Here is a 72,089-nt window from a genome sequence, read left to right as displayed (position 1 = left end):
TGATTTTATCTTTCTACTTTTATTTTCCATACTGTATATGTATTATTTCTTATTTCAAAAATAAATACACTGTGTTAATATAAAAAAATCGAAAGAAAAGAAATCCACTCATTTAAATGTTCTTTCTCTGTAATTAAGGTTTTGTTTCTCTTCACCACTTTTAAGAATACTTTTATTTGTCTTGAGTTTCTGAATTTTTACTAGGAAGGGCCTTACTGTGAATTAATTTATTTATCATTTTATGGTGTTTTCCAGGCTTGTTGAATCTATATTTTTATATCTTTTGCCCAAAAATGTAAACTTCTCAATCATTACTTACTTGAGTACTTTTTAATTTTTTTTTTTAATCTTGACCTCTTTCTCCTGGTAAGGACTTTAATGGCAAAAAATTTAGAGCTTTTATAATGGTACACTGGGTCCCTCAGCCTGGCCTGCACCCTCTCGCGGGGAGAGCCGGCAGTCGGACATCCCTCTTGCAGTCTGGGACTGGTCGCTCCTTACCTCTCGCTTGCTCGCTGCTCCTTAGTGCTGTCACGGAGACAGGAGAGGCTCCCGCCACTGTCTCTGTGCTCACCAGCTGTGAGCCCCACTTCTGGCTGAGCTCCTGCATTGAGCGTCTGCCCCCTGATGGTCAGTGTGCATCATAGCAACTGGTTGTTCTGGTCGTTCTGCCGTAAAGGTCTCTTTGGTCCAAGGTGTCAGTATTTTTCCATGGCCCCTTCTCACTCATGTGGCTTCACAGCTCCAACTAACAAAAGCAGAGAAAGAAAACATGGTGTTAATCTCCTGGTCTAAGTGAAAATAATAATAAAATAAGCATGATGTTCTTTCTTCAACCAACACTTTCCCAATACCCTCAGCAACAATTATTTTTATTGGTTTATTCTTCTGCAGATTAGGAAATGATCCACTTTCACTTTTCTTTTCATTTTCTGGTTAGTGTAAAACATTAGCAATATTCCCCTCCCTTATAGTTACATGCTATTCTATTTTCTTTGTAACAAAATTACTATGTGAAACAGAGCCTACTGCATATTCAGACAGAAATACAAAATGTTTTCTGAACATACTTTTTGAAAATTGTAATGTTATTGATAGTGCCTCAATTTTATTTACTGGATCTCATTGAATATTAATTTGCTGCATGGATCCTACTTTAGAGAATCAATGTTGGGTAAAATCAATTCCATCCCTCTGGTGAAAGTCTTTTCCTCTTGCCTTTTCATATTCTCTTTACAATCTGTTTATATTAACTTTATATGACTGATACAGAAAAAAATTCTCATGTGTCTTATGCTTGAGAATGTTACATGATAAAAGGAATATATTATTTGTATTTGCAGGAAGAAAACCAAATCCCATTAGAAACCTTACAGAAAATAAAGCATTCTGAAAGTGCATTTTACATGCACACTTGCGCATCCTCCAAGATAATGGGAGTTAATTATTTCTGGTCAGTGCTTCAGGTCTATGGGCCTGTTGGGAGATATGGTGGGAAAACATGGGTGGTTTATGGGCCATTTAAGCTGGAAAAATATAAAGGCAGAATGCCTTATACATTATTATCTTCCAGAGAAATAAATTATTGCATGAGGATTTAGTGAATAAGTGAAATGTTTACTTGGTGAGTTAGTGCTTCTTGTGTTTTTAAGCAAGGATATTATTACCTAGGAACACTCAGGCCTCCTTCCCAGCTCTCATTAATGATTCATTTCATTTTGTGATCCCACCATTATCTCCCAAATGTCCAGAGGGCAAGAAGAAAGTCCATGAACAGATCCGCAGCTAACTTGTCACATACAAACAGCCTAGACTAGAGACATACACAGTCTCATTTCTTCAGCACCAGCATCTTTGTGCTCCTCTGGTGTCAGTCTCAGGTGAATTTCTCCCCCTAGTCTATCTTCCTCTTTTTATTTCTATATCTTCACCCAGACTTCCTGCTACTCATCTCTGCCCCTGTTTCATTCTGGTGTTCTAGTTTCACTTTTCCTCCAACACCATTTATTGAAGAATCTGTCTTGACTCATTGTATGCTCTTGCCTCCTTTGTCAATATTAGTTGATCATAATGACTTGGGTTGTTTTCTGGGTTCTCTGTTCTGTTAAATTGTTCTATATAACTGTTCTTGTGCCAGTACCAAGCATTTAGAAAACAGTGGCTTTGTAATATAACTTGATATCTGGTATTGTGATTTCTCTAACTTTGTTATTCTTTCTCGGGATTGCTGTGGCTGTTCAGGGTCTTTCTTTATTCCATATAAACTTTTGGAGAGTTTGTTCTAGGTCTGTGAAATATGCTATTGGTATTTTAATGGGAATTTCAGTGAATCTATAGATTGCTTTGGGTAATATAGACATTTTAATGTTTATTCTACCAATGCATGAACATGGTATATTTTCCAATTGTTTATATTTTATTTTATCTCTTTTTTCAACATTTTCTGGTTTTCTGAGTATAGGTATTTTATCTACTTGGTTAAGTTTATTCCTAATATCTTAATTTTTTTTTCCTTGCAATGGTAAATGTGATTGTTCTTTTTTGTTTCTCTTTCTGATTTCATTATTGATGTATAAAAATTCCATAGTTTTCTGGGTGTTAATTTTGTATCCTGCTACATTGTTGAGATATTTTATTAAATCTAGTAGTTTTCTGATGAAATTTTTAGGGGTTTCTATGTATAATATAATGTCATCTGCAAATAATGAGTTTTACTTCCTCTTTTCCAATTTGGATGCCTTTTCTTTATTCTTTTTATCTGATCACCAGGGCTAGCACTTCTAGTACTATGCTGAACGGGAGTGGTGAAAGTGGGTATCCCTGTCTTGTTTCTGTTCTAAGGGGAAATAGTTTTAGTTTTTTTTCTTTTCCCATTGAGTATGACAGGTTTGTCATATGTGGCTTTTATTATGTTGAGGTATGATCTCTCTCTTCCCACTTTGCTGAGAGTTTTATAAAAAATAGATGTTGGATTTTGTCGAATGCTTGTCCTGCATCAATTGATATGATCATGTGATTTTTGTCTAGCAATCTGTAATGTGCTATATCACATTTATTGATTTGCAGATATTGTACCATCCTTGCATCCCTGTAATAAACCCTACTTGGTCATGGTATATGATATTTTTAATGTATTGCTGGATCTGACTTGCTAATATTTTGTTGAGGATTTTAGCATCTATGTTCATTGGGGATACTGTAATTCTCTTTCTTTGTAGTCTTTATCTGGTTTTGGATTAGGATAATGCTGGCCTCATAGAAAGATCTTTGAAGTGTTCCTTTTTCTTGAAGTTTTCGGAATAGTCTGAGAAAAATCAGTGTTAGTTCTTCTTTGAATGTTTGGTAAAACTCCCTCTTGAAACCATCCGGATCAGGGATTTTGTTTGCTGATTTTTTTTTATTATTATTAATGCTTCAATTTTATCAGTAGCTATTGACCTGTTTAGATTTTCTGATTCTTCCTGATTGAGTTTTGAAAGATTATATTTTTCTATGAATCTGTCCATTTCATCAAAGTTGTCCAGTTTGTTGGAATAGAAATGTTCATAATTTTTGTTGTTGTTGTTTTTTAGTTTTGTTTTGTTTTTATAATAGTCTGTATTTCTATGTGGTCAGTTGTAACTTCACCTCTTTCATTTCTGATTTTGTTTATCTGGGTCCTCTGTCTTTGTTTCTTGTTGAGTTTGGCTAGAGGTTCATTAATCTTATTTATCTTTTCAAAGAATCAGTTCTTGGTTTTATTCATCTTTTTGTGTTATTTATTTATTTAATTTTTTTTTGTCTCTATATCATTTATTTCTGCTCTAATCTTTATTATTTCCTTCCTTCTATTTACTCTGGCCTTATCTTGTTGCTCTTTTTCTAATTCTTTAAATTATAGGCTTAGATAACATTACAAGTTTTTCTTGTTTTTTGAGGTATGCCTGTAGTGCTATGAATTCCGTCTCAGGGCTGTTATCACTGTATCCCATAGATTTTGGATTGTTGTGTTTTCATTGTCATTTGTTTCCACCATCTTTTTTTTCTTCTTCTTTGAACTCTTTGGTAACCCATTCATTGTTTAATAGCATGCTATTTAGCCTCCATGTGTTTGATTGTTTTTGAGTGTTTTTATTTTATTTTTAAATATATTTTTATTGATTTCAGAGAGGAAGGGAGAGGGAGAGAGAGAGAGAAATATCAATGATGATATAGAATCATTTATTTGCTGCCTTCTGCAGGCCCCTTGCTAAGGATGTAGCCCTCAACTTGGGCATGTCCCCTTGACTGGAATCGAACCCAGGGCATTTCTTTCTACAGGCAGATGCTCTATTCACTGAGCCAACCTGACTAGGGCTTTAGTATTTTTATTGTAGTTGATTTATAATTTTATGCCATTGTGATCTGAGAAGATGCTTGCTATGATTCCAATCTTCTTGAATTTGTAGAGACTTAGCCTGTGACCTAACATGTGGTCTATTTTTCAAAATGTCCCACGTGTGTTTGAGAAGAATGTATACTGGTATTCCATAGCTTTGGGGTGAAATGTCCTGAAGATGTCAATTAGTTCTGTCTGATCTAGTGATTTGTTTAGGATGGCTGTTTCCTTGTTGATTTTTTTGTCTAGAATATGTATCCTGTGATGTTAATGGGATAATAATGTTTCCTACTATGCTCTCCTGAGCTGGGTGTCCTAGGAAAGGCCCCTACTTGAGTTATTTGGGTTCTCCTGATGTAGTTGGGTCTTGAATGTTATTGTCCCATTCGCAGATGAAGTCTCCTCATAGTCTGTCTGACTATGTGGCTCACTCAGACCCCGTGCAAGCTTTTGCGTGTTTCTCGCTGCTCCAGGCGATGCACAGAACCACCGATCCACCACTTGTGTCGGGCTCCACAAGCCTTGCCCACAGCAGGAGGGGTCTGTCTTCCCTCAAAGTTGGTGCTCAGGGCTTGGCTCAGCAAAGTTCTCCTGGGTCCCTGGGCTTTGCCTCTGCCTGCCTTTGCCTGTCAGCCACTGTCAATCTGAATCACACAAAAGTCTGTTTGTTGCTGGGGTTTTAGCGGGGGAGGTGCTGTTTAGCTTTCAGGAAGATGGTGGGTGTGTTTTCCTGCCCCACTAGCTTGTTGATGTTCTGTGCATGGGAAGGATCTCCCTTCCAGCTCGCTGTCAGTGATGTTGCAGCTCCTGGATTTTGCTCTGATGTTGTTGAATCTGGTCCCTTGGTGTGTCTGTCCTGGGTTTCCTGGAAGCTGCTGCGGTGCAGATGAATGTGAGTCACTGTTCCTTTATGGACCTGGGCAACCTGACTGAGGTCCAAGGAGTTGAATCCCCTAGCAGTCCAGTGGTCAGGAACTCCTTATCCCCGAGGCTGGGTGTGCCTTGAGTCTCCTGCCTTGATTGTCTCTGTTCTGAGTTGTAATCTCTTCCCCTATGCATCTGGTCTCGCAGGCAGCTGCAGAAGCTCAGGGTCAGTGGGGCCAGTCCCTCTGGCATGTGACTCCCTGTGAGGTCCTGGAGCCGGTGGCAGGGTCTCTTCAGATCCCTCTGCGACTCATTGGGGAGGTCCCCGAGCCCACAGCAGGGGTCAATGAGATGTCCTGCTAGCACACTGCTCACTGCACGGGGCCAGAGTGGTGTCCAAGGCCAGCCTGCCTGGTGTAAGGCTATACGCCTAGCCTCTGCTGCTCCCACCTTCAAGATGCCCTGGTTTCCGTGCCAGAGCCTCTCCCACCTGGGGTGTGTCTGTGGTGGTAGCAGGGGTTCTTTGTCCAGGAGTGCCTGATCTGCCACCCCCTAGACTCCTGCGAGATCTGTCACACACACACACACACACACACACACACACACACACACACACCCCATATGTCCACACACTCCTCTCTCACTCCCTTACTCACTCACGCTTTCTTCCTCACTCCAGTCTTGCTGGCTGCCATGTTGAATTTCTCAGATGGTGTCACTACCACTTCTTTATCTGTTCATCTATTGGTGAACCCTTTGGTTGCTTCCAAATCTTGGGTGTCGTAAATATTGCTGCAATGAACATATGAACATATGTGTTGTTGTTTTTTATTTAATGTTTTGGATTTTTTCAGATAAATTCTCAGAAGTGGAATCATTGGGTCTTTCTTCACCTATTGTTATATATCATTTGTTTGTTTTTTTAAATTTTTTAAAATATTTTTATTGATTTTAGAGAGGAAGGGAGAGGGAGAGATAGAAACATCAATGATGAGAGAGAATCATTGATTGGCTGCCTCCTGCATGCCCCCCACTGTGGATCAAGCCCACAACCTGGGCATGTGCCCTTGGCCAGAATCAAACCCAGGACCGTTTAGTCCACAGGCCCATGCTCTATTCACTGAGTTAAACCAGCTAGGGCTGTCATTTGATTTAAAGTTTATTTTGTCTAGTGTAAGTACTGCTACCCCAGCTTATTTTTTTCCTTTTTGTTTTTGTTTTATTTTCTTTTTCTTTTTTTTAAATTTTATTTATTTATTTATTTATTTATTTTATTGCTTAAAGTATTACAAAGGGTATTACATATGTGTCCATTTTCCCCCCCGCCCTAGACAGTCCCCTAGCCCCCCCTACCCCCTGGTGTCTTATGTCCATTGGTTATGCTTATATGCATGCATACAAGTCCTTTGGTTGATCTCTTACCCCCCTACCTCCTGCACCCCCACCCTCCCCGGCCTTCCCACTGCTGTTTGACAATCTGTTTGAGGCAGCTCTGCCTCTGTATCTATTATTGTTCAAAAGTTTATACTGGTTTCTATTGTCCATGAATGAGTGAGATCATGTGGTATTTTTCCTTCATTGACTGGCTTATTTCACTTAGCATAATGCTCTCCAGTTCCATCTATGCCGTTGCAAATGGTTAGAGTTCCTTCCTTTTTAGGGCAGCATAGTATTCCATCGTGTAGATGTGCCTCAGTTTTCTAATCCATTCATCTACTGATGGGCACTTAGGCTGTTTCCAGATCTTAGCTATGGTGAATTGTGCTGCTATGAATATAGGGGTGCATATATCCTTTCTGATTGGTGTTTCTAGTTTCTTGGGCTATATTCCTAGAAGTGGGATTACTGGGTCAAATGGGAGTTCCATTTTTAGTTTTTTGAGGAAGCTCCATACTGTTCTCCACAGTGGCTGCACCAGTCTGCATTCCCACCAGCAGTGCACGAGGGTTCCTTTTTCTCCACATGAAAATATCTTTTCCCATCTTTTTTCTTTCAGTCTGTATGTGTCTTTTATCTGAAGGGAGTCTCTTATAGGTGGCTTATGAAAGGTCTTGTTTTGTTATCCATTCAGCATCCATATATCTTTTGATTGGAGCACTTAATCCATTTGCATTTAAAGTAATTGTTGATTGATATGTATTTATTGTCATTTTTGTTATTTTTTCTTCTTAAAGAAGATGCTTTAACATTTCCTATAATGTTGATGGTGATGAACTCCTTTAATTTTTTGTTGTCTGAAAAGCTCTTTATCTGTCCCTTGATACTAAATGATAGCTTTGCAGAACAGCATATTCTTGATTGTAGGTCATTGCTTTTTATCACTTAGAACACATCTTGCCAATTTCTTCTGGCCTCCAGAGTTTCTGTTTTGAAATCAGCTGACTGTCTTATGGTAGTTCTCTTGAACATAACTGTTTTCTCTTGCTGCTTTTAAGATTCTTTCCTTGTCTTTAATATTTGTAATATTAATTATGATGTGTACTAGTGTGGAACTTTTTGAGTTCATCTTGTTTGGGACTCCATGAGTTTCCTGGACTTGTATGTCTATTTCCTTTACCAGGTTAGGGAATTTCTCCATCATTATTTCCCATGGGTTTCTAATTGCATGTACTCTCAATTCTCCTTCTGGCACCCCCATGATGCAAATGTTGGTTTGCTTAAAGTCATCCCAGAGGTCCTTACACTATCCTCCTTTTTTGAATTTTTTAAGTTGTTTTACTTTTAATTTTTTATTGTTCACACAATTGCAGATGTGCTCCATTACCCCCCCCCCCTCCATCCAGTCATCACCTCCCCTTCCTTGGCCCTCACAAGACTATTGTTTATGTCCATGTCCTTTAGCAAATCACTTCACCTTCCTTTATCCAGTTCCCCCCACACCCCTACCCTCTGACATTTATCACTCTGTTTCATGTTCCCATTCCTCTGGTTCTATTTTGTTCATCAGTTTATTTTGTTTATTAGATTCCACATATTAGGGAGATTATATAGTATTTGTCTTTCTCTGACTGGCTTAGCTTAGCATAATAACCTCTAGGTACGTCCATGTTGTCATAAAATGTCAGAGTTCCTTGCTTTTTACAGCCACATAGTATTCAATTGTGTAAATGTACTATGGCTCCTCCCCCCCCCCCCGCCCCTCCTACAAATCTACTGAAGGGCATTTAGGTTGTTTCCAGATCTTGGCTATTTTAAATAGTGTTGCAACAAATGTAGATGTACATATATACTTTCTGATTGGTTTTTAGGGTATATACCCTGAAGTATATATTGGGATTCTTAGGATATATACCCTGAGGTGGGATTGCTGTGTCAAAAGGCAGTTTCATTTTTAATTTTTTTGAGGAAGTTTTTAGTGTTTTCAACAGTGGCTGCATCAGCCTGCATTCACATCCACAGTGCACTAGGGTTCCCTTTTCTCCGCATCCTTGCCAGCATTTCTTGTTTGCTATTTATTGATAGTAGCTATTCAGCTAGGTAAGGTGATACCTCATTATAGTTTTAATTTTCATCTCCCAGATGATTAGTGATCTTTAGCATTTTTTCATATGTCTCTTGGCCATCTGTATGTCCTCCTTGGAGAAGTATCTATTCAAGTCATTTGCCCATTTTTTTTAATGGGATTGTGTGTCTTCCTGCTGTTGATTTGTGTAAGTTCCTTACATATATTGGAGATTAAACCCTTATAAGGTGAATCATTGACAAATATGTTCTCCCATACAGTGGCTTCCCTTTTTGCTTTGTTGATGGTTTCTTTTTTGATACAGAAGCTTTTTCATTTGATGAAGTACTGCTTGTTTATATTTTCCTATGTTTGCCTTGCCTTTGGAGACATATTGGCAAAAATATTGTTCTGAAAGATGTCTTGGATTTACTGCCTATGTCTTCTTGTATAATTTTTTATGGTTTTACAACTTACACCATACCATCTTCTTGCTTTGTCAAACATTGAGCATAAAGGCCTAGGTTGATTTCTTGGTTCTCTGTTCTATTCTATTGATCTATGTGCCTGTTCTGTGCAAATATCAGGCTGTTTTGATTACAATGGCTTTGTAGTATAGTTTGATATTTGGTATTGTGAATCCTCCAACTTTGTTCTTCTTTCTCAAGATTGTTGAGAAGCTATTTAGGGTCTTTTTGGTCTCATATATATTTTTGAAATATTTGTTCTAGATCTATAAAGTATGCCTTTGGTATTTTTATAGAGAGTGTGGTGAATCTGTAGATTGTTTTTGGTAGTATGGACATTTTAATGATATCAATTTTTCCAATCAATGAACATGGTATATGCTTCCACTTGTTTGTATCTTCCTCTATTTATTTTTCCAATGTCCTATAGTTTTCTGAGTAAATTTATTCACAGGTATCTTATTCCTGGGAATAAACTTATTTTTGTTGTTGTTCTTGCAATGACAGGAGCAGATCAGTAAATGTCTCAAAGTGACTGGGATCTACCTCCACCCTTTCCATCTGTCAGAATTAGTCACTGAAAATGCTATTTCTGATAGGGCTTATGGCAGCATCGAGAGGATAGTACCTCTAGATTTGTAAGAGAGAAGTGCTATTCAGATTCAGGGGAGATGGTGGGTGTTTCCTCCCAGCCCATAACCACAGGTCTGATCTCAAAGCCGAGCATCTTCTAGGCAGATAGGTAGGGTCTGCTGGAAGCCTGGCATTTCTATGAGCTCTTCCATGAGGGGAAGCCAAGTTAGGTTCCTGGGAAGGTGGGAGGGACGACCCCACTCAAATCCAGTCACTGACATCCTTTGAGACTGCCCAAACCAATAGGCCTGGATTCTGCTGTTGCCTCCTCAGCAGGAGCTAAGATGCAGAGCAGGGGAGCTGTATGGCAGAGGACAGAGGGCAGGTAATTATTGCTGGGAGGGGCTTGTACTTCTCAGGAGAAATGGCTGCTGCAGTACCAGGGGGTGGGGTGGTGAGATGACCCAGCACAGATATACTGGCAGCCACTCTCCCACATCTCTCCCCAATGCCTCCCTCCATGGACTCTCCTCAGGGGACTACATTCTGCACCGTCCTCACTCTGCCAAAACCCTGGGTGTGTGGCTGTCAACAACAATCCCATACTCTGCCTCTTATTAAAAAGTATCTTTGTCACCAGCATGGTCCCTCTCTCCCTGGTTGGTGAGAGCCCTGCTGATTTTCACCAAGAGGTGACACCTGGCTGCTGTTCCCAGCTCTGGCACTTTGGGCTGGGGAGCCCAGCCTGGGAGCCAGGTGTCACTCCTCTGTGGGGGAAACCCTGCAATGGATATATCCCTCCTCACTCTCAGCCTGGGCCCAGCCCCTCTTGCAAACCCACCCTTCCTACCAGTTTGAAGGTATTTTCTTCCCTTCCTTGTTTAAAAGTCTCCTCTTCAGCCCTGGCTTGTGTGGCTCAGTTGGTTGGAGCATCATCCCATATGTTGAAAGGTCCAGGGCTTGATTCCAGTCAGGGCACATACCCTGGTCTGGGCATGAGTGAGAGGGAACTGATTGATGTTTCTCTCTCACATCAATGTTTCTCTCTCCCTCTCCCTTCCTCTTCCTCTCTCTAAAATCAATAAAACCATGTCTTCAGGTGAGGACTTAAAAAAATAAATAAATAAACAAAAGTCTTTTCTTTAGCTTGTCTTTAGTTGGTAATTCAGGGTGAATGTTATCCAGTTTAGTTTTATTTTCAGTTTGGTTCTGAGAGAAGGTGTGAGAAAGATCCACCTACTCCACTGCTACCTTGAACTACCAGCTCTCTTAGTTGGCTGTTTTCTGCTTTCTTAACTTCCAAATCTATAATTTGATTCTCTGCTTCATCTACTCCACTGTTGATTCTCTGTGATTCATTCTTCATTTTAGATAGTTTATTCTAATTTCTGATTGGTTCTTTTTATATTTTCTAACTCTGCTTTTATGTTTCTTATCTCTTTGTTGAAATTCTCACTAAGTTAATATACTCTTTTCCTAAGTTCATTGACTATCCTTTCCAGTATTTTAAGTTCTGCATTTAGTAAACTGCTTTTACCCATTTTGTTCAGTTCTTTTTCTGGGCCACATTTTTTGTACCCTCATTTTGGCAACCTCCCTGTGTTTGTTTCTATGTATTAGGTGGTGATGCTTGGTAGCGGGGCCTAATGTAGTAGATGTATAGTGGCAGATCCTCTCTGATAATCAGAGGTGGGAACTCCAGTTGTGCCCCCCATTTAGACTTTGTTCATTCCCAACCCCCCATTGTAGCTGAGCCTTGATTATTGTTGGCACCTCGATGGAAGGATTTACCCCCAGGCTGATTGGCTGCAAGGACTGACAACCATGCAGCGACTGACCTCATGATACAGGACTTACTTCAGTAAATGCCTGGTGCCTGCTGAGTCCACCCTTTGAGTATGTCTTTGTGGAGAATGTTGGGTGGTTCGCTGATGTGATCTGAAGTTATCCACTAGGTACTCTGGCTCTGGGGCCTCCAAAGAGGTGCAGGCCAAGGTGAGCCTCTGCCTATGTTCTGTCCAGGGCCAACGGGCATCAGATACAAAGTGATCTGCAAATGGCTGCTACTTGTGCTGGCTTTGGAGGTGCCCAGATGAGGCCAACTTGCAAACCAAGGCCAGCTGTTGGGCGTTTGGCCATGCAGCATGTAAGAGCATGCTGAGGAATGATGTTGTTCATTTAAGAGATTTTAAGAAAGTCCAAAGCATGAGCCAATACAGGCCTTTTGTCTGGAAAAGCCACTGGAAAAGGATTTGGTGGGTCCACAAGTTGGGTAGGGCAGGGTCTCTGGGAATCATTAGGGCAGAGTGAACACCTTAGCCAGGTTAATGGAGACTCAGATATGGCACCTGATTTCTGGACTCAGAAAAAAACAATGATCTCCACCAGGTCTTCTGTCCTGGAGAAAGCTGCACCCCCAGCGCTCACCTGATGTCACATAACTGTTCTTCACCATGTGTCCCTGCTACCCCAATGTGGACTGTGATGAACATGGTCTGGGTGTGGTGTTTTCAACATGTCACTCCTTCTGCCTACAGTGTACAGATTGGCCTATGAGCAGTATGCCACATACAAACCTAGGTACTTGCCTGAACTTTAGTGGATTGGTCTCCAACTCTTTCTTTCTCTGACCTCAAAGCTTTGACTAAATATCCAGTTGGATTAAATTGTGAGCATAGTACAGTAGCCAACTCTGTGTTTTTCAAATACTTTGATTTCATATACCCTTTAATATATGCTCAGGAAATCTCAGCACTTTGGGGAAAAAGAATTAATGAGCACATTTGAAAGTGAGTAGTTTCTTATCCTTTTGTAAATAAAGATCAAAGATAAAAGAGATAAACAGGAACACAGAATTTTGAAATATGATAAGACTAGAGGCCCAATGCATGAAATTTGTGCAAGAGTAGGCCTCCCTTCCCCCAGCTGCCGGCACTGGCTTCCCTCTGGCACCCAGGACCTGGGATTCCCTTGCAGCCTCGGCTTCGTTTGGAAGGTTGTCCGGAAAGATGTCCAGTCTAATTAGCATATTACACATTTATTATCATAGATAATTAAAATAGTAGTTTTATGGACTTGGCACTAGGGAGTACTAGGATGAGAAGCATCAGGGTTAGCTGCCCAGGATGGACACTCCCCATAAACTGGTTTTGAAGGTAAGAGGTTTTTTTTTGTTTGTTTGTTTTTTGTTTTTTGTTTTTACCAATTGTCAGGTGCAAAGAGGTGTCTGAGAGAATCATTGCACTGCAGACCAAAAAAGGCTGTCACTATGATGTAAACTCTAGTCAATTACACATTCTAGGAGAAAATGCCTTGGTGGCTATTGATCTGATAGTGTTTAGGACCCTATAAGATGAAAATGGTCTAAACTTGAAAAATTATAAGAGAAAAATAGTCTACTTAGGACAAGGGCATAGCCGGATATAAGCAAGCTACATCACATTTATATGTATTATTTCTGTATGTTATACTGCAACCCCCAAAACCCCTGGGTCAACAAAAGAGTTATGATGGTTTTTTTTTTTCGGAGTAAGGCCAGTCTCTGGAGAACCAGGGTGGGAAGAGGTGGAGCCTTGCCTCCCTCGCGATGCTCTCTCTTACAGGTGAGAGACCTAAGAGGTTGAGAGGGTGATGATAGTACTAAATGTAAACAGAGCAAGGTAAGAAAGAGCCTTAATATCCAGGGGGAAGACAGGGGGCCCAGACAACTGGAAGAATGGGTTGAGACTAAGAAGTTAGTCAGGAACTTCAGTTACAAGGCTTGGGTGGATCCCAACAGACTTAACTCAATCCAAACTGTCACACTCTACTCTGACCAGTTATGGTACGGTAGAGGTAGTATGTGGAATCTACCATCTACTATTCTCTGACTCAGGGTTAAATGCCTTTATTTCTGGGGAACTTCCAATAGTTTGGACAGATCTTGCTGTTACCTGAGTTTTACTCTTTGGGTTTTCATTGGCTTATCCCTCATTCCTTCCTTCTAGGTTTCCTAGATGTGATGTTAAAATTAAGGTAGAATAAGTTTTGTGAAGTGTCAGAGTCTTACTTTTCAGGGGATCTGATAAGTTAACTACCCAGTGATCTTTATGTTGTTCTAATAAACCCTTAAGAAAATTTTAAAAATATATGAATATATTCACAAAATTTAAGCTGATTTAAAACATTTTCCTCTTATGTTTAATACTGTAGTTGCAAATAGTGTATATGTTGAAGTTTTGAAGTACTGACAGTTTAAAATAATGTTATATTACTTTTAAATGTGTACAGTGGAATAACATTACATAGTAATTAAACACCTATAATGATTCACTTTGAAATAATCTTTTAAAAGTCATAAATTTTGTAGTGTTTAATGTACTCCTTACCTTGTATTTCTCTTCACAGGCAATTTTTCCTAATGTAATATAATGTTATCATTTAAAACATTTTATGTATCACTGTTTTATGCATTCCTTTCATAAAATATGTTTATATATTTAAATTTAGATGCTTGTATTTCTTGTGAATAAAAATACTTTAATCATTTTTTCTTTATGAATTAAGCTATAATTAAATAACTAGCAGTGCACAACTGATTAAAACAACACTATACTACAAATTTATATTAGAAATTATTAAACACAAAAAGTGTGTGTGGATTTTCATGTTGAGACCTATAAGTTAATGTTAACCAATGTCACCCCAATTAATTTACTTAATAATAAATAAAATGAAAAAATAAACACAAAAAAGTAAACTTTTAAATAAAACCCATTTCTTAATGAGGCATATTTTTTCAATTAATTCATTACCCATAAATAAACATTACTAATTGCCAGAATGAGAAATTGTTCAGTGAAAAATTAACAAGAAAAAAATGTTTAGGTTATATTAGCTCTGAGTCCTGAAAGGTGAATTACTAATTGTTGATGATGAATTATTTCCAGTAAGATGAATACATTTTCTTACTAATTATTCCAGATTTAATTAATTCATTACAGAAATGAATAAATGATCAGATAAAAGTTTGGGTAACAATAGAGAATCAGAGACTTAATAGCAAGTAAAGTGAATATGAATTTAGAAAATGTAATAATCTTTTAGGAAAAGTTAATGAAAATATTTCTCCTATAAATTTGAATAAATAGTTGAGAATAAACATATGAAATAACATATGAATAAACATATGAAACTTTTACCTATTTCTAATTTATATTTTAATTACTCAGTAACTTAAGTTGATTTGAAGAGAATAATCATGTGTTTTTTTGTTTTTGTTGGTTTTTTACCTCCTCTTCTTTGATCCTGCAAAACTTTCAACTGAGATGCTAACCAAGACAAGAATAAAAGAAAAGATACACCAAGATGCAAAAGTTGTAAGTGCAGAAAGGACACATTTTCTAACAAATTAGTACTTTTCAACATGATTTTTATAATTCTTTACTATTTTACATCTAGCTATATCATAGTATACATAGATAGTCTTACCGTGTATTTGTTGTCTGGATGAAATGAAGCATTATCATTGTCAATATTTCTTAACTGACCTTGTCTTTGATCATACAAAAAGTACCTCCAGAGCACTGTATTCCTTGATAATTGTTGGGCCATAAAATAACTCCATTTTTATATGTAGTGTCTTGACTAAAATACATACAGTTGGCTTCAATATTTTAAATGGTCCATTTTACTGGTATCTTGAATTTTTACATCTCAAATTTGTACCTGTATGATTTTTCTTCAATCTTTAAGTATTTATTGTTCTTTTATTATTTCAAAATAGGACTTTTTGAACACTGTTTAATAGAAATGCTAATAGTATAAACCCATGACATTTTATTTCTGAACAGTAGTTAATCATTAATCATGATGTTCACTGTTTATTTGTTCCTCTGTAGAACTTTATTATCAAATAATGAATTAATTTTTTATTACAGTTTGGTTAAAACTTTTTTATATCTAAGACAAATTGGTGTAGAATTTTAATGTAATCTTTTCTGAATATTTAGAGATAGTATATGATTTGTTTTTATTATTTAGTTAAGGTAATGATCAATTATCAAATGTTAAGCCAACTTTTACTCCTATAATGAACCCAATTTGAACATTGTGTATATTTTAAATGTCACTGAATTAGGATTACTACTCTATTGCCTAGAGTTATTTGTGACTTATAATTTTATTTTCCTGTAATTTCTTTGTTAGTTTCTGAGGTCATCACCATGCTATCCCCACAAAATTGATTAAGAATATTTTCCTTTTTTTTCTAGTCTCTAAAATAGTTTATGTAATATTGATTTAAAAGTATTTTGAAAAGTTTAAAGATGTTAAATATTTAGAAGCTAGCTGCGCCTGGAGGTTGGTTTTTGCTTTTAATAAATACAAAGTTCTCACAAGAACTGACATATAGATCACTGGAATAGAATAGAGAACCCAGAAATCAACCCAAACCACTATGCTCAATTAATATTTGACAAAGAAAGAAATAACATACAATGGAATCAAGACAGTCTCTTCAATAGATGGTGATGGGAAAATTGGACAGATACATGCAAAAAATGAAACTAGACCACCAACTTACACCATACAAAAAAATAAACTCAAAATGGATAAAGGACTTAAACATAAGACAGGAAACAATAAAACCCACAGGCAGCAAAATCTCAGACATATGCTGAAGCAATTTCTTCACCGATACAGCTCCTAGGGCATTGGTAACTAAAGAGAAAATCAACAAATGGGACTGCATCAAAATAAAAAGCTTCCACACAGCAAAAGAAACTATCAACAAAACAATAAGAAAGCCCATGGCATGGGAAAACGTATTTGCCAATGTTATCTCTGATAAGGGTTATTCTTAATAATTTATAGGGAACTCATACAACTTAACAAAAGGAAGATAAACAACCCAATCAAAAAATAGGCAATGGACCTAAATAGATACTTTTTGAAAGAAGACAGAAAGAAGGCCAAGAGACATATGAAAACATGCTCAAAGTCACTAATCATCTGAGAGATGCAAATCAAAAGGACAATGTGGTACCATCTCACACCTGTCAGAATGGCTATCATCAACAAATCAACAAATGACAAATGCTGGTGAAGATGTGGAAAAAAAGGAACCCTCATGCACTGCTGGTGAGAATGCAGACTGGTGCAGCCACTGTGGAGAACAGTATGGAATTCCCTCAACAAATTAAAATTGGAACTCCCATTTGATCCAGTAATCCCACTTCTAGGAATATATCCTAAGGAATCTGAAACACTAATTAGAAAGGGTACATGCACTTCTATGTTCATAGCAGCACAATTTATCATAGCTAAGATTTAGAAACAGCCTAAGTGCCCATCAGCAGATGAGTGGATTAAAAAACTGTGGTACATCTACACAATGGAATACTACGCTGCTGTAAAAAGGAAGGAACTCCTACCATTTGCAACACCATGGATGGAGCTGGAGAGCATTATGCTAAGTGAAATAAGTCAAAGAAAGATAAATATCACATGATCTCACTCATTTGTGGGATATAATGAAAAACATAAACTGATGAACAAAAACAGATCCAGAGACAGAGAAGCATCGATCAGACTGTCAAACCTCAGAGGGAAGGTAGGGGAGGGTGGGGGTAAGGGAAGAGATCAACCAAAGGACTTGTATGCATGCATATAAGCCTAACCAATGGACACAGACACGAGGAGTGTGAGGGGATTAGTGTGGAGGTGTGGGGGGGCAATGAGGGGATAAGGACACATATGTAATACCTTAATCAATAAAATAAAATTTAAAAATAAAATTTAAAAAATAGTAAAACTACCATAAATAAATAAATATATACATACATACAGAGTTCTCACAATATCCCTGGTGTCTTGTTAGTGTCTGTATGATTTATAATTATATTCCTTTTACTTTCCTTGATATTAGTTGTTTTTTTCTTATTTGGTTGGTTTTATAAGAGCATTTCTGTTGTATTACTTCTTTAAAAGAACAACCACTGAATTTGTGAAAACACTATCTGTTCACTTAATTCCTGCTTTTATGCTTATCTTTCCTTTAATCATTGTACTTCCCTTGGGTTTATTTTATGGTTCTTTCATTAATTTATTGGAGTAAATATGTAGCTGAATGGTTTTCAGTTTTTTGTTTTAGTTTATAAATTAAAGGCTATGAATGTTTTTCAAAGAATGCCTTTAGATGCTGTTCACACATTTTTGTTTTTACTAATTCAAAGTTTATTCTTATTGATATTATCAACTATTTTATATTAGGGGCTCAGTGCACAAATTTATGCACCTTAAAAGGAAATGTGGGCCACAAGGCTGCAGTGGGCACAGGGGAGGGTCTCAGCTTATCCTCCCTTCCCCCGCCTGGCCCCTCCCACCACAGGCCCCGATCCCCTGTCTGCCAACAGCCCCATTACTGCTGCTTCTGCTCCCACATGCTGACAGCACTGGCCCTACTTGCACCTGCTGACGGCACAGAGCAATTGGGGCCAGTACCAGCAGCAGGTGTGAGCAGCAGCGACTGCCCCAATTGCCCCTAAAGAGCAAGGGGAGGTGGGGAAGCCCTGAGGGGTGATCAGGGCCTGCAGCTGCTGCTCGCACCTGCTGATGGTGCCAAGTGATCAGGGTGGTGCCAGGTGTCAGCAGTGGGTATAAGTGGTGGCTCCAGCATTGGCAGTGGGTACAAGAGGGGCCGGCTCCGGCAGCAGGTGTGAGCACCAGGCGGGACCACAGCGTGTGGGAGCAACGAATTTTCAGTAACCACCAGAGGCTCGCCCTGATGACAATGACTGGTGCTGTGCCTTGATGTGGTGCCCCAGCTCACCTGCTCCATCATCCCGCCACAGCCAATGCCCGCCATGTTCCATGCTCTGCCTTCTGCTGTGACACTCTCCATGTGCACACCCTGGTGGTCAGCGCACTTCATAGCAACTGGTTGTTCCATTGTTCTGTTGTTCTGCCATTCGGTCTATTTGCATATTAGGGGGTTATATATATAAACTAGCAGCCCGGTACACGAAATTCATGCACATTAAAAGGGAATTAATTGCCCTAACCAGTTTGGCTCAGTGGATAGAGCATCAGCATGTGGACTCAAGGGTCCCAGGTTCGATTCCGGTCAAGGGCATGTACCTTGGTTGCGGGCACATCCCCAGTGGGGAGTGTGCAAGAGGCAGCTGATCAATGTTTCTCTCTCATCGATGTTTCTAACTCTATCCCTCTCCCTTCCTCACTGTAAAAAATAAATAAAATATATATATATTTTTAAAGGGAATTAATTAGCAGAGATATTTTAATATTGCTATTCACCCTTTCTCTATAATAGAAGTGTGAGAGATTAAAGGAATTTAGTAAAATGTTTATGAAAATAATATGTAAATTTATTAATAAATAAACAGTAACAAAAGAATTTAACAACAACAGAGGCATGATATAAAAACCACAAAAACATGATATGGAAACAGCAAAAACATAATATGAAAACAACAAAAACATGATATAAAAACAACAGTGATGCAAACAATGACTGATAAAGTGATTCAACTTATTCTAATATCTCCCTGTACACCACATTAAGAGTTAAAACACTTTCAGAGTGCTTGACTAATTTCCCTTGTGATGAAGTACTTAGAGCTGTAACTGTAACATCACATGCTCTTCAAACTCAAGAGAAAGCAACATATAACTGACCATGTGCAAAAACGGGTTCAGGTAGGAATATGTCTACTTTGTCTAGAGTTTGTCCTTGTGATTTATCAATAGTCATCACAAATGCTGGCATTGTGGGAAAACATCGTCGAATCAATTTAAATGGGAGGCCAGTGTCAGATAGGGACAAATTAATTCTTGGAATCAGAACAACCTCTCCCTCTGCAGATCCTGTTAATACTTCAACTTCGATAATGTTAGGTTGTAATCTTTTGATAATAAATCTGATACCATTACAAAGACCCCATTTACTATTGAGATTTCTCAATAGCATGATGATTGCACCCACTTTCAATTTTAATTTATGACATGGCATTCCTGAAAGAATAATACTATTAGGAAATTCGATGGGAAAATTTTCCTTTTCAGCATCATCTGTAGAACCAATGGAATCATCACTCAAATATTTGTGAAAATCTCCATCGAGTATATCCAAATTTTCTTCATTTAATTTTTGAACATGCTCATTTTTTGGATAAAGAATTGCATGTGTAGATATATTTTTTAATATTATCTATAGCAGTGGTTCTCAACCTTGGCTGCACATTAGAATCACCTGGAAATCTTTTTAAAATCCTGATTCCTGAGCCTCACCCTCTGGAAATTGTTGCTTTGTTATAGGGTGGGGCCACAACATTAGTAACAAAGAAACAGAATTTCCGGAGGATGAGGCCCAGCAATCAGGATTTTAAAAAGATTCCCAGGTGATTCCAATGTGCAGCCAAGGTTGAGAACTACTAATCTATAGATATAGTATTTCCAAAGTTAGCTTTAATAATAGATCCATTACAAATCATTTCACTTCCATGCTCAGCTCCAAGAGCAGGTTCCTGCCTGAACCTCTCCCTCTATGAAACAGCTGGGGGAGGGTGCAGCCGTTTCCAAGACGACAGCTGCAGGACTGACTTCCTTCCAGTTGGAAGTGCTTCAAGCCATGATATAACACCCAGGGTTTTTATATAAGTAGATTGAAACCTTATTGTGGGGAGCCACTATGGTGTTTTGGACAGGTTCAAGCCTTGGACTGATGAGAGGGCACAGTTCTCTCATTGCCACATGCAAGTCCCAGCTTTGAGGGAGGGCCCTCCCAGCACAATTATAGCCAATAGCTGTAGTTGTAAGCTTGAACCTATGGTCTGAACACGTGGCCCCAAGTGCCTGAGTGATGTCGGCTTGATAGAGTTCAGGTGCATGTAGTTGAGTAGGATTGAATCCCTGGAGAATGTTGTAAACATCTTGGTCACGCCCTTACTATGCCTCATGGTATCTGCTATAAAATAAAGACATGGCTGTGGGCATGGTTGCTGTCTCTCAGAGAAGCAGCATCTCACCGAGACCCGGCTTTCATTCTCTTGTCTGTCTTTTCTAAGCCTTTCAGCTGCCCCCACTCAGGTTCACCCTTGGCCATGCTGGCGCAGCACACTTTATAAAGATATGCATCCACCCTCCCAGGGCAGGTTCCTGCCTCAAACCCCACCCTCACCGGAAACAGCTCCAGGAAACAGCTTGGGGAAGGGTGCAACCATTTCCAAGACAACCCCTGCAGGACTGATTTCCTTCTGCTTGGTCTCCAGACCTGTCATGATGTTACACTACCCAGTGTTTTTATATAAGTAGATTATTTACATGAGATATCTTTTTCCATGTCATTATTTTTAATACTTGTGAATCCTTATATGCAGTTTGTGTCTCTACTAGCATATTTGTTTACTTGATTGTTGTATGCTTTATTTGTTTATTTTATTCAATCTGATATATATTTTTATTAATTTGAGCATGCATGTTACTTACATCAAGTATAATTAATGATGGATTTGGCTTTTGATCTACTGTCTTGCTATTTATACTTTTTTGTTCTACAGTTAATTTTAACTTTATTCTATAATCTTAAAATAAATGAGCTTTTCTAATAATTTAAGTAATTATTTTCCTAATAATTTGAAGAAATTGTTTTTAATATTTTATTTCTAATTTTTAAATCATTTATTTGTATTTCTAATATTTTAAGAAAAAGCAATAATTTATTTTAAATTATTTTAAATAATTTATTTACATATTTTTCTTATATAATTTATGTTACCAAGTTTTTGGTTAGAATTTTTAGTTTTTATTTTCTCATTTATTTGTCTGGCATTTGTATATTTTTAAATTATCTTACTGTCTTATAGTGAATTAACTAGATATTACAGGATGCTTACATATCAAACAATGTATACACAGCCATTTACCACATTCCATATAATCAGAAACCTTTGTATAACTTAACTTAATCACTTTCTGACTTCTGTGCATTTTTGTTATATATTTTAACAGACAAATATTTCCCCCAAAAGAAATAACTTTGTCATATAGAGTACATACTTATGTACAGTTTATTTTACCTTTAGGCTTTCAGACTCTACTCCTTTACATTAGCACCTTTTCTCCACCCATTTCAGTGGGCTTGATTCATACATTTGTAATTTGTAATTTTGTTTTTGTTTTTTGTTTTTGTTTTGTTCTTATTGCTTAAAGTATTACATATGTCTCCCTTTTTCCCCCCCGCCCTTGACAATCCCCTGGCCTCCCCTACCCCCTAGTGTCTTATATCCATTGGATATGCTTACATGCATGCATACAAGTCCTTCGGTTGATCTCTTAACCACCCCCCTCCTGCCCTCCCACCCTCCCCGGCCTTCCTGCTGTAGTTTGACAGTCTGTTCGAGGCAGCTCTGCCTCTGTATCTATTTTTGTTCATAAGTTTATAATGGTCTTTATTATCCAGAAATGAGTGAGATCATGTGGTATTTTTCCTTCATTGACTGGCTTATTTCACTTAGCATAATGCTCTCCAGTTCCATCCATGCTGTTGCAAATGGTAAGAGTTCCTTCCTTTTTACAGCAGCATAGTATTGCATCGTGTAGATGTACCACAGTTTTCTAATCTATTCATCTACTGATGGGCACTTAGGCTGTTTCCAGATCTTAGCTATGGTGAATTGTGCTGCTATGAACATAGGGGAGCATATATCCTTTCTGACTGGTGTTTCTGGTTTCTTGGGATATATTCCTAGAAGTGGGATCACTGGGTCAAATGGGAGTTCCATTTGTAGTTTTTTAAGGAAACTACATACTGTCTTCCATAGTGGCTGCACCAGTCTGCATTCCCACCTGCAGTGCATAAGTGTTCCTTTTTCTCCACATCCTCTCCAGCACTTGTCGTTTGTTGATTTGTTGATGATAGCCAGTCTGACAGGTGTGAGATGGTACCTCATTGCTGTTTTGATTTGCATCTCTCGGATGATTAGTGACTTTGAGCATGTTTTCATATGTCTCTTGGCTTTCTGAATGTCCTCTTTTGAAAGGTGTCTATTTAGGTCCTTTGCCCATTTTTTGATTGGATTGTTTATCTTCCTTTTGTTAAGTTGTATGAGTTCCCTATAAATTTTGGAGATTCGGCCCTTATCAGATATGACATTGGCAAATATGTTTTCCCACGCAGTGGGTTTTCTTGTTGTTTTGTTGATGGTTTCTTTTGCTGTGCAGAAACTTTTTATTTTGATGTAGTCCCATTTGTTTATTTTCTCTTTAGTTTCTAGTGCCCTAGGAGCTGTATCAGTGAAGAAATTGCTTCGGCATATATCTGAGATTTTGTTGCCTTTGGATTCTTCTAGTATTTTTATGCTTTCCCGTTGTATATTGTAAGTCCTTTATCCATTTTGAGTTTATTTTTTTTTTTATGGTGTAAGTTGGTGGTCTAGTTTCATTTTCTTGCATATATTTGTCCAATTTTCCCAACACCATTTATTGAAGAGTCTATCTTGACTCCATTGTATGTTCTTGCCTCCTTTGTCAAATATTAATTGAGCGTATTGGTTGGGGCTGATTTCTGGGCTCTCTATTTTATTCCATTGATCTATATGTCTGTTCTTGTGCCAGTACCAGACATTTTTGAGAACAGTGGCTTTGTAATACAGCTTGATATCTGGTATTGAGATCCCACCTACTTTGTTCTTTTTCAGGATTGCTGCAGCTATTCGGGGTCTTTTTTTATTCCAGATGAATTTTTGGAGAGTTCGTTCTAGGTCTGTGAAATATGCCATTGGTATTTTAATGGGAAGTGCATTGAATTTATAGATTGCTTTGGGCAGTATGGACATTTTAATGATGTTGATTCTACCAATCCAAGAACATGGTATGTTCTTCCATCTCTTTATGTCTTCCTCTATCTCTTTTTCAATGTCCTGTAGTTTTCTGAGTAGAGGTCTTTTACCTCTTTAGTTAAGTTTATTCCTAGGTAGCTTAATTTTTTTGGTGCGATAGTAAATGGGATTGCTTTTTTAGTTTCTCTGCACATTCACTATTGGTGTATAGAAATGCCATAGATTCCTTGGAGTTAATTTTGTATCCTGCTACATTGCCGAATTCTTTTATTAAGTCTAATAGTTTATTGATGGAGTCTTTAGGGTTTATTAAGTATAATATCATGTCATCTGCAAATAAGGACAGTTTTACTTCTTCTTCTCCAATTTGGATGCCTTTTATTTCTTCTTGTCTAATTGCAATGGCTAATACTTCCAGTACTATGTCAAACAGGAGTGGTGAGAGGGGGCATCCCTGTCTTGTTCCTGTTCTTAGGGCAAATGGTGTTAGTTTTTGTCCATTGAGTATGATGTTGGCTGTGGGTTAGTCATATGTGGCTTTTATTATGTTGCGGTATGATCCTTCAATTCCCACCTTGCTGAGAGTTTTTATCAAAAATGGGTGTTGAATTTTGTCAAACGCTTTTTCTGCATCAATTAATATGACTATGTGGTTTTTTTCTTTCAATTTGTTTATGTGATGTATCACGTTTATTGATTTGCGGATATTGTACCATCCTTGCATCCCTGGGATAAATCCTACTTGGTCGTGGTGTATGATCTTTCTGATGTACTGCTGGATCCGATTTGCTAAGATTTCGTTGAAGATTTTAGCATCTATGTTCATGAGTGATATTGGCCTGTAATTCTCTTTCATTGTGTTGTCTTTACCTGGTTTTGGTATTAGGGTGCTGCTGGCTTCATAGAATGAGCTTAGAAGTGTTCCTTCCTCTTGGATTTTTTGTAGTAGTCTGAGGAGGATAGGTTTTAGTTCTTCCTTGAATGTTTGGTAAAACTCCCTTGTGAAGCCGTCTGGTCCCAGGCTTTTGTTTGCTGGAAGCTTTTTGATGACTGCTTCAATTTCTTCCATAGTTATTGGCCTGTTGAGATTTTTAGATTCTTCCTGATTAAGTTTTGGAATGTTATATTTTTCTAGGAATATGTCCATTTCCTCCAGGTTGTCTAGTTTGTTGGAGTAGAGTTGTCCATAGTATTTTTTAACAATCATTTGTATTTCTGTGGGATCTGTTGTTATTTCGCCTCTATCATTTCTGATTTTGTTGATTTGGGTCCTTTCTCTTTGCTTCTTGGTGAGCCTGTCTAGAGGTTTGTCAATCTTGTTTATCCTTTCAAAGAACCAGCTCTTTGTTTCATTGATTTTCTGTATTGTTTTTTTTTTGTCTCTATGTCATTTGTTTCTGCTCTAATCTTTATTAACTCCTTCCTTCTGCTCACTCTGGGCTTTTCTTGTTGCTCTCTTTCTAATTCTTTGAGCTGTAGATTTAGATGATTTACTACCATTTTTTCTTGTTTGTTGAGATAGGCCTTTAGAGCTACAAACTTCCCTCTCAGAACTGCTTTCATTGTGTCCCAAAGGTTTTGGATTGTTGTGTTTTCATTGTCATTAGTTTTAATTTCTTCTTTGATCTCATTGGTAACCCAATCAATATTTAATAACGTGCTATTCAGCTTCCAAGTGTTTGAGTATTTTGAGTTGTTTTTATTGTAGTTTATTTCTAATATTATGGTCTTGTTGTCTGAGAAGATGCTTCATATGATTTCAATCTTCTTGAATTTGGGGAGACTTTGTTGATGACCCAATATGTGGTCTATTTTTGAAGATGTCCCATGAGCACTTGAGAAGAACGTATATTTTGTGGTTTTTGGGTGATGTGTTCTGAAGATGTCAATTAAGTCCATCTGATCTAGTGAGTCATTTAGGATTGCTGTTTCTTTGCTGAGTTTTTGTCCAGCAGATTTATCCAGTGATGTCAGTGGTGTATTAAAGTCCCCTACTATGATTGTATTGTTGTTGATCTCTCCCCTGAAATCTTCCAGGAGTTTTCTTATGTATGTGGGTGCTCCTGCATTGGGTGCATATATGTTTATCAGGGTTATATCCTCTTGTTGTATTGATCCCTTTAGTATTATGAAGTGGCCTTCCTTATCTCTTGTTATGGCCTTCACTTTGAGGTCTATTTTGTCCGATATAAGTATTGTTACCTCAGCTTTCTTTTCCTTCCCTTTTGCCTGAAAGATATTTTTCCATCCCTTCACTTTCAGTCTGTGTGAGTCCCTTCTAATGAGTTGGGTCTCTTGTAGACAGCAAATATATGGGTCACGTTTTTTTATCCATTCAGCCACTCGATGTCTTTTGATTGGACCATTTAGTGCATTTACGTTTAAAGTTATTATTGAAAGGTACTTGTTTGTAGCCATTTCTATTTTTTGTTTTTGTGGCTGTTTTCTTTCTGGGATTTTTAGTTCTTCTTTTTACACCAGTCCATTTAGCATTTCTTTCATTGCTGGCGTGGTGGTAATAAACTCCCTTAGCCTTTTTTTGTCTGTGAAGCTTCTTATTTCCCCTTCAATTTTGAATGATAGCCTTGCTGGATAGAGTATTCTTGGATTCAGTCCTTTGCTTTGCATCACTTTGTAAATTTCTGTCCATTCTTTTCTGGCCTGATGTGTTTCTGTTGAGAAATCATTGATTATCTGATGGGGGAATCCTTTGTAGGTAACTCTCTGTTTCTCTCTTGCAGCCTTTAAGATTCTGTCTTTGTCTTGTACATTTGCCATCGTTATTATGACGTGTCTTGGTGTGGGTCTTTTGGGGTTCATCTTCCCTGGGACTCTCTGTACTTGTGTAACTTTTTTCTTCCCCATATCTGGGAAGTTTTCTGACATTATTTCTTCAAATAGATTTTCTAAACCTTGCTGCTCTTCTTGTCCTTCTTGCAGCCCTATTATGCATATGTTACTTCGTTTCATGTTGTCCCGAAGTTCCCTTAGGCTCTCCTCCTGCTTTTTAATTTTTTTCTCCAGTTGCTGTTCAGATTGAGCTTGTTTCTCTGCCTTATCTTCTAATTCACTAATTCGGTCCTCTGCTTCTTCTAGTCTGCTGTTGAAACTTTCCATGGTGTTTTTGATTGTAGCTATATCACTTTTCATTTCTTCCTGATTCTTGCATAGGTTGTTGATTTTCTCATTCACCCGGTAATTGAATTGTACAACCATTATTCTGAATTCTTTTTCTGTCATGTTGCATGCTTCAACTTCATTAATTTCCTTTCTTGGTGACTCCTCATTATCTTTCCTCTGGGTGTTGTGTCGTCTCTTCATTCTGATTATCTCCCGATGGTTCAAATGTCGAGTTGCGTGGCCTGGGCCCTGTGCAGTGGGAGCCTCCCGCCACCCTAGTGTCACTGAAGAGCTCTGACACTAAAATGTGTGGCTGTTGTGGGTTGGTGGGAACCAGGCTCGCTCAGAGTCAGTGTTGTCAGCGCTCAATGTGGCCTCATACGCGCCCTTAGAATCAAGGACCCTGCCTGCACCATGCTGAAACAGAGACACCCCTGAAGCGTGTTGAAAACCAGAGCCCCCTAGCATGCGCCAGGAGTCAGAGTTCCCCCAGAATCCAGTATCAGAGTCTCTGTTGCTTCGCGCGACCTCGCCTTGAGAATCAGGGTCCCTGTGTGCCCTTGCACCAGGAATTGGAGTCACTGGCTCTTAGTATGAATGCACAGGGAATCGGGATCTCAGGCACAGGTGATAAGAAACACAGTCAAGTCACTGGTGCTTGGTGCTGCCTCCTGCCCAGAGAATCAGGGTCCCTTGGCCTGTGATACGTGGGACAAATTCCCGGTGTTCGTGTGATTGCTCCCAGCCCAGGGCTCTGAAGCCGTCAGTGCGTGTAGGATCAGTTCCTGGGATTCGCGCATTTGCTCCCAGCCCAGGGCTCCTGGAGGAGGCAGTGGGAGCAGGACCAGATCCCAGTGTTTGTGGGATTGCTCCCAGCCCAGGGCTTTGAAGCTGGCCCTACCCGGGATCAATTCCAAGGTGCTTGCGCATTTCCAGGCTAAAGTTCCTGGAGCTCTGAGGCCCTGGCAAGTGGTGGGTCTATCAGTCTGTTACTCTGGTGCTGCCCAGGAGCCTGCGGGAAGGAGGGATGGGCTCTGTTACTCACGGATCTGCTGCAGGGATTTCTGAACTTTTGCTGTCCTCAGGTCTGTAGCTGCGGTCACAGGTCTCTGTCCCCAGTGGCTGCAGGCTCCTGGTATGCATCTGAGATCAGACTGGGTGGTGCTGAGGCCATGATCCTAGTCTCAAGCAGCTCTGTTTCCCAAGATGGCGTGGTCGCTGTGCCTGTGCTGGCCGCCCAGGAGTGTCCGCGCAGGGAGGAGGACTTCGCCACCTAAGACTGCCTGGTTTAGCAGCCCCCTTCAAAGACCTGAAGAATCTAACTGTCCCTAGCTCATACACACACACCACACATGTCCACACACTCCTCTATCACTTCCTTGCACTCTCACACTCCCTCCCTACCTTCCTGCTGGTCGCCATTTTCTCCCCCCTATAATTTGTAATTTGGTTGAATTGTTTTGTCACATTCACATTCCATCCTGAAATTGGATGGAATTTGGACTCATTTGTGCTAATGTTCTTAGCACTTAACAAATGCATTATGTCAAATAGTCACCATTAGAGTATTCAGTAAAATAGCTGTGCTGCCCTAAAAAATAATCCTCAGTGCTTTAACAACTCAACATTTCATCTCTCTGAACCTCTGTAAATTACTAATATTTTCTATTATAATAACAGTTTTTCATTTTCAGAATGTCATATAATTTAAATAATATTTTATGTAACATTGAAATGCTCTTCTCTTAGCAATATGCATGTAAGGTGCCTCTATGTCATTTCATGTCTTAATAGCTGTGTTGTTTTTTTTTCAATTACTGAAGAGATTCCATTTTATGGATGTAGCACAATTTTTTTTTTTATCAAATTATATACTATTTCACACTATAAACATTTGGCTGCAGGTTACTCTGTGGACATACACATACATTTTTAGTTTATGAGTTTGTACCTTAAAGTATGATTGCTGGATCATAGGCTGTGTAAGAACTGCCAAATTTTCTTCCAATGTGGCTACACTATTTGCATTCTCATCAGAAAGTTATGATATTTCTTTTTTAAAACTCCTCACCCAAATATATATTTTTCCATTGATTTTTAGAGAGAGTGGAAGTGAGAGGGAAAGACAGAAAGAAATATCAATGTAAGAGAAACACATCAATTGGTTACCTCCTGCACAAAGGCCTGACCAAGGAAGGGGCCAGGGAGGAGCCTGCAACCAAGGCACATGCCCTTGACTGGAATCAAACCCTGGATCCTTCAGTCTGCAGGCCGACGCTCTATCCACTGAGCCAAACCAACTAGGGTAGAAATTTATGATATTTTTTTGTACTCCAAATCCTTGCTAGCAATTGGCACTATGAGAATTTTATATTTTAGTCAATACTTACATAATTGTATACAGTGTTGTTGTTTTTTTTGTTTTTTAAATGTATATTTTATTGATTTTTTACAGAGAGGAAGGGAGAGGGATAAAGAGAAACATCGATGAGAGAGAAGCATCAACCAGCTGTCTCCTGCACACCCCCTACTGGGGATGTGCCCGCAACCAAGATACATGCCCTTGACCAGAATCGAACCTAGGACCCCTCAGTCCCCAGGCCGACGCTCTATCCAGTGAGCCAAACCGGCTAGGGCTACACTGTTGTTTTAATGTTCAACTTTTTAATGACAGATGCTTGAACATTTTTTATACTCTTATTTGCCATTAATCCTATATAATAAAAATGTAATATACAAATGGTCATTACGCTGTGAAGAGTAACTACCAACTGTGTAACAACCGGATCACAGATCAGCAGGAGGGTGGGGCAGCGAGCTACAAGTGGGCAGCAGAGAACTACAGGAGGGGGCAGGGCAGCAAGTTATGAGGGGGGCAGCAGGCAGAGAGCTACCAGAGGGTGGCAGAAAGCTACTGGCGAGCTACTGGTGCACGGATTTGTGTGCAGGGCTACTAGTATATTTATATTTGGTGAGATGTCTATTCAAAATGTTTGCCCATTTTTAAATTAAAGTGTTTATTTTCTTATTGTTGAAATAAGTGCTCTTTGTAAGGTAGGTGAAACAACCTCAGAATTAAACCTACCTTACTAGCATCTTTATTTTGTACTTCCCAGCCACTAGAACTATAGAAGATGCATTTCTGTTGCTTATGTGATCCATTCTGTGGTATTTTCTTAATGCAGCCCTCAACAACCAATGAACATATTTCACATTTTAAAAAGTATAGCCATTTTTAGTAGGTGTGAAGTGGTATTTCCTTGTGGTTTTGATGTGTTTGCATTTTTCTAATGATTAATGAGATTAAAAATATTTTCATATGCCTATTGGCATTTACATATCTTTTTTTTGGAGAATTTCAAATCTAAGACTTTTGCCTATTTTTAAAATTGAGTTGTTTTGTTTTGCTTTTGAATTTTAACAGTTCTTTATATATTCTAGATATCAATTTCTTATCAAATATGACTTGGAAATATTTTTTCTCATTGCATATGCTGTCATTTCACTTTCTTACTAATGTCCTTAAATGCACTAAGTTTCTTTAATTTTGGTAAAATTAGGTTTATCAATTTTTGTTGTTGTTGCTGTTCATGCTTTGTACCCTCTTCCATTTCTAATTTTGGTTATTTGTATTCTCTCTTTTTTCATTTGTCAGTCTAGCTAAAGTTTGTCCCTTTTATTGATCTTTTCAAATAACTAACATTTTATGTGTTTAATGTTTTCTGTTGTCTTTCTATTCTTTTATTTGTTTCCACTATAATTTTTACTATCATCTCCAATTTTCAGCTTTAGGCTTAATTTGCTCTTTTTTTTCCTAGCTTCTCAAAATGCAAAGTTAGATTATTGGATTATTTTTGTTTTTCTTTTTTTCTAAATCTAGGTATTTACAGGTATAGATTTCCTTTTGAGAACTACCTTTTCTCACTTTATAAGTTTTGATATGTTGTGTTTTTAGTTTTATGTGTTCTCAAATATTGCTATTTTACTTTGCAATTTCTTCTTTGACCTATTTGTTGTTTAAAACATATATTTTTAAATTTCCACATACTTGCAAATTTTTCAATCTTTTTTCAGTTATTGATGTCTAGCTTCTTTCTATCACAAGAGATAATTTGTATGATTTTGTTTTGTTTTAATTTCCTGAAACATTTTGTGGCCTAAATTATAGTCTATCCTGTGGAAGGAAGTGCTTGTAGTCTGTATTGTCAGGGGAGGGCTCCATGTCTATATGTCTGTGAGGTCCAGGTGATTTAAATTATTAAATTAAACCTTTTAATTTATCTAAATCCATCCAACATAACTTCAGCCCACTTGATGTGAACTGCAAGGACTCTATAACAGAATACAGTGGGGACTTGACTTACGAGTGTCCTGACTAAGGAGTTTTTTGAGATACCAGCTGTCTTTCGGCTGATTTTTTGCATTGAGTTGACAGAGTAATTTGAGTTAATGAGCTCCCTAACGAGCTCCTTAATGAGCTTGGTCGGGGAATGAATTAAACTCGTAAGTCAAGGCCCCACTGTATTCCCATTTCCCACTTTCCACCTGTTAGGATATTGCTGTTATTAATTTGACTTTTCTACACGATATCCTCCTATATAATAAAAGGCTAATATGCAAATAGACCGAACTGCAGAACAACCGAACAACTGAACGATGGAACATCCAGTCACTATGATGTGCGCTGACCACCAGGGGGTGTGCATGGAACATGGCGGGCGTCAGCTGTAGCGGGATTGTGGAGCAGGTGAGTGGGGGTGTCAGACCAAGTCAGGGCACTAGTCACTGTCATTGAATTGAGCCTCTGGTGGTTATTGAAAATTCTTTGCTCGCACACACTGCGGTCCCACCCGTGCTCGCACCTGCTGCCGGCACTGGCCCCACTCACACCCGCTGCCAGTGCCTGGCGCCGGTCCCAATTGTTCATCACCATCAATGGGTGCGAGCGGCAGCTGCCGGCCCTGATCACCTTTGAGGGCTTCTCCACCACTTCTTGATCCTGAGGGGTGATCTGGGCAGCAGCTGCAACTCGCACTCACTGAGAGTGCTGGCCCTGCTAGCACCAGCTACTGGCACCGGACCCAATTGCTCCATGTCTTCAGTGGGTGCAAGTGGGCCTGGCGCCATCAGCATGTGGGAGTGGTGGCAACAGAAGCGAGGCTGCTGGCAGACGGGACCAGGGGCTGCAGTGGGCGGGGCCAGGCGGGGGCACAAAGGCTGGGCTGAGACCCGCCCCTGTACCTACCTCAGCCTTGTGGCCCACAGTTCCTTTCAAGGTGCACAAATTCATGCACAGAGCCCCTAGTAATCTTCTAATCTAATAATAGACAAATATGGTAATTGACCATACCTTCTCTATGCTTCCCATTGGCTAATCAGCAGGATATGCAAATTAACCCAACCAAGATGGCGGCCAGCAGCCACGCAGCTGAAGCGAACAGGAGGCTTGCTTGCTCCAGGGATGGAGGAAGCCAAGCTTCCTCCCTGCTGCGGCCCAGCTCTGATCTCCACTCTAAGCACCAAAGTTGCAATTATAGAAGCTAAACAAACCCGAGATGCCTGCTATCAGCAGGCCATGGCCTGAGAGCTGGAACGGCAACAAAGTTTCAATTATAGAAGGTAAATAAATCCCAGAATTATAAAAAAAAAAAGAAAGAAAAAAAGGAGAGGCTGGGAGCTTCAGTCGCCGGCTTGGCCAGCCTGAAAACAGCCCTCAGCCCCTCATCCAGACTGGCCAGGCACCCCAGTGGGGACCCCCACCCTGAAGGGGGTGTGACCAGCTGCAAACAGCCATCAGCCCCTCACCCATGCTGGCCAGGCACCCAAGCGGGACCCCCACTCTGATCCGGGACATGCTTCAGAGCAAACCAGCTGTCCCCCACCCATGCACCAGGCCTCTATCCTATATAGTAAAAGGGTAATATGCAAACTGACCCTAACAGCAGAAACACTGAGAATGACTGGTCACTATGACACACACTGACCACTAGGGGGCAGACACTCAATACAGGAGCTGCCCTCTGGTGGTCAGTGAGCTCCCACATGGAGGAGCTCTGCTCAGCCACAAGCCAGGCTGATGGCTGCCTACAGTGGTGGTGGTGGGAGCCTCTCCTGCTTCCTCAGTAGCGCTAAGGATGTCTGACTGCAGCTTAGGTCTGCTCCCCACTGGCATGTGGACACCCCCCAAGGGCTGCCAGGCTGCCAGAGGGATGTCTGATTGTCATCTTAGGCCCAATCCCCTGAGGAGAAGGCCTAAGCCAGCAGATGGTCATCCCCCGAGGGGTCCCAGACTGCGAGAGGGTACAGGCCGGGCTGAGAGACCCTCCCCCCCGAGTGCACAAATTTTTGTGCACTGAGCCTCTAGTTTCGTAATGCATTGTTACTATTCTTTTTTTTAAAAAAAATATCTTTTAGCTAGATAAATAAGAAAAATAAAGACTTAATTTTACTCTTATTTATTACTTTTTAAAGCTTTTTATTTCTTTATGTAGATCTGATTTTCTGATATAAATCAGTAATATATATTAGAGTCCCGGTACACACACATTTGTGCACCCCGGGGGTGCGTCCCTCATCCCGGCCTATGCCCTCTCACAGTCTGGGACCCTTCAAGGGATGTCCACCTGCTGGCTTAGGCCCGCTCCCCTGGGGATCATGCCTTAGCTGGCAGTCAGACATCCCTCTGGCAGCCCAGCTCCTGTCCACTTGCCAGCAGGAACCAGGCCTAAGCTGCAGTCGGACAGCCTTAGTGCTGCTGAGGATACGGGAGAGGCTCCTGCCATCACTGCTGTGCTGGCAGCCGATAGCCTGGCTTGTGGCTGAGCAGAGCTCCCCCTGTGGGAACACACAGACCACCAGGGGGCAGCTTCTGCATTGAGCATCTGCCCTCTGGTAGTCAGTGTGTGTCATAGTGACAAGTCATTCCCAGTCATTCTGCTGTTAAGGTCAATTTGCATATTACCCTGTTATTATATGCCTGGTGCATGGGTGGGGGTTGGCTGTTTTGCCCTGAAGGGTGTCCCGGATAAGGGTGGGGGTCCTGCAGGGGTGCCTAGCCAGCCTGGGTGAGGGGCTGAGGGCTGTTTTCAGACTGGCCACACCTCGTTCACAGTGGGGGTCCTTGCTGGAGTGCCTGGCCAGCCTGGGTGAGGGGGTGAGGACCATTTTCAGGCTGGCCACAGCCCCTTCAGGGTGGGGGTCCCCACTTTGGTGCCTGGCCAGCCTGGGTGAGGGCCTGATGGCTGTTTGCAGGCTTACCACGGCCCCCAGCCGCCCAAGCTCCCAGTGGAGGCTGGCTAGAAGCAGGTATCTGGGATTTAGCTTCTATAATTGAAACATTATTGCCTTTAGTGGAGGCCACAGCCAGCCAGGACAGGTGGGAAGCTTGGCTTTTTCCATCATTGGGGCAACCAAGCCTATCTTGCATCACAAGTTTGCTGATGACAAATTTTCTCAGTCTTTTTTTCAGAAGTTTTTATTAATTTTTCTTTTATTATTGAGGAACATTTTCACTTAATGTAGAATTCTATGTTTGTGTGTATTTTAGCACTTTAAATAGTTTATCCCTTAACTTCCTGCTTGCATAGTTTCTGGCCAGTTGGAAACAGTTATTTTCGTTTGTTTGTTTGTTTATTTTTCTCTCAGATTTTTAAAAATCTTTTATTTTTTGTCTTTGGTTTTCTGCAGCTAAAATATAATATGTCCAGGTGTAGAAATATTGGTATATGCCTTTCTTGGTGCTCTTAAAGCTTCCTGAAATTGTAGCTTAATTTTTGTCACTAATTTTTTAAAGTTCTCAAACTTTTATTATTTTAAAATAATTTAAAATAATTATTTAAAATAATTATTTCATTCTATTTTTCTTCTCCTTTTAATATTCCAGTTATGTGTATTTTGGAACTTTGAAATTATCCCACATATTTCGAATGTCTAGTCTTTTTTTGTTGTTGTTTTTCATTCTCTCTCTCTCTCTCTCTCTCTCTCTCTCTCTCTCTCTCTCTTTCAGTGTAGAAATTGTTTTATTTGATTTTCTTCAAATTTACTTATTGTTTTCTCACCCATATCTGATCTACAAATTACTCCATTAAAAGTATTGTTGTTACACTGTTTTATATTTCTATCTCTGTTTTGGGGGGAGCTCTTTTTTACAATACCTATATCTGTGCTTACATTACCCATATGTTATTACAGTTTGTCTACTTTTATTCATTGGAGTCCTTATCATATTAATTCATTATTTTAAGTTCATTTTTTGAAAATGTCAGTATCTATGTCACAGCTGAGTCTGATGTGATTCTGGTGCTTGATTTGCTTTGTAAGACTAGATTTTCTTGCCTTCCAGCACCTGTTGTACTTTTTGCTGTTGTTGAAAGTCAGACATGATGTAGCATGTAATAGGGACTGAGTAAATAACCCTCTAGCATAAGGATTTATATTAATCTCGCTAGGTGTTGAGCTGTTTTTAATTTTATTGTAGTTTTAGTGAGAGTTTTCTAAGCCTTCTGTGTCCTTTTTGACCCCACTGCCAACCTCCCCTGCCACACACACACACACACACACACACACACACACACACACACACACACGACACACACACACTACATTGACTTTGGGCTTCCCTAAAAGAACTCCTTGTAAGATAGAAACTATTCTTGTCTACATTTTTTTTTACCTGTAATCCGCTGTTATTCTACTGAGGCCCTGTTTATAAGGGAGTAGCATGTTTTGGCAGAAAAGCATTCTATAATTTCAGGATTAAATCTCAGTCCCTGGAAAGTGACCTCCACACTGCTTTATTTTTTCCTAACCTCGCTCTGTCATTTTCCCTGGAGAGTAAATCTTTATTATGGAGAATGCTCTTGGTACACTCCATCAAGGTTACTTTTTCTTTCTCTACCAGAGCCAGGAGAGTATCTCCCCTAATTCCTTGCTGTGAGAACAGGTGGCATTCCTGGAAGTAAAATTCATCAAAGTGAAAGGATCCTAAGAAGTGTTTTGCTCTACAGGAGTCACACTTAGCCTTCAGGAGTGCCACTGTAGTGTTCCTATAGTTTATGGTTCCAGCATCTTTTGCCCCAGGTAAGTAGGTCTTGCCTGTGGCTCTTTGGATTTGCCACCTGTTCAGATTTCAGAAAGCTCATCCAGTAACCTCAGCTTCCTGAGGGATCCAGGGAAAGTGACTGATCCTCATTAAACCAGATGTAACTTCTTTTTAAAATTGTCTTGCTTACCGACATCCAATCGGAAGTATGCAGGTAATTGATTATTTAGATTCAAGTACTGAATTTTACATGTGTCTCTTAATTTGACAGGCTAATCTCTTTTCTTTGTTCTCATTCCTTAGTTTAATATTATTTTCAAATAACTTGAAAGTGTTTCATCTAATTTTATTCAACTAATTAATAAAAAAGTTCTTTAGTACCTGGTTGACATTGTCATATCCAGGGGAAAGTGCTTGGAGAGCACTCTCTTGATTTTGTCACTATTACTTAGTATATTCTGATATTTTTAGTCAGTAAGATGTTGATTTACTGAATAACTTCCACTCCATTTCTAAAAAGTTTTCCACCAGGTGGCTACCATGAGAAACCTTGCAGAATGCAATTTGCAAGACTACCTGCCCTTTACACTTAATTGTTAATTTTATTATAATTGAATACTAACAATTATAACAGTAACTAACATTTACAGAGACCTAATATGTGCTACATGTTACCATCTGCTTTACATTTAGTATTACAATCTTTGTAACAACTGCGCAAGTAATATATTTATGTTCATTAAAAAAAAGAAAATGAGACTCTGCCTTGGCTGGTTTTCTCAGTGGTTAGAGCATCGGCCCATGCAGACTGAAGAGTCACAGGTTCAAATCCTAGTCAAGGGCATGTACCTCATTTGCAGGTTTGATCCCCGGCCCTGTAGGGTGCTTGGGAGGCAATCAAAGGATGTGTCTCTCTCATATCGATGTTTCTCATTCTTTCTCTCTCTCTCGAAATATCAATGGAAAAAAATATCCTTAGATGAGGGAAAAAAAAATGAAAAAAAAATGAGACTCAGAGAAGTGAACATTATAAGAACCACAGCATCAGTAGGGCCCACAGTGGAATCTTGTGTTTGCAAAACACGCAGTTATACAATACACTAATGGTCCCCAGTATGACTGCAGCATAATTACTTGGATAGATGATTTAAAATCTTCAAAATCCATGAAGGAACTCAAGAAGCATTTATTTTAAAAACTGATAAAATAATTTAATGTAGTTAGGTTTTTAAATGACTCTATGGTATGCAATTAGTTGACAAGCAGTGATTTGGACCTCTAGGCTCTTGAACAAGCTTTCCATATGTCTTTTTATTTCCAATTACAGTTGACATACAACATTATATTAGTTTCAGGTATACAACATAGTGATTAGACATTTATATAACTCATTCAGTGATCCCCCCATAAGTCTAGTACCCATCTGCATGATACATCCTATCTAATAAAATAGAAACATGGTAATTAGCCATATGTCCGCTACCCTTACCATTGGCTAATCAGGACGATATGCAAATTAACTGCCAGCCAAGATGGCGGCCAGCAGCCAGGCAGCTTGAAGCAACCATGAGGCTTGCTTGCTTCAGTGACGGAGGACTCCAACGTTCCCCGCCTGCCTTGCTGGCCTCTGAGCTTGCAGTTTGAAACATTGTTACAAATATAGAAGCTAAACAAAACCCCAGAAACCTGCTTTCAGCCAGCTGGGATCTCAGAGCTGGAGTTGAAACAGTGTTTCAATTATAGAACCCAAACAAATCTACCTGCTTTCAGCAGCGGAGGCCTAAGAGCTGGAGCGAAGCCTCAGAGCTAAAGCTGGCCCAGAGTAAAAAAAAAGAAAAAGATAAAAAGGAGCAGTTGGGAGCTTCAGTCCCCCGCCAGCCTGAAAACAGCCCTCAGCCCCTCACCCAGACTGGCCAGGCACCCCAGTGGGAACCCCCACCCTGATCCAGGACACCCTTCAGGGCAAACCAGCCAGCCCCCACCCATGCACCAGGCCTCTATCCTATATAGTAAAAGGGTAATATGCCTCCCAGCACCGGGATCAGCATGACAGGGGGCAGCGCCCAAACCCCCTGATCGCCCTGCGGCTCTGTGTGTGACAGGGGGCAGGGCCACAACCTCCCTATCCTCCCTGCTCTGTTCATGACAGGGTGCGGCACCCCAACCCCCCCTGCCCCCACGGTCCAAGCTCTGTGTGTGATGGAGTAGAGCCATAACCTCCCCATCGGCCCTGGCTGAGTGTGAGAGTGGTCGCGCCCTAACCCCCTAATCGGCCCTGCTCTGTGGGTGATAGACGGTGGCGCCCCCCCCCCCCCCATGGGCCCTGCTCTGTGTGTGATGGGGTAGAGCCATAACCTCCCCATCGGCCCTGCCCTGAGTGTGACAGTGGCGGCGCCCCAACCCCGTGATCGACCCTGCTCTGTGGGTGATAGAGGGCGGCACCCCAACCCCCTGATCCGCCCTGCTCTGTGTGTGACGGGGCGGTGCCCCAACTCCCCTATCGGCCCTACTCTGTGAGTGATGGGGGGAGCTCCTCAACCCCCTGATTGGCCCTGCTCTGTGCGTGACAGGGTATGGAGCCCCAACTCCCCTGATGGGCCCTGCTCTGTGAGTGACAAGGGGTGGCGCCACAACCTCCCCATCGACCCTGCCTTGAGTGTGACAGGGGGCGGTGCCCCAAACCCCCAATTGGCCTTACCCTGAGTGTGACTGAGGGTGGCATCACAACCTCCCAATCTGCCCTGCTCTGTGCATGACAGGGGGCAGCACCCCAACTCCCCAATCGGCCCTGCTCTGAGCCTGATCAGGGGCTGCACCTAGGGATTGGGCCTCCCCTCTGCCACCCGGGAGCAGGCCTAAGCCAGCAGGTCTCCCGAGGGGTCCCAGACTGTGAGAGGGCACAGGCCGGGCTGAGGGGCCCTCCTCCCCCCCGAGTGCACAAATTTTTGTGCCCTGGGCCTCTAGTAGTTATTATAATATTATTGACCATGTTCTCTATTCTGCATTTTACATTCCATGACTGTTTTTATAGCTGGCAATTTGTACATCTTAATCCCTTCCCCTTTCTCATCCATCTCCCCAACCCTCCTCCCATATGACCACTATCAGTTTGATATTTGTGTTAAGTTTGTTAAGTTTGTTCATTCATTTATTTGATGACTTTCATCCAAGTCCCACCTTAATGCTTTTTGATCAGGATAAAATATGCCCTTGTGACGAAGGTGCCCCGCTGGCCTTACATAGCTGTCCTGACATGTCGTAGTTCTTACTGGACTCCAAACCGTGCCACAATCATTTCTAAATCCCTGTGGTTAATCTGTGTTTGCACACATCCCCCCAACCAAATGTTCACCTCCGTTGCCACAGTCCGCACCCCGTGAACCAGACCTGAGCGCAGGGCATCCCTGAGGCCACCTCCCTCTCAGGAACTGGAAAGCAAGAGAGGAGAGAAGACGAAGGTCAAAGTGTCTATGCTCTCTGTATATGTTTGTCCTAGGGCTGCATTGTTTTAGGCAGATAGCTGTGCTGGCAGCCTTTTTTCGATGTTCTTGAATCTAAGTTATTTTGGTAACACTGATCACTCCATATTCACCTTCAGGACAAGGGGTGGTAGGAGCTCTCAGTACTTACTAATCTCTGGGATAACCAACCTTTCTTGTTGCTCTTGGGCTTACTCTTCTAAAAAATCACTTTGCGTTGTCTGGTATGGCTCAGTTGGTTGGGCATTGTCCCATGCACTGAAAGGTTGCCAGTTCTATTCCCAGTCAGGCACATGCCTGGGTTGCAGGCTTGATTCTCGGTAGGGAGCATGCATTTCTCTCTAAAAGAAATCAGTAAAAAAATTAAAAAATCCCTGTATTGAATTCTTTTGAATCGAACCCTTTTCAGGTCACTATAGGTTTGCTACTGAATACCCTACTGATACAACTCAGGCAGCACACATTGCATTGAGAATAAATACAGATCTTCATCTCACTTCTGACCAGACTTTTCTAACCCCTGCCTATCTTTTCCAACTTTTCCTACTGTACTCCCCCCTCATCCTCTGCCCTTTCTTACCAGCCCTAACTGGGTTGGATCAGTGGTCAGAATGTTGGCCTGCTGACTCAAGGGTCCCAGGTTCAATTCCGGTCAAGGGCATGTACCGTGGTTGCGGGCACATACCCAGTAGGGAGTGTGCAGGAGGCAGCTGATCAATGTTTCTCTCTCATTGATGTTTCTAACTCTTTATCCTTCTCCCTTTCTGTCTGTGAAGAATCAATAAAATATATTTTAAAAAAATCTTACCAGTAGGTTCACCTTTGAATAATGTAGGTTATGAAATTCCAAAATTTTATAATAGGCAGAAGCTTCCCACAAAACCAACAAAATCTGTTTTTCTAAAATAAAATTAAACAAATAGTTTTAAAACTTTTATGACTTCAACAATATTGCTTCAACAGTAGGGGATTATTTGCATAATCTACCCATGTATATTATGAACTTTATTTCCCCTAGTACCTACCCGCTCTGTGAATGTGTTTACAAGGCTGATCTTAATGATTCATCCTGCCAGCTCCTTAGCACACACAAGGGTATCTTGTCTTTTTTGTGTTATTTCCATCAAAAGGTGTAAACATTTGCTTGATTTACTAACAACAGGAAAGGTATGAGAAAAGATATAGTGTCTGGAAAAAAAGCATCAACCCGCCATTATGATTTATTAAGAAGCAATCTGAAACACCTTTGCAGTGTGTTTCTATAAAAAACTCTATAAAAATGAATGGCTGGGTGGAATTCATTATAGAATGAGATTTGCATAAAAGGCGTGTTTTCTGCTAAACAAATAACTGAGAAAGCTTTAGACAATTTGGAAACATTCGAGACCTACAAATCAGTTTCTGAGACTGGCAGAAGGCCTACCATCTCACCGGGTAAAGACCTATGCCCTGGTCAGTACCTGGTCCAGCAAACTTGAGGCTCTGTCAGGGGCCATGTCCACCGTCCTCCAGAGAAAAGGCACCGATGCAATTGCTCACCAGTTAAAATGCCGCTCCCTTGGGCAACTCTGAGAAACAACAGAACCATATTTAGATAAAATACTGATCGGTTACAACATGCAGAAACCTGAATTGATGGCACTTGTATTTGCTTAATAATTTATAGATTTGCTTGTCTATTTAGACTACAACAAAGAGCCAGCATCTACATGTTGGACTTTCAACTCTTTCTTGCTGTTAGGGACAGAGCCAAGTTTGAGACAAAATTAACACAGCCTGTTTATTCACAAACTTATAACAAGGGAAGCCATTCACTATGACTTGGTTTCAGCAATGGTAGGAGGTGTTTAGAGGAGAATCCATTCCATAGGATAAAAGAAGGAACACTGACTGCGAAGCATTCTCTCAAGGTGCGAGTTTGGAAAGTGAGAAAACTTTCAGGTTGGTCTTCGGGTACATATGGTGGGCCGTGGTGGCAGCAAGGGTCAAACAAGCAGCTTGAGGACATTTTAAATGGGAAGTGCTTATTAAAATGTGGGGGCAGAGGGTTCTGTGTGGCCAGCCATTTCCAGCAACAAGTGGGGTTGATGGAGTCTCTTTGTAGTCAAACTGCCACGATAGTGATGGTGACGGATGGCAGGGTATTTCTTGCTTTATGCAAGGCCTGAGCCCTTTCTCTTGCCCTTTCCCTTCCAAGATCTGACTACATGTTGTGATCTCCCTTTCAGCATGTGGAGGCTGTGGTTAGCCACACTGTCACCCTGCCACGAGAACCCACTTATACTCCCATCTCCCCAGGCAGGAGCCGGAGGCTTGCCAGTGGCTTAATTCACATACTTAGAAGGGAAGCTGGGTCTGAAACTGTGCGTGGTGCTTCCAACCCCAAATCTGCCTGATACTATGTTTTGCCTTTCCTGAAATCAAAAGAAAATTACATATTGGGAACTTCTGAGTCAGAGAATGTCGTCTTTACAATTTAGTTAAATGTTTGGTGGTTTCTGTGGTCCAGAAGCAAAATGTACTTGTGGAATAGTGTGCAGCTAATTAACAGCCGATCACAGAGCTGATCAGGGTGAGGATTACGCTGGATTCCCCAACTCCCAGGCTCATCTGCTGTGACTGGGGTGACTTTCGTTTGGGATATGAATGTGGAGGTCCCATGTCACAACATGCTGCTCTGACTGCTGTCAAGAGTGCGGTGTAAGAGGAAGATGACACCTAACTCATCAGGTTATTATGAAGATTAAATTAAAAATAATACAGGTAAAGTTGTGTCACATTATTGGGATGCATTGGGAGCTCACGGGCACCCGCAAGGGGACAAGCAGGAAACGGTCCCCTGGCTTTGCACTTTCTAGGCCAGCTGCCCTGATCCCTCTATGTAAGGGCCCCATTTTTATTCATGACAGACATGATGCTTTCTAGCAAAGTTCTCCTCACCCACAGCCCAGTGCCTCGCCCTGGCTTTGCTTAGACTGCTCATAGCATTTGAATAAAATCGGAAACTGTAATGTAGCACAAGTAATATAGGTCTTGGGGGAATGTCCATTTGGGTTTCTATTATAAATGCAAAGGCAATACATTTCTGAGTAAGGGACACTGCTCTGCTCAGCCTCTGAGCTAGGTTTACCAGAGGGCAGCAATCCTATTTATTAAATCAATATGCGTTGATCAATAGCTGATATTTTTGTCTTTATATACTATGTCCTCATAGAAGGGTACCTTTGCTTTATTGCTTAAATTTAATGGGTTGCTTCAAAAGGACAAAAGCTTCCTTTGAGTACATGCTGAAGGCAAGAAAATACTGACTGAACTCTCAGAAATTTACATGCAATATTCAGTTCAATAGTTTTGTTTCTGTAGTCACCTTTTCAATGTAATGCATTCTAATAGGCAGAGTCTCTAATGAGACACCCAAAGGATTACCATTTGCATCACTGCAGGTCCCTGAAATCTGAAGGTATTCTACTCCTCCCTACACACCCTAACAGATACACACATACACACACATACACACACACTCACACACACACTCACACACATTAACACGCACACACTCACTCATATACACACTTGCACACACACTCACACACGTGCACACTCACTCACACACCTCTTTCATTAACTGCTTCTGCTCTGATCCTCCAAACTGACAGGGCTTTTCTTCAGCTTTCATTGGTCAGGCAGAGGACACGTCAGTGCATCACCCATGACTGTGAGTCTACATGGATATATGCACATTATATGCACACTACATATGTGAGTCATGTACATTATATATAAACTAGAGGCCCGGTGCATGAAATTCATGCAAGAGTAGGCCTTCCTTTCCACGGCTGCTAGCACCAGCTTGCCTCTTACACCTGGGACCAGAGCTTCCCTCTGGACACCGGCAGGCACCCAGGACCCGGGCTTCCGTTGCAGCCTTGGCTTTGTCTGGAAGGTCATCTGGAAGGGTGTCCAGTCTAATTAGCATATTACACTTTTATTATTATAGATTATACTATGTATATATGCACTGTATACACTTATACATCGACACCCCCAAGATTCCCTAATGTTGGAAAAGTTCACATAGTTCTGGGAAAGGTGGCTTTCCAAAATGTTTATAACCCTCATTTATATTTCAGTGGTTTCAAATTTCAGTGGTCTTCAGCAGAAATCCACACTTTGCTTTCTGGAAGCAGCATGCTACAGTGGAAAGCACAAAGTCTGGGTGTAAGACTCAATTTTGTAGTTTATCAGCTATGTCGACTTGAGCATGTGATTTCATTCTCCTGACCGTAGCCCCTGAGGATGAGGGTGAGAAGCCCCTGGAGCCTCTAGCACAGTGTCCAGACTGCAGCAGAGGCTCAGAATGCCCTTTCCTTGTTCAACAGTGAGAGGAGGGCCTGTCGGGCTGCAGAGAGTGGTGAGCAGGCCTCTGACTTCTGTCCCTGGTGCAAACTCAGAGGCCTTGAGCTTCTCCTGAGCAGACCCCAAGCCCCCACCCCAGCCAGGAAGAAGCAGGGACAGCAGGTGGGAAGGTGCTCTGGAGGAACCTGTGCTCTGAAAAATCCCAGGGCTTATTTCACTTAGATTAATACTCTCCAGGTCTCTCCATGCTGTCCCAAAGGGGAAGAGATCCCTCTTTTTTACGGCTGCATAGTATTCCACTGTGTAGATGTGCCACAGTTTTCTTATCCACTCATCTACTGATGGGCATGTGGGCTGTTTACAGATCTTAGCTATTGCAAATAATGCTGCTATGAACATAAGGATGCATATATTCTTTCTGATTGGTGTTTGAGGTTTTTAGGACATATTCCCAGAAGTTGGACCACTGGGTCAAACAGATGTTCCATTTTTAATTTTTTGAGGAAACTCCATACTGTTTTCCATAGTGGCTGCACCAGTCTGCATTCCCACCAGCAGTGAGTTAGTGTTCCCTTTTCTTCACATCCTCACTATCACTTGTTATTTATTGATTTTTTTTATGATGGCCATTCTGACAGGTGTGAGGTGATAGCTCATTGTGGTTTTAATTGCTTTATGCTAAGTGAAATAAGCCAACCTGAGAAAGACAAATATCACATGATCTCACTTATTTGTGAAATCTAATGAACAGAATTGATCAATGAAATAAGACCCATGGATGCATGGAACAGACTGACACACCTCAATAAGGGGTCAGGAGGACAAGAAGAGATAAACAAAACAACTTATATACTTACTAGAGGCCCAGTGCACAAATTCCTGCATGGGTTGGACCTGGCCGGCCCAGTCCAAACTGGGGTGGATCGAGCCCAGGCCTGTTGGGAGGAGGAGACAGAGGGAGGTTGGCTGGCAAGCCCGCCCCAATCAGGGCCCCAATAAGGGGCCTGGACAGCTGCAGGGAGGGACTGTGGGTGGTTGGCCGCTGGCCCTGCCCCTGATCAGAGTGGGGGGGCCAATTGGGGATGGAGCTGTCTGGGGGAGGGGCCACGGGTTGATCGAGGTGTTGGGGCCCCATTGGAGGTAGGGCCGGCTGAGAGGAGGGGCTGCAGGAGATTGGCCGGCTGGCCCCTTCCCCTATTGGGGTTGGGGGGCGATCGGGGCAGGGTCGGCGGGGGGGGGGAGGAGCTGTGGGTTGATTGGGGTGGGTTGGGCCGATCAGGGGCGAAGTTGGCTGGCTGGTCTTACCCCCTGTCATCTGGTTTGCTGGCCACAGTGGGTGTCATAGTGACTGGTTGTTCTGGTTGTTACGGTGTTCCAGTTGCTGGCTTGCTGGCTTTATATATATATATATATATATATATATATATATATATATATATATATATATATATACACACACACACACACACACATACATACATATATACATACACACATATATACATACACACATATATAATATCATAGCCCATGGACATGGGCAATAAGGTAGTAAGGACATGGGAGGGTGGGTAGTGACTGGGAGGAGGGGGTAAAGCAAGGGAGAAAATGGGAGATATCTCTAATATTCTCAACAATAAAATGTATATTAGAGAAACACAATGATAAAAGTACTCTGACAGAAAACTCCCAGGGATTATTCTTTAAGAGCTGGTAAGTTTTGGGTGGCCCACCTAGTCTCCCAGGTTTTGAATTCTACTGGATTTAATGTAGTGGATGCTTATTCATACACTGAGAAATTCTGTTCCCAGGTTTTCCTCTGCCCCAGGCTATTCTCATTTCTACTTTTCCTGTCATTTGGCAGGGATGTTTTTCCTGACCCTCAAGTAGGGCTCACTGCTGCCACTGTGGCTCCTAGGCAACAGAAAGGTGGGGAGGCAGGTGAAAGGGACAGGGAGAAGCAAAAAAAGCTTTCCCACCAATCCTCTATCAGCCTTCTTAAAGGTAGGCACTGAGACATCTAAGCATCTCTTCCTGCCCCCACCCCTGCCCTGCCTGCCCAAGCTCCTCCTCCAAATGGCCTGCACCCAGCCTCCAGCCAGAGGCAGCCCTGGCAAGACCCCTCAGGAAGGCTTCTGGAACCTCTGTGACCTGACATTTTCTAACTGGTTCAGACCACCCCTGGGTCTCCTCCTCACCATTCATTTGTCTCTCGCTCTGAAAGATTAGCTGTTCGTAGGACATAAGCCATGGCCTTGGTCTCTACTAAGGCAGATGTATGGCTGGTACTCAGTCAGTGACTGAGGGGGACGTCGACTGAGTCTGCAGAAACAGAAGCAAGAGCAGCTGCACTGGGGCTGCGCTCTGCCAGTTCCGTTCACTCTGTTATTGCCAGTGTTGAGAAAGCACATGGAACGTAGTGGGCTCTAACTATCTTTTAAATATGTAAATTACAAAGCAAACCTGGAATGTCTCAGAAGCCTCTTTTAAAAGTTCTATGTAATAATTTTATTGCTATAGAGTTCACATACCATACAAGTCATCTTTTTAAAGTATATCATTTAATGTATGTATAGCATATTCACAGATAATTGCAACCATCATCACTACAGTCAATTTCAGAGTATTTCCATCATCTCAAAGATAGGTGCTGTGCCCTTGAACTGTCACTGTCTTCTCCCCACAATTCTCCTCCACCTGTAAGCCCCACTAACTTATTTTTAACTCCATAGATTTTTTGCTGTAAAAATGTCTTATGAATAAAGTAATACAATATGTGCTTTAATTTTTGAGTTCTTACACTTAGTATAATGCTCTTTATATTTATCTAGGGCATCTGCAGTACTTCATTCCTTTTTCTGGCTGAAAAATATTCCATGTATGGATATATCACATTTTGTTTTATCCATTCATCAGTTGATAGGCACTTGGATTGCTAAAAATATACATTTACAAGTTTTGAATGAATATTTGCTTTCATTTCTTTTGATAAAGTTTGGATGGAAATTCTGGGTCACATTTCCTAATTTATTTTTTTTAACATTTTTTTTACTGATTTCAGAGAGGAAGAAAGAGGGAGAGAGAGATAGAAACATCCGTGATGAAACAGAATCATTGATCAGCTGCCTCCTGCACACACACACCCCTACCCCCCGCACTGGGGATGTGCCCTGACCTGGAATTGAACAGCGACCTCCTGGTTCATAGGTTGAAGTTCAACCACTGAGCCAAGCCAGCTGGGCTGGGTAACATTTCTTTACATCTTAATCAACACTGACTATATTTTTTTAACTGATTTTCTTTTTTTATTGGAGAGAGAAGAAGGGAGAGAGGGAGAGAAATATTGATGTGAGAGAGAAACATCACTTGGATGCTTCCCACACAGGGTTTCAAACTGCAACCTAGGAATGTGTCCTGTCTGGGAATCAAACCCACCACATTTTGGTGAACAGGACAATGCTCCAACCAAATGAGCCACACTGGCCAGGGGGTCACTGACTATCCTTTTTAATCTATCCAATCCTAGTGGGTAGGAAGTGTTCATTCATTCAGTAGGGTATTGAGTCTCCAATTATTATTGTTGAATTGTCTATTTCTCCAATTCTGTCTGTTTCTGTTCCATGTCTTTTGGGGCTTTCTTGTAGGAACTTATATCTTTACATTGTTATATCTTCATGAAAAATTGACAGGTTGTTCATTACAAATAGAACTAGAGGCCTGGTGCATGAAATTCATGCACTTGTAGGATCCTAGGCCTGACCAGTGATCAGGGCCAATTGGGGCCTTCTGGCTGCCAGCTGGGGTCTTCCTTCATTCTGCACTGCCCCTTGGTGGTCAGTGCACACCATAGAGAGCAATCAAACTTTCAATCTCCCAGTCGAACTCCTGAGGGGACATGTTGCAAATTAGCCATATATGGCTATTTTATATATATATATATATATATATATATATATATATATATATATATATATATATATATATATATATATATATATATATATATATATATAATAAGTTTGGTTTTAAGATCTATTTTTCTCTGATACAGTTTACATGAGATAGTTTTCATTTCTCCCTTTACTTTCAAGTTATTTGCTTCCTAGAGTGTGTTACTTGTAGAAAATATGTAGTTTGGATCAAGTTTTCTCTTCCTTCTTTTTAATCCACTCATCCAATATGTGTCTTTTTATTGGAATGATTAATATATCTACATTTAATGTAATTATTGATAAGGCAGGGTTAATATTTTCCAGGTATTAGGTATTTGTTTTCTGTATCTTTGATGTTGTTTTTTGTTGTTCCTCTATTCTTCCATTGCTGTCTTCTTTTTTGTTACACAATATTGCATTGTTTTAATTACCTTGTCATTAGTTTAATATTTTTTGTTGTTTAATTATTTCTTAGTAATTTTCCAGGCGATTACAGTTAACATCTTAATTTAGAACTATCTAGTTTGCATTAATACCAATATAATTTCAGAATTATACAAATATTTTACTCCTATATAGTTATATTTCTTCCACTGTTTTTGTGCTTATTAGTACACAAGTTAGTCAATCCTCATTAGTCATAACTTCTATTTTGCAAATTACCCTACTCTCTAATATATGTATTTAACTCAAAATGAATACTGGTGACGCTTTTGCATTTATTTCAGGACAGGCACATGATGGCAAAATATTTGGCTCACCCCACCTGTACTTTCCCAACTGAGGTCAAACAAGGCACTTCTCTGACTTCCTGTTGTAGCTCTCATACAAACAACCAAAGGGAGGGTGGAGGGGGTGGAGAGCAGAGCTGTGTACTGCAAGATGTTCCTCCTCTATGGACAGTTGGATGGGCTTTAAATCCTAACTCTAGCACTTATTCGTGGGGAGGTGTAAGGTAAATCATTTAACACTTCTAAAGTGCATGCATTCTTCTATAAAATAAAATAGATTCTACCCATGTGAGTTATTTTAGGATTTAAGATGGTAATCACTGTGAGCGATTATATGAATATATATAACTTCCCCTAGAGCCATGGTTCAGTATTTACTAATTCAGTGTTTATAATGACGTTATAGAACATATCTGTGGTGAATAATGAGAACTGACTGTACATCTCTATACATCATGCGTCTGTATCAGCCATAGCTCACAAGAGAAACAGAACCCGCAAGTTATGTGCACTTTAACAAATTGCTTCACAGAATTTTGGGTGCACTGCAAGTGAGAAATCCATGGGGCAGACCATCAGGCTGGAAACCCAGGAGGAGCTGATGCTGAATTCGAGTCTGAAATCTGTAGCATAGACTGGCAGGCAGCTGACAAAGGCGGGGCTTCTATGTTATGAACTGGAAACAGAATTTTGTCAGGTTTTGCTCTCATGGCCTTCAACTGATTAGATGAGGCTCATTCACATTATAGAAGACTACAGGCCTGGTGCACAACATTCATGCACTTTGGGGGTAGGGGTCCCTCAGCCTGGCCTGTGTTCTCTAGCAGTCTGGGACCAGTCGGGGGATGTCTGCCTGCTGGTCCTTAGCACTGCCATGGAAGTGGAAGAGGCTCCCACCACCACTGCTGCACTTGCCAGCCATGAGCCTGGCTTCTGGCTGAGCAGCATTCCCCCTGTGGGAGCACACTGACCACCAGAGAACAGCTCCTGCATTGAGTGTCTGCCTCCCATTGGTCAGTGCACATCATAGTGACCAGTCATTCCACCATTCAGTTGATTTGCATATTAGGGTTTTATTATATAGGACTAGGGGCCTGGTGCATGAAATTCGTGCACTGGGGGGAGGGGGGGGGTTGTCCCTCAGCCCAGCCTGCCCTCTCTCACATACTTGGAGCCCTCAGGGGATGTCCTGGTGATGGTTTAGGCCTGCTCCCTGCTCCCCTTGGGGATAGGGCCTAAGCTGCAGTCTGGCCTCCCTTTATGGGAGGTGACCGGGCTAATCAGGGGAAGGCACCAGCCCCATCACCCCGCTGCTGCAGCTACTGCCAGTCACCGCAGCCAGCAAGGTTTTTTCATCAATATGTACTCTAGTCCCTTCACCATGAAAAAATGACAACTTTCTTTAGGCATTTTCAAGATGTATCTTTCATATAATAATAATTTCTTTATTATTTTCTTTATCCTCACCTGAGGATATGTTTCCATTGAATTTTAGAGAATCTGGAAGAGAAAAGGAAAGACAGACAGAAACATCAAAGTGAGAGGAACACTGATTGGTTGCCTCCTGCATGAGCCCTGACCTGGGCCCTGGCCAGGGAGGAGCCTGCAACCGAGGTACATGCCCTTGGTCAGAATTGAACCCAGACCCTTCCATCAGCAGGCCAAGGCATTATCCACTGATCCAAACCGGCTAGGGCAGGATAGGACATTTCTTAGGCCTCCAGCAGCAGACCTTCGTTTTTTTCACCAGGAGTGTGGTGAAAAACCGTAGATCACCTTTTTGGATTCTTATTACCCAAGTTACTAAGAATATTACCAGTGGCATACAAGGAGCTTAGCCAATGAGCTGTCAGAAAAGGTGTTTCCTCTGTAGTTCACACCAATCGCCAGCTTCCCCCCCTCCCCCCGGCCCAGGCCTGACACCTCTGGCCCAGGCTTCAGGCTTGGGCAGGGGACCCCCAGACCTCTCTGATTTCTGGCTCTGCCCCCCACCCAGGCCTGACGCCTTTGGCCCAGGCTTCAGGCCTGGGAAGGGGACCCCCCATATTCCCCCATCACCGGCTTCGCCTCCCACCCAGGCATGATGCCTCTTCCCCAGGCATCAGGCCTGTGCAGGGGACCCCCAGACCCCTCCAATTGCCAGCTCCACCCCCCACCCAGGCCTGACTCCTTGGCCAGAAGTGTCGACCCCCATCACCCTCTGATCACAGGATCGGCCCCTTGCCCAGGCCTGACGCCTCCGCCAGAGGTGTCAGGCCTGGGCAGGGGACCCCCATCTCCCCCCGATCACTGGCTTCTGGGTGGCTTCTGGGGCCGGCCTGCGGCCTGGGTTGGTGGCTCACACTGGCAGCTGCACTGTCCCACCCTGCCTGCAGTATGCAAATTAGCCGCCATCTTTGTTGGCAGTTAATTTGCATATCATGCTGATTTGCCAGTGGGAGGCATAGTGAAGGTACAGTCAATTACCATGTTTATCTATTATTAGATAGGATAATATCTTCACTCCTAATATTCAACTGACTATAGGAGATAATCATAGTTAAAGAGCACCTTCACAGTAATATTTAGTGGATACCATAGTCTAGTTGGCAGGTACAATTTAACCATCATAGTTTGTAATTATTGTTTAATGGAGTTTTATTTTAAATCAGATAGGATGAAAAAATGAAACTAAAATGTGTTCATACTGTTACATATTTGCATATGCAGTTCACTTTTCTAGTCTTCTTTATTTCTTTATGTCATTTTAAATACTGTCCATTGTCCTTTCATTTTTTCAAGAAGGATTTTCTTTATTATTCCTTGTAAAAGTTTTCCAAGTGACAGATTTTCTCAGTTGTTTTTAAATCTAGTAAGGCTTTAATTTATTTCCCATTTTCAGAGGATAGTTTCGATGGATCTTGAAGGGTTACTTGACATTCTTTCTCTTTCAGCACTTTGAATATAGCATCTCACTGTCTTGTTGGTCTCCTCTTCCTGATGCAAGATCAGCTGTAAATCTTACTGAGTATTCCTTACACATGAATAAAACAACAACAACAAACTTCTCTCTTTTTGCTTTAATGATTATCTATATTTGTTCCTCAACAGTTGTATTATTATATGTCTAAGCATGAATATCTTTTCATTTACCTTACATTGAGTGGTTTAAATGTTTCAGATGTAAAATTAGTCTTTACATCAAATTTGGAAAGATTACTACCATAATTGTTTTTAATATCTTTCTCATCTCTATCTAGGACTTCATCAAATACATATTTTTTCACCTGAGGCTCACAGATTTCTGAGGCTCTAATCATTCTTCCTCATTCTTTTATCTTTCTGTTCCTCAAGTTGGGTTATCTCAATTGTCCTATGTTCTCCCCTATGTTTTACTTGGACAATTTCTAATAACCTATTAGAATTCTAATGAGGTTTCATTTCCTCTTTCATTTACCCTTTTCGACCAGCAAGGTACGAAAGTGTCTCACACGTTGTTGTAGCCCCCAGTCTACCTCTATTATAGCACTTGTCAATATTACCCTGTTTAATTTTCTTCTGAATTACAAAGGACATGCGCTGAAAAATACTTTGGAGGAAAAAAAGTGGCATAATCTTAACTCAATACAAACATATTTAACACTGTTTTTCTGCACATGCACAGGTTGGAAGAAATTTTTGCTTAAATGCTCATGAGTGTTACCTGAACGGTGATTGTAATTTTTCTGCTTTATAATTTTCTGTATTTTTTAAGTGTGACACCATAGATTTTAATATTTATCTTTTTTAAAGAGATCATTTGGGGGACCTTGTCCTCCTCAGACCCCAGGCTTAATGCACAATGAGTCATTACACTTCACCAAATGCAACATGCTCTCTACACACATGATTCTTTTTGTCTGGAATGTGCTCCGCTCCCCCTTCCTTGCTGCCTGTTTTTCAAAACTCAGCTCTGGCTTACCTGGAAGGCAGGGAGCTGTCCTGCACCTCCAGATGTGCCAACCAGTCCTTTCGGCTCCTAGTACGCCCCTCCTCTATTTCTGCTCATTTGATCACTGCTGTTATAATTACTGTTTACTTCTCTGTCTGCACCACAGAATAAGGTCTCCTAGAGGATATATCTACATTTCCCCCTCTGTGTCCCTCAACAGAGACTAATTAAACACTTGACAGGATGCCAAGCTAATAATTCTTTGTGTGTATTGTGGGAATGTGCACACACATATGTACGTATTTTGATTATCAGTGCCAGGCTGAGGTAACGGGTTTACAGTTATCTAAAAATGCCCATGCGATGTTCTCACAGCAGAGCTTCTCCTCACCCCTGACGAGCAGTTTTGTCCCTATCTCAGTTTTAATTTAATCGCACCAGCCCAGTTCCTTGTCTTCTCCATGCCCTTTGTGCAGGCTGCCAGTATTGAAGGAATGCTGAAGAGTGATGCAGAGCCCCAGTGAGAGGTGCCTGTGCAGAAGAGCCACTGCCATCACGAATGAATCTTACACGGATGGCTGTGATGGATTTGCTCCTCCTGTTTGTCCTTGAGGGCCAGCAGGGGCACTGTGTTGGGTGATAATTGCTCTGCCTTGCTTGAAGGCATAGCACATGGCTTATAGGACATTGATTCATTTGGATCTTGTGTCTATTCCAGCTCCAGGGCATTCCCCACTGTTGAAATTGACGCAGAACAGGAAGAGATAAATGTGTGAAGGCTGGGGCCTGAGGGGCCCTGAGGCTGATATTGATGAGCCAGTAGCCATGGTGGTTGCCTGTGGCTCTTCTCCAACACAGGAAAGGCAGATGGAATCTTGACTAGGAAGCAACTGCCACCAACACATTGGAAACCATTGTTACATCACCTAAGAGGGAAAGAGAAACATTGGTGAGCTCCCAGAAATAACAGATGGGGACTAGAAATAAAATCAGGAAAGGAGAATATGCATTCTTGAGTCATCTGTGGTCCTTTGCCATAGAGGTTCAGAACATTTACCTTTTTTTAAGTTTTATTGAATTTACTGGGGTGATATTGGTTAATAAAATTATATAGGTTTCAGGTGTACAATTCTAAAATATATCATCTTGTATATTATATTGTACTAGAGGCCCAGTGAACGAAATTTGTGCATGGGGGTGAGGGGTGTTCCTCAGCCCCTAACTGCTCTCCTGCCTGCCTGATCGCCCCTAACCACCTCTGCCTCAGCCCCCAATGCAGAAGCTTCGTCTGGAAGGATGTTCGGAATGACATCCAGAAGGTCGTTCGGCTGTCTGGTCTAACTAGCATAGTTTGCTTTTATTATTATAGATGTTCATCACCCCGAGTCAAGTTTCCTTCCATCACCATTTATCTATCCTTTATCTTCGTATACCTCCCCCCACCCTTTTTTTCCCCTCTGGTAATCAGTAATCACCATACTGTTTTCTGTGTCTATGAGTGTTTGTTTTTACTCTTTGTGGTCCATCTGACTAAAACCCATTCAAAGTTCAATGAGAAATGGAAACAAGATACTTCCTGTCCCCATGCTAAATAGCTCTGGGATAAAGAATATTTCTCCTGCTTGTGTTCTAACTAATACCAGGATAAGGCAAACAATGCTCAGACACTTCCTCCAGGAAATACTCATTCCTGGAAAACACACTGTCCCTCAGTAACTTAGTTCACTCATTAAGGCTAACAGCTTGCTCATCAATATTCACTTTGACAACTCCCCTTGTGCCCACAAATCCAAACCCTTCGATAGCTCTGCCCGTTCCAACCTTGCAAGCCCTGTCTTAAAATCACCCATCCAGACTTTATAAACCTGTTTGCCTATCTTGTCCTGACATTTTTACTAGAAATGAGGAAAGACACTGAGAAGGTATTGTTGTCTCTGAGTTATAAGTTTAATGGCCTATGTTCAGCGTTGGAGAGTCAAGGATTTCTTCTCTAAATTAAAGGCTTTTCTGTATATTTTCCTGTCTCACTTATTTCATTTTTCTGTCTCCCCCAGCACAGGAGAGAACAGTATTGCCCATCAGTCCCACACACGCTGCTGTGCCACACTCTCTCTCTTCTCTTCAGACCTCTCCAGATGCTGCTTTTGACCTGCTGTCTGAGTCCTTTCTTCTCCTCTTAGTCAAACCTTTCTCCACTCTTTCTCACGGTGCTCAGTCCAATAAGCCAAGGGCTTCTTGCTGGACACTCTGGCTGACTCATCTCCATGCCTTCCCTGCTCTTCCCAACACTTAGACTACTAACTCTACCCCCCACCCCCAAACCCTTGTCTATACTTAGACCTTTTCTCAGTTACCATATACAGGAAACATGGAAACCTTAAGCTTCTCTTTTAAAATGATTGGGTTTCATCTTATTTTACCCCAATGCTTGTCTTCAAAGCAAAAGCAAAAAATGAGAGGCTATAGAATGCCACATGCGAGCATGTTAATATCACATAGAGTGGGGAAGTTCAGCTGGAATTGGCTGCCTTTTAGAGACAGTCCAGGCGTGAGCATTGTGGGGTTAGTTTGATGGTTCTAGCTGTCCGAGTAGTTGAAAGCCTCTTGCTGTACCTGCCTATGACCCAGTGGGTTGGTAGAAATGAGGGTGGTGGTCTCATACCTTGTGATGAATAAAGAAAAAGCACAGCTGCGAGGAGGAGAAGCCTATGAAATACCTGTGGTGAGGCAGGAGTCGCAGCGTCCTCAGGGCGGGCTTCTCCAGGCCTTCCCTGCTCCCGGGGAGGGACACGACCACCAGGCGGGCAAGGCGGGGAAGGCACAGAGGTCAACAGTGGTCGCACGATTCTGTGATGCTAAACGTTCTTCATTTCCCTCCTGTGATTAAGGGCAGCTCAGTGTCGGTCTGTATTTCTTTGGGAGGTCCGGTGCATACCTGCCATGGGACGCAGGAAGTGTTTGTTGAGCAAGAGCAAATCTCAGGGACTATTTTAGGATGCAACACTTGAGATCACAGACATCAGCTTTATGTGATTTTCTTGCACATTGTCATACAGAATTAACTGTTTAATAAAAGTTTCCCAATGATGGCAAAACTGAATATATATTACTATAGGAGCTTTAGCCCCATGCGCCCTTCCACTGTAACTTACAATGGGACTGTGACATTTTATAATTGCTGGAGACAGGTTTTTCATATCAACACAGAATACAGTTATGCATTAATAATTCATTGGAACAAGCTTTACTCTGATATAATAAATGAATTATTAATTGATGCTCTTAAGAGTCATAGTTCTGAGCAGAAGTTGCTTTATTTCTCTTCCCTGCTAGGATTTTAGGTTAGCACAATATTTGCAGAAGAAACAGATGCCACAAATTTAATTATGGAAACAAATCAGAGCTCTACTTTCCAAGATCCATCATGTTATTTTAAACTACATCAAAATTAGCACATTCAATGACAAACTAATTTAAATAATGTGCACCACCAGGAAAAAAAGGCATTCCAGGCCTCCAGAAGGACAGACATATGTGGCAAAGATTCTCTAGACCCAGTTCTATCAACAATGCCACGTTTTCATGTAGGAAATCTGCCCTTATTGTGTGTGAGAACAGCTGCTAAGTTGCTTTCCTGAGGAATGATAGAATCTGCCAATGCCTCAAGACGGAGTGCTCCCTGCGTTACTTCATGTGTAACCCGATGGAGAGGAGAACTCCTTCTCCCTCGCCGGTGGCTCCAGCTCCTAGAACACACTCTGGTACAAAATACGCCCTCAAAAATATTGTTGACGTAATAATAAAACATGGCATGACAGCTATCTTTTAAAAACTTAGCAGTCTGTCTGGCTGTAGAGAGAATATTTGTACTGTTGAGTTCAATGATGATTTTAGAACAGAACAAATAGCTGGAAGAGACTTCCTGTTATAACCCATTATTAATTAGCATGGAGGTGTGTCCGGTATTGACACTCTGCTGCCCATTAGGATTCAGAATTGAGTAAGACCTCGTCCTCATAGTTTAGCAGATCTGATCCCAACAGAGAAATAAACAATTTGAACCCAAGTACTCTGAGAAAGCTGCCAGAATGATCATTTTAAAGGTTTCTAATTCAATCACAGGATTAACTCACTGAAAATGAATCTTTCACTTTCCAGTGCCTGCAAAATAAAAGCCAGACTCTTAGCAGGAGATACCCTGCTAGACCTTCTCTGACCCTGCCTCTCCCCAGTAGGAATTGTTCAAATTCCTTTAAATGTCACCATGACTTCAATTTCAAGTGCCTCTACGTAGTCAAATATACCCTTTTCTCTTCCTGGGAACCTTGCCTCCCATTAAAAGTACTATCCTCCCAGCTTTGCACAATTTAGTACCTGTTGAGATTCTAGTTCTTATTAGCCTTTTGGATTCTGCTGAGATATGACTTCTCCAACAGCCTTCTCTAAAATGAGGAGTGATTATAGGATCAGTAATGATATTATAAGTGTTAATGCTATTTAACAAAACCAATAATTTATAATAAGAATAAAGTTGTTAAGTGGTTAAGTGCAAATCAAATGGAAGTAGAAAAAACAGAGGTAGAACTAAAGTTATTAGAACACTGACCAGAGAATATCCTTGGACATAAAGACAAAGGGGACATATAAAGATGTTTCTGGTAAGAATGTAGCTTTTCTTGGTTAGAGTTATAATATAGAAAGTAAAAAATAATCTATCATTAGTCAGAAATACTGCTGGTAATTGAAATAGGAAACTTGAAAGTGGGAGGCTATGCCAAAAGAAGTTACAAAATTCAGATGAGGTATACTGTATCCAGGTATACATTTTAAGATGTATCCAGATAAAAATGACTCATGGAGTGTTTAAAATGTGAGTCTTTATATTAAGAAAAACAAAACAAAACAGGAAGAGAGATGATGGTTTTGAGGTTTGAAGTTCATTTAGCATTTCAACAAAAGTGATTTACTTGTTATGTATTTCTCCACCATACTGTCAATTCCACAAGACAGGGACTGTTCTGTATTTTTCATTGCTATGGCTCAAGCAATGGAAATAATGCCAGGCACATAGTACTGGATTCATTAACAATGAAAAAAAATACTTCATGTAAGAGAACTCTGATATGGCATATGCTGTATAGCATATATTGTGCTTTAGACATGCTGCTTGCCTTAAAGAAAGCAGTGTGCTAGAGAGAGGAAAAAAAGACATGCATAACAAAATGGGGAGCTAGGCAAAAAAGATGTCCAGTGCTGGAGACATACAGGTCAAAACCCAGAGAACTTGCTTTTGTCACAGGATGCAGTGAAGGGAAAAACCATCAGGGGAGAGTGCTTATTTTGTTTACTCTTTTAATGAGGGAAATGAATATGAAAGGCTTCCTAGGTTCAAAAAGAATTATACTTTTACTAGAGGCCCAGTGCACGGATTGGTGCACTGGTGGGGTCTGTCAGCCTGGCTTGCACCCAAACCGGCAGTCCGACATCCCCCAAGAGATGTGGTAGGGCACAAAGTAGGCAGGTGGCCAGGGAGGAGCCTGAGCCTGGGCTGGGCTTGGTAGTACTGCCACAGAGGCAGGAGAGGCTGGCACCACTGCAGCTGCACTTGCCAGCCCTGAGCCTGGCGCCTGGTTCCTGTCAGCTAGGCGGCGGTCCCGCTATGGGAGCGCAGTGGCCACCAGGGGCAGCTCCTGTGTTGAGCATCTGGCCCCTGGTGATCAGTGTTATAATGACCGGTTGTTCGGTCGTTCAGTCATCCAGTCGTTCAGTTGCTTAGGCTTTTATGTATATACTAGGGGCCTAGAGCACGAATTCGTACACCTGGAGAGGAACTGTGGGCCATGAAACTGCGGTGGGCACAGGGGTGGGGTGAGTCTCGGCCCACACTCGGCACCCCCACCCAGGCCCTCCTGCTGTGGCTCCTGGTCCCCTCTCTGCCAGCAGCCCTGCTCCCACTGCCGTCACTCCCACATGCTGACAGCGTCAGCCCTGCTCACACCCACTGCCGCCCTAGCGCCAGCCCCAATCACTTGGTGCCATCAGTGGGTGCGAGCGGCGGCTGCCGGCCCCAATCACCCCTTAGGGCTTCTCCACCGACTGGTTCCCAGTGCCAGCTGTGGCTGTGAGTGGGGCCAGCACCGGTAGCAGGTGTGAGTGGGGCTGGGGCTGGCAGCAGGAGCAAGGCCGATGGGACTGTACCCTTTGGGAACAAAGAATTTTCAGTAACCACCAGAGGCTCTCCCCAATGACAGCAACTGGTGCTCGGCCTTGGTCTGGCGCCTCCACTCACCTGCTCCACCATCCCGCTGCAGTCAACACCCATCATGTTCTGCACACACCCCCGGTAGTCAGCACATGTAATAGTGACCTGTTGTCCGGTTGTTCGGTTGTTCTGCCATTCGGTCTATTTGCATATTAGCCTTTTATTATATAGAATATATAGAGAGAGTTTATCTGATTTTTCCCCCATTTAGGGAATAATGGAGGCTCTTTCCGGTTTTCCTAGATAGTTTATATAATCAGCCTTTGTTTTGTTTGTTTGAATTTAATTGTTGTTTTTCTCAAGAGGCAACAGTGCTTCTTGCTATAGAGGGAAGGATGAGGCAGAGGAGAGTGGTATGGACAACCACTGGGCTGCATTTAGTCAGGCAGCTTTCTCACTTCCTCTCATTTGCTTGTTCTTGCCATGGGACTCTCCAGATGCCACTGCTGGGGTCCCTTACAGACGGTGCTCCTCAGCCGTAGGCCCTTTGGGCTAAAACTTCTTCCATGTAAGTGATTCTCCTGTTAATCACTTAAAATTTTTCATTTTTTGAAGGCCTCTTTCCCATTCAAAAAACCACCTTGCCCTAAAAACCTAATGATATTTTAATATTTATTTGTTCATATTATTTAATTATACAAGTTTGATTGGATAATTTTAATGATTAGGTTTCTAATTTTTAAATGTTGAAAAGTTAGGAATCCAAGCTATAAAATTATTTTTTCTTCATTTTTAGGATTTATATTTATTGGATGTGTACTAACATCAGATTAATATAAAATGAATATTCAAACATTGCTTTACTATAATAATTCATGTCTGTGAAACATTAAAATATGGATATACAAGAAGAAATTAACATTTTCCTGCTACTCAATACTGTTTTCCTTTTTTAAAAACAAACTTGTAAGTTATTGGTGTCATGTTCCAATCAAAATGTGTAGGTGTGTATACACACATATATACACATAATTTGGAATTGTATTATTTAAACTCTCAATTTTTCTCCAAATGCCTTTGCATCAGAATAACTAGTCAGAAAATCTGCTTATATATTTGCAATAAATGTTGATCTGATCTAAATAGTGTTAGCATGATTGGTTAAATAGAGGTCTTAGTGTTGGGTCAACTAACTCTTCCAGTTGTTGAGGACACCACATCTGTGTATAGGTAGGTTCCTCTCAGCTCCAGCTGTTTTAAAGCAGTACCGGGTACAGGCTAAAGAAGAGAACTAAGGCCTGAGGGATCACTTAGACATGAAGCATGCATCTGTAAGGTTGGATAGAGGAAGGGACAGCATAGAGAATGCAATCAAAGCTGTCACAGGTGACTGATTCTGAGGCAGGGAAACCATCAGATGAGAAGTTCACAGGTTAGAGGAGATGGAACCAAAGTAGAAGGGAGCCAGAGTGGTAGAAAACTGAAATGACATAGATTTCTGTCACAGACTGTACCATAAAATGTAGTGTTCCCCCTCAAATTACTGATATCACATTTAGGAAGGAGATGGGGCATGGTGGTATCAATGGCAGCCAGATGCTATTACTATAGAAGTATACATGGTGTAACCTAAATTCTTCCCATAAGCCCAGAGAGAGGACACCAATTCTGTTAAGGGGTAATCTTGTCCTTTAAAATTGCCTATTTGTGAATAATTCTCTGTAGCTAATTTGTGTAATTTGCAAAAGCTGACTTTCTAAATCTAGGAACCTGAGAGCACCACCATGGGACCAGGTTCACAGCAAGACCCTCATTGGTAGTAAGCCTTTAGCAGTAAGTCTTATGGTGTTTTCATTGTAAGCACAGACGGTCAATAGAAATAAGGTCAAAGGCTCAATACACTATTTCTTGATGTTTCTGAGAAATCATCATTATTTCTCCTTATCCATCAATACATCGTAGAATATCAACTGCTTCTGCATGCACTTATGGTACACCATAGAATCGTACACAGTATTCCATAAAATAAAAGTGTGTGGTGATTGCAGGGGGAGGGGATGGGTGGAGTTATAAGAGGAATATAAGGGGGAGGGAGAGTAAATGGCAGTGGAAAAAAAACCAAAATAAATAAAAACATAACAAAAATTTCCTCAAAAAACTAAAAATGGAACTCCCATTTGACCCAGTGATCCCACTTCTAGGAATATATCCCAAGAAACTAGAAACACCAATCAGAAAGGATATATGTACCCCTATGTTCACAGCAACACAATTTACCATAGCTAAGATTTGGAAACAGCCTAAGTGCCCATCAGCAGATGAGTGGATTAAAAAACTGTGGTGCATCTACACAATGGAATGCTACTCAAGGAATTCTTACCATTTGAGACAGCATGGATGGAACTGGAGAGCATTATGCTGAGTAAAATAAGCCAGTCAGAGAAAGATAAATATCACATGATCTCACTCATTTGTGGAATATAATGAACAACATAAACTGATGAATAAAAACCGACCCAGAGACAGAGAAGCATCGATCAGAACATCAAACTTCAGAGGGAAGGCTGGGGAGGGCGGGGTAAGGGGGAGAGATCAACCGAAGGACTTGTGTGCATGCATATAAGCCTAACCAATGGACACAGACACCAAGGGTGTGAGGGCATGAGTGGGGGCATGGGGGACAATGGGGGAGATAAGGACACATATGTAATACCTTAATCAATAAAGAAAAATAATTAAATACATACACCCTATATAATAAAGAGGTAATATGCAAATTAGCCATCACTGCAACACATAAGATGACCGCCCCCATGTGGACACAAGATGGCCACCACAAGATGGCCAGCAGTGGAGGGCACTTGGGAGGAACCAGGCCTGCAAAGGAGGACAGTTGTGGGCAATCAGGCCTGCAGGGGAGGGCAATTGGGGGTGACCAGGCCAGCAGGGGAGGGCAGTTAGGAGCAATCGGGCTGGCAGGGGAACAGTTAGACATTGATCAGGCTAAAAGGGGAGTGGTTAGGGGGTGATCAGGCTGGCAGGCAGAAGCGATTAGGGGCAATCAGTCAGGCAGTTAGGCGAAAGGTTGGGAGCCAGCAGTCCTGGATTATGAGAGCGACGTCCGACTGCCCATTTAGGCCCCATACCACCAGGATTGGGTCTAAACGGGCAGTCGGACATCCCTTGAGGGATCCCAGATTGGAGAGGGTGCAGGCTGGGCACACACACACACACACACACACACACACACACACACACACCCTGCACAAATTTTGTGCACCGGGCCTCTAGTAAGTAAATACATACATACATACATACATACATACATACATACATACATAAATAAATAATAAAAAAAATAAAAAGTTGCTGCCATTTCTAGAGAAGAACTTTTGTGTCTTTGGAGAAGACTCAGACTTTCACCCTTGAAAGAAATTTTTCCCCCTGTTTTATGAAGGAGAACATTAGATGAAACAAACTAGTTGAATTCCATTTCTGAAAAGCCAGAGGACAATAAACTAAAGAGGTTATGGAGGAGGAATAAGGCAGAGAAAGGCCAACTAGAGATGAGAAATCCCCTAATGTCAATCAAGGTATGAATAATAAGCAATTTATATAAAGATTTAGTACTCTCTTCTTAAATCTGTATGAAGGTGTAGTCTTCAGATAATAAACCATTTTTAATGGTAAGTTTCTATATCTTCACATATTTCCAAATATTGGTTATTGGATTAAAAATGAAAGTCATGCAAGGGGCTCAGCCCTGGCAGCCCCGACTTAGTCCGGAAGGTCATCTGGAAGGATGTCTGGAAGGTCTTTTGGCTGTGTGGTCTAATTAGCATATTGTGCTTTATTATTATAGATTGATTTCAGAGAAGAAGGGAGAGGGAGTGAAAGATAGAAACATCAATGATGAGAGAGAATAATTGATTGGCTGCTTTCTGCATGCCCCACACTGGGGATGGAACCCACACCCCAGTAATGTGCCCTGACCAGGAATTGAACTGTGACCTCCTGGTTCATAGGTTCATGCTCAATCAGAGCTATGCTGGCCAGGCATGAACATACATTGTCTTTTGATAAATCATAATAACTTGATGATTATTAAAATATATTACAACTATCATTTTATCATTCTGCATTTCATCTCATTTTCACTTAATTTTAATTTAAAATATACAAATTGAGGATTTTAGGAAAATGAAGAAACTTACTCAGCAGTTCACTTTATGTATTATGAAAATGAAATTTAAATGGTTAGTGATTGAAAGAGCTATAACTAGGCTCAAAGCTCCTAAAGAATAGCCTAGTGGTTTCCTGACTAAATAAAACCTCCCAGAACCAGAGCTAGAGAGCTCTGGGGTTCCTGTCATTCTCTACTCTTTAGAATATACATTAACTAACCTTTCTATTGTGTATGCCTTTTTGTACTTTGATAATCTAAACCCTGAAATTGGAGAGTTGTCTGCAGGGTCGGAGGTTGGTGTAAACAGAGAAAACTATGTTGGAAAGAGAGGATCTAGTGGAAAATCTGCATGTGTATGCATGTATGCATGCATGTATTGAGGTATTTATGATTTATTTGTGGGTTTTCTGAATCTATCCTTGGAATCAGGGATGGGCTATTTTCTTGCTGACAAGGATGTGGCAGAAGTTCCTGTCTCAGCATTTATTCTGGCAAAGTATGGGTGCTGATTGCCTGGGTTCAGCTCCCAGGATTTTCACTTAGTAGCTTTGTTGGGAACTGACCTCCTTTGGTCTCAGTTTCCTCCTTTATGATGTGTACATGATAATAATGTCTCCCTCATGGTGTTGCTGAGGGAATCCAATGTGTTAACACTTCAGAGCTTAGCACCGTATCTGGAGAGAGTTGCTCAATCTAGTCTAGGTGTTAGGGTGTGTGGGGGCTGTGCACGTGTCTTCTCTGGGGAGCTACATGCTCAAAAGGCCACTGCACTCCCTTCCCATCATCAGAAATCTTGTGTCTCATCCCATCATTGAAAAGAATATATCATTTAATTCATGTTAAAAAATAAAGACCCTAAAGCCAAATCACTGGATATTAAATGTAAACTTCTAGTGCTATAGGCAGGTTAATGAGAAGTAAGGTGTGTGTGTGTGTGTGTGTGTGTGTGTGTGTGTGTGTGTGTGTGTGTGTGTGTTTCTCTTTAAGATGGTAGGATTTCCCTTCATCTACTACTCAGTTAAAACTCTGCCAACTTTATCTACTTGGAAGTTTAGTTTTATATTTTTTTACTTCATAATCTTACCAACATGTATGCTTATAAACCAAAAGTGAAGCAAAATTTCCTTAGTCTCAGTTCTTTGGGTCTACAGGAAGAAAGAAAAAAATCTCACACAATAAAATGGTTCTGTCAGGGGTAATGGAGAAGGTGGTAGTGTGTTAATTTTTAGAATAACTATTTAGGTTCATCAACTCAGAAATCCATTCATTCAGTCAACATATGTGTATTGATAATATGATGTGCCGTAGTCTATTCTAAGCCATGAGAATGAAGACACCCCCTAAAAAATATTCTTTTATCTCACTGATTCTTTTGTTCTCCACAGATCTGGAAGTATTAAGTACCAAGCCAATTGAACTTTATCTTATATTATCTTTACAAAAACCAATTTCCAAAGAGCAGACTCCTGCACAGTTTGACTTGAAGCTATACTGGCATTTTCCAGCCAACAGTGAAAAGGCACTGATTGCTTTGAAATTGTGTTTTATGGGGTTTGGGTGGGGATATGGTTAGCTTCCAAAAAAGAATTAAGGTAAAAATCCCCACTACATTATTGTTCCGGTCCCATTGGCCTCATTACTGCTCACCTTCACACCTTCACTGATCAAATGATTCATTCCATGAACATTGGGAGTGAATCTCACACACAAATTAGTCCATTGCAGTGGGATAAGCACAGGAAGAATGTTATGAACAAAAGGCAGTTGAAACAACAAAATGATGTATAAGAGCCTGGGAATCTGGGGAAGGTTCATTGAGGAAGAGCCTTAAGGAAAATGAACAATAAAGTGACACTGGGTTTAATCTGGGTGCTCTGGTGGACAAAATAGCAGCACCAGGCTCCTTCTGGGGACACAGGGAAGGCACTTACAGTCCCATGGTTTTCACAGCAGCAGAAGATGGAGAATGTGGCATTGCTTGTCATGGGCGCGAGAGTCATCTAAAGTGGGACAGCCCTGCAGGCCCCTGGATTGATTGGGAAGGAACTGAGAGGCCCAGAGTGTGATGGGATGAGGAAAGGGCATTTTGGAGACTGCTACTCTGGAGGCTGTGACTCTTACTTTTAATGTTGATTTCAATTTAGATTAATTTATAATCTCTCCTCTATGGTGTATTTACTGAGCAAAAAGATTCCATAGTTTTCCTTCTTTCACAAGCAAGCATTCTATTAACCAGCTATCTTCTTACACATCCATCAAACTGCTCGTCACATTAGTGATAGATTCCATCAGTTTGTCAGGAGCAAGCATAGAATGGAAGCCTTTCTAACATTTTGTTTGAGTGGGGCAAACCTTATTCTCAGGTACAATCAAGTTGAGAAGCACATGAAGTGTTGTCACTAGACATGTTGGAGGGAAGAAATGCAAAATGTGAATCATGTTTTTTTTTTGGTTGCTGCCTGTTTGCCACAGGAATGGGTTGAGTGAGCTTGTTTATTTGCTCCAGACAAGTACTGAACCTAGTTTATAGTTAACAATAGTGGCAGGCAGCATAAGGGAGCAGAAATGCAACTGCTGATGAGGCTTTTCCTGACATGCTTTGTCATGGTTGAAATCTCTTAATTCAGGAGTTGGGCAACAGGTGCAGAAAGATGGCATGCATACAAGCAGGGATGGGATGTTTCATATTAAGAAACAAGAAACATTTATGGATTTCACATTAACAATTTTTCCCAATGTGAGTTAATTCTCTCTCTCTCTCTCTCTCTCTCTCTCTCTCTCTCTCTCTCTCTCTCTCTCTATCTATCTCTTTCAAGCCAAATTCTTGGCGAAACTTGTAAGTGCTATACACATCAGGGGCAAATCATAGTTCCAATGATTTAAGTGGAAAATGAATAACAGCAGCATTTAATTTTAAGATGTGTCACCATTCTAGAGCTAAAAGTGTAGTTTACTTCAGAGATGATAAAAACAATAGGGTGTGCATAGGGTGTATCCACAGGTTATCTAGAAATCTAGAGAGGGGGTAAACTTATTCCATGAAGTGCATCTATCTATCTGAGGATATGTGTATCTGGGAAAACCAGTATTATTAGCATGGGACTCTAAATTGTTCAAGGTTAAAAACATTTGAGTTAATTATCCATGGAACAGCTGAGGAGTCCAAACATGCCCCAGAGGAAGCATATAGACTTGGAATACTTTGCTAATTTACTTGAGCTTTGTCACATCAGTTCTTTGCAATAAATGCAACGATACCTTGCATCCGCAAAGCATCCTGTGAAACACTGGGACAAGGCAGTGGACACTCCCATTTAGACTGCCCATGTGAAGCCGTGCTCTCAGCGTTGCTGCCATTGAAAGCAAGCACAGTTGAAAATGGCTGTGAAACGTGGTCTGAGAGCTGTGGCTTCCAGGCTGCTCTTCATTATTTGAGATGCTGTGCAGTGCCCAACAAGCACACGTTTCAATAGTAAGTAATTGTGGTTTGAATAAAAATATTTTTTAACTGATGTATATTACTTTTTCTAGTAGATGATAAGCTATTGGCCCATAAATGTTTATTAATTCTATGGACTAACATCATTAAGTGGAGTCTTTAAATAATTCTTTGGGCCTGGGAGTGCAGAGACTCAGCCCGCAGCATGAACGTGGGAGTGTAGAAACATCTGCCCTATGATGGAAATGGATGGGGAAGCTAACCGTGGAATAGTAAAGGGATGTACTGTATTCTTAGAGAGAGGTAAATGGAATCAGAACATGCACATTAACCTTTTCAAATGAAGAAAGGAGAAGTCAGAAGAATTTTGTTCAGTTGCCCAGGATCTACTCAGTGAATAGGCAGCGAGGTTACCTGCTGAAAATGAGGAGGTAGGATTGAATTAAAGGGCCAGTGAGATTTAAACAGTTTCTGAGGTATAAAATCATTGCCCCTCTATACAGATAAATGTATAATAAGAGTTCAATAAATTATTGATTATTTATTTAATCTATCATTTTTAATTTTTAGACAAAAAAACATTTCATTAGAACCTTTGGAAAAATCTAAGATTTTATTTCGAAATGAAATCTAAGATTTTGCAGCTTGTCCTGCTGTCCCTGATATGCAGTTGTTCCAGCTCTTTATGAAATGTGTGTTTTGTATACTAATACATGCACATGTGTTTTCTATTCAAATCGATATGCACACAGACACTGGCTTCCGTGAGATGGATGCATGCTGGCTTTTTCCGGGAGTTGCCTGCAGCTGCTGAACTCAGATGTGCTGGATAAACACATATTTTAAAATTGTTTAATGTGGCACTTCTGTCAAAATACCTCTTAACATCCTCCTCACCCACCCTGTGCCTGAGACAGTCAGTACCCGAGAAACTGAAACCTTCTTCTCCCAGGCTGTCTATTTTGAGTTTTGAGAAATGTCAGTGAAAATTATAATCAAAACACCCAAAATAGGTATTTGACTGAAAAGATAGCCAGTGTTTTAAAGAGATTATACAGGGAAAGTGAAGAAAAAATACCATAGACGTATACTTTTTTTTTAAAAAAAAAATTTACCTTTATTGTTGCAAGGATTAGTAGAGGTGTCTCTTTTTTTCCCTCCCCCACATCCACTTAATGCAGGCCTATCCCGGGCCTAATGCGCTATTGTCTATGTCTATGACACGCATGTCATAGGTTCGCCATCACTGACATAGACATCTTTGAGGGTATATTCGTTGTCCACCACTAAAGAACATTATAAAACACTAATGGCCCAGTGCACAAATTCATGCACATTGAAACTTATTTGCATATATGCATATAAGTTTTTTGGTTAACCCCCCTTCCTTCTGAGATTCATCAGTCTGTTCCATGCTTCCATGTTTCTGCATCTATTTTGTTTGTCAGTTTATTTTTTTCATTAGAGTCTACATATAAGTATAATTATAAACAATAATATCATTTAAATATATGCTCTTTCCAGTTCTTCTAATTTTTTTTTCAGGTTTCTGTGTTACTTCTAGAATAAAGTCTGTATTTCTTTTCTTCTTTTTTTAATCCTCACCCAAGGATATGTTATATTGATATTAGAGAGAGATGAAGAGAGAGAGAGAAACAGGGAGAGAGAGAGAGAGAAACATGAATGTGCCAGAGAAACCTCGATCTGTTGCCTCCTATACTTTCCATGACTGGGGATTGAACCCACAACCTCCATATGTGCCCTGACCAGGAATTGGACCTGCAAGCTTTTGGTGTATGTGACCCTGTTCCAACCAACCGAGTCACCAGCCAGGGCTAAAATCTGCATTCTTTAAGCTAGTATTTAAAACATTGATTTATTTAATATTAAAGTGTCATTTCAAGTATTGGAGTTGGGAGAAACACAGGGTGTAAGGGTACCTTGAATTCAATCACCTGTACTGAATGCAGAGCTGTGTAAGCTTTAGCAAGTTGTTTAACATCTCTGAACCTCGCCAGATTTTTAAATAAAAATTTATAGTTGAGTTTCTGCATCCAGGAAGATGGAGTAGATGTATGTTCCCTTATTCCTCTTGTCAAGAACAAAACAAACCTGGGCATTACCCAAAAAGAAATGAAGAAACAACAACAACAAAATAAGAAAACTGAGACAGAGAGAAGACAGATCACCTAGGGAACTCATAGCACAGCACTGAGTCCTCTGGGCCTTCTTTTTGCTTCATGTGTCCCAGGCATGGAGTGAAAGTATCTGGGCGCAAGCAAAAAGCCCAGTACAACTCTGCTCGCTAGAACCAAAGAACAAGCAAAGGAAGTCCAGGGAGAGAAAAGATTTAGACAATAACTGTTTCACTACAGCCAAATACTGGGAACACACAGTGGCCACCCCTCCACTCACACCTCAGAAGCTGAACTGGAGCCCAGACATGGTGCTAAAGAAGGTTGAGAAAGGAGCAAGACTTTCCATCCCTGCTGGTGGTAATGTTCCACCCCAAATTTGCTGTTAATGGGGACCATGTAGGAAACCTGAAATTTCACCCACATTAAGAATTCTCGAGAGATGTCAGCTTGACATTTCAGAACTAGTGGAGGGTCAAGAGTTTCACCACAGCCTGGTTGGTGGTGAGGAGACCAACTCCCAGGTGCCAATGAAAGCCAAATGAGGAACAGCAAGGAGATACTTCTTCCCCTGCCAGCCAAATTGATATCAGCAGAGTCTTGGTGTGGAGCTGGAAATCCCACCTGCACCCAGAAGTAATTAGGCATGCACCCTCCATCCTCAGGTGTCAATGGAGGCTGAGTGGAAAACCTGGACTTCTATCCACACACAGCAATACCAAGGCAACACAAACCCTTCCCCTGTCAGAGTGACATCACAAAAGGCCAGTACAAAAAAAGCAAATATGATTCAAAATCTCCTAACATAATATTCTTGATGTCCACATTCCAAATGAAAATCACTTATATGTCAAGAACTAGGTAAATCTCAACTGGAATAAAAGGAGCATTCAATAGGTTGTATATTGCATATTTCCACAATAACAAATCATCATAAACCTAGTGGCTTAAAACAACTTATTGCATTATAGTTATGAAGTACAGACATCAAAATGGCTCTTGCTAGGCTAACATAAAGATGTGGACAGAGCTTCATTTCTTCTGAATGCTCTAGGACAAAATAATTATTTTCCTTCTCCAGCTTCTAGAGCAGTATGGTGAACCTTTTGAGCTTGGCATGTCAGCATTTTGAAAAACCCTAACTTAACTCTGATGCCGTGTCACATATAGAAAGTTTTTGGTATTTGCAACCATAGTAAAACAAAGACTTATATTTTTTATATTTATTTTATATATTTAAATGCCATTTAACAAAAAAAATCAACCAAAAAAATGATTTTGCATGTCACCTCTGACACGTGTGTCATAGGTTCGCCATCACTGTTCTAGAGGATGCTGGCACTCCTTGGCTTGTATCCCACTTTCATCACCAAAGCCAGGAATCACTGCTAAGTCATTCTCCTGCTACATCACCCCAACTCTCTTCTATTGTTTTTTTTTCCCAATTGATAAGGACCCTGATGATTACATTGGGTTCACTGGGACAATTCAGGATAATTTCACCATCTCAACATCAGCTGATTAAAACTTAATTCCATCTGTATCCTAAATGCCCCCTTGGTATATAAAACTAGCATATTCACAGTTTCCAGAGATTAAGACATAGACATCTTTGAGGGTATATTCGCTGTCTACCACTAAAGAACATTATAAAACACTAATGGCCCAGTGCACAAATTCATGCACATTGAAACTTATTTGCATATTGGTGGCCATAAAAAAATAATGAATTCTTAGCATTTGCAACTTGTTGAAATAAGTCAATCAGACAAATGAAAATGGTATGTGATTTCACTTATATGTAAAATCAAAAGAACAGAATAAATGAACAAAACAAAACAAAAACAGACTCAGACACAGAGAGCATATTGGTTGTTGCCAGAGGGGAGGGGTATTGGGGAACTGGGTGACAGTGGTGATAGGATTAAGAAGTACAAATTAGTAGTCACAAAATAGTCATGTAAAATACATAGGGAATATAGTGAATAGCATTGTGATAACTATGTGTGGTGCTAGTTGGTGTGCTGTAAATATCGAGGGGACCACAATGTGAAGTATATGATTGTCTAACCACTATGCTGTACACATGGAACCAATACAAAACAACATCTAAAGAAAACAAAAAAAGCTATTCAAAACAAGCAAACAAAGAAACAAAAGACAAAACAAAAAATTAACCAAGAAGAATAGAAATAAGATATAAAAGAACAGAAATCAATGCAATTAAAAATGAAACAATATAATCAATAAAAGAAAAGCTTATTTTTCTGAAAATTGACATAACTGTAGAAGGACTGACAAAGAAAAAGATAAGACACAAATTACCAATATCAGGAATGAAATATGGGACATAACTACACACCTTGCAGACATCAAAAGGATAATAAAAATAATATAAGCAACTCTTCACACATAAATTTGACAACTTAGATAAAAATAGACCAATTCTTCAAAAAGCACACATGACTACAAGTCACCTAATATAAAATACATGTTTTGTATAGCCTATCTCTATATAGGAAATTGAAATTATAATTTAAAAACTCACAAAAAAGAAATTTCAAGGCATAGATATTTCTCCTAAATACTACCAAATGTTTAAAGAAAAATTAACACTAGTTCTACATACAGTTTTTTAGAAATTAAAAGAGGATGGAAGACTTTTCCCTTATTTCATAAAATTTACATTGCTGATATCAAAACCAGATAAAGACAGGATGAAAAAAATAAAAAGAGATAAAAAGATAAAGAGAAGGAGAGAGAGAGGAAGGGATGGTGGGGAAGGGAGAAAAGAAGGAAGAAAAGAAGAAAGGAGAGGGGAGAGGGGGGAGAAAGGAGAAGAGGAGAGGGGGGAGAGGAGAGAGAGAAAGATGTCCTTCATGAATTTAGATGAAGATGACTATTAAATATTAGTAAATAGAATTAATCAATGTATAAAAAGAATTATACACCATGTCCAAATGATTTCTTCCCCAAAGTTATGACAGGTTCAGTATTTGAAAATCAATATAATCCATCATATTAAAAACCCAAAGAAAAACAATCCCCTGATTATATTAATTGCTGCACAAAAAACGTTTGACATAATTCAGTACCTATTTAATAATAAAAACAGTCAGTAGAGGCGAACATCTTTGAAGTTAGCTGTTGTTCATAGAACAGCGGTGGTGTATTAGAAATGGGCCGGCCCAGCCAGAGGTGCTGTTATGGCATTGCAGTGACCTAAAGCTCTCCCTGGTAGGATGTATGCTTCTGACAAGCAGCCCCTCCTTCATGTAATAGGGCTTTGAGACCCTGTTCTGCATGTACTTTTATAAGAAATGCTGGGTGGATGTCAGAATAGACTGTGGCTAGAAGCCTAATCCCAAATCCCTGAAACCTCCACCAGTTATAGGGGCCGGTTCCAATGGATACATGAACATGCATGTGTGTGCATGTGAGTTTACATAATATCTCAAAAGACTTTCCTTGCTAATGTTCCTTTGGTGATTGGAACAAGTCTATTATTGTTGTGTTCATGAGAAAGCTGAAGACCCTTTTATTATTCTCAACAACAATAACAACACTAAAGGTAAGAGTAGTAGTGAAACAATAATGAGAAACAGTTAAAACTTAGCACTTAAATATGCCAGACCATTTTATGCCCACCCACCTCTGTGAATTGGATATTGTGGGGTGTTTTCTGGCCTTGTATATGAAAATAAATGGATTCAGAGAGGTTATAAAAGATCAACCAAAGTCAATCAAGTTAGTGGAAAATTATAATTCAGGTCTGACTAAAGAAAACAAGAATATTGTGGCCCCTTGGATAGATTTTATTTTTTTCCCCTCCAAGGGCAATCGACTCCTTCATCTCAATCTCCACTACAACAGCCAAATGAGGCAGGACCATGTGCACATCAGGAACACAGAGATCTGCTCTGTGTGCTCTGAGCAGTTTGTCACTCTGGCCAGCTTCAGGTCTCCTTTCTTCCTGGAGGCAAAGGTAGAACATCCAGGTTCTTCTTACCCGTCTAACACA

Source organism: Myotis daubentonii, chromosome 7 (assembly GCF_963259705.1).
Source record: "Myotis daubentonii chromosome 7, mMyoDau2.1, whole genome shotgun sequence".
Taxonomy (NCBI): domain Eukaryota; kingdom Metazoa; phylum Chordata; class Mammalia; order Chiroptera; family Vespertilionidae; genus Myotis; species Myotis daubentonii.
The sequence above is the reverse complement of the archived record's forward strand: the minus strand, read 5'-3'. Positions refer to the sequence as shown.